This window comes from Dasypus novemcinctus, chromosome 3 (genome assembly GCF_030445035.2).
Source record: "Dasypus novemcinctus isolate mDasNov1 chromosome 3, mDasNov1.1.hap2, whole genome shotgun sequence".
In the NCBI taxonomy this organism is placed as follows: Eukaryota; Metazoa; Chordata; class Mammalia; order Cingulata; family Dasypodidae; genus Dasypus; species Dasypus novemcinctus.
In genome coordinates this window covers 100,376,609-100,448,441 of record NC_080675.1, presented here as the reverse complement: position 1 = coordinate 100,448,441, position 71,833 = coordinate 100,376,609, and the positions used below count along the sequence as shown (strand labels likewise).

Below are 71,833 nucleotides of genomic sequence, written 5' to 3'. Positions count from 1 at the left end.
AACTTTTCTCCCTCAAATAGAGTATGTGGGGTGAATCATAAACCTAAGAAAGTTAAAAAAAAAAAAAGCATTGTTTGAACACAATCTTTGTGTTACTAATTTTTCTCCTTTATACTTGTCTCCTCTAAGGACTTTTTCCTTATGTTCATTTAAACTTTAGCTTTTGCTATAATGGATTTAAGTCACAAGATATTTTGTTACTGACTGAGGTGGAATCAGTTAATAAATGAAATGAAATAAGTCAATGTTTACATCTAAAGCATAAAAGTCAATGCATGAATCCATGTTGTTCAGAATTCTCTCCCTGTTAGCTAAATATAGGTCTATATTCCAAGTTCTAGTAGTAATTCCAGGCTAATTACTCACCTCCAATCATTTTCTTGCCCTTTTCAGAGCCCTAGACTGAGAACAAATGCAAACTATAAAAGGAATATAATCAGATACATATGTCTTTTCTCTGTATATTGCAATCACTTAATTATACAGATTAATTTAAAAAATACAGTATGTCTAGTATAAATGGGCATTTATACTCTAACCATTAGGTTTGACAACTTCAACTTCATATAAATTGCTCTCTTTCACAAGGTCATAGCATTTGAAAATAGAAAACTTGTAAAGCAAATTATTAGAGGCAAAAATAAAATTTAGAATAAAAATGTAGGCTTGGACAACTTTTTAAAGGAAAATAGAAAATCCAGAAACTATAAAGGAGTTATATATGTAAATATATACCTGCATACATATATATAAATAGACATATAAAACATATGCAAATACATGTGAACACCATTTTTTAAAAGTGGTAATTTAATATATCAAAATATAAAGAGACAAATGTTTGATAAGGTAAATGGTTTCAGAACATAGACAAAATATTAATATCCACAATTTATTTAAAAACCGTCTTCTAATTGTTTGCTTTAATGGTAACCACAGAAAATTTTGAAAAGTGTTATGCATAAATAGGTATTTCACACACAGTAATTAAAAATAAAAGTTGAACCTGTGGGGAAGAATGCATAATCACATTAGTAGTCAGAAAAATGCTAAATAAGATAAGGAAATATCTCTTCCCACCCATCCAACAGCTAAACATTACTACGTAATACTCACCTCTCATGATGATGTGATGAGAATGTATTCATGCTACTGCAGATTTTTAAAAGAAAGGAGTCTGATACTATCAAATAAAATGAAAAAACACCTACCTTTTGACTATTTTCTGGTAGTCTATACTGGCATTGACTGTCACAGCATATGAAAATATATATCTACAGACAATCATTTTATCACTGCATGTCAAAAAAGCATGGGAGGGGCAAAGTAAATGTTTATCTGTAAGGGAATGATTGAATACAACATTTATTTCATTATAACATGGGATTTTACACAGCTACTAAAAAGGTAAATCAGAACTGTATTTACTGATCTTGAAGAATATCCATATATATATTGCTAAGTGAGAAAACTAGTTTCAGAAAAATGTACTTGGTATTACTCCTATTTTTGTGCTTATAAAATCATAAGAAGAATATACATCAGGATGCTAATACTGATTTCTGGGAAGTTGGAGGTGGGACAAGGGAAAGGAAGAGTAGGGAAAGAGAAAGTAGGAAAACAATAGCAGGAGAATTGAATGATTCTCCAAGAAGATGAAAGCAATATGCTCATGGATAAAGAATAGGAATTCATTAATGAAAGCACTGAAAATTATTTAATATTTCTTTCTGAAATAGTCTACTTTTTGTATTGAATTCCTGAATTTTAATATAGTAGTTACAATAAAATATATAAATGTTGGGGGAAAATGTTTAACTGTTTCCAAACAAATAGTTTATTTTTAGCTTCTTTAAACAATAACCCTTTATGTTAGGAGCTATGAGCAATCCCGGGCCTTAGTTGGATATGATTCCTGCCCTGATGTAGTTTAGACTCTGCTAGGGGAGTCAGATACAAACCCAAGGACTTAAATCAAGGCACACTATATAAAATTCTACAATTATACAAACTGATAATGATGGATACAGAAAATGGAGAGATTATTTAGATTGGAGACATCTGCACAGACCTCATATGAGAGATGAGAATTACGGCTTTCAGGCGGTTGTACAAATACAGGTACACTGAAAAGTTTTCTATTTGCAGAGGTGGTGATTGTATATAACCAACAAGATCAAATGCTTCATGCTTTTCACAGATGATAAAGACTAAAATTGGACTCTTGTGTATTTGAAATTAGTCAGGTCATTACTAACCTCATTAAAAATGAATTTAGTAGAGATATCTAAAGCTCATTTTCAGTGCAGTGGATTTGGCTCAACGAGTAGAGCCTCTGTCTACCACATGGGAGGTCCAGGGTTCAAACCCAGGACCTCCTGACCCGTGTGATGAGCTGGCCCATGTGTAGTACTGATGCACACAAGGAGTCCTGTGCCATGCAGGGATGTTCCCCGCATGGGGAGCCCCATGTGCAAGGAGTGCCCACCATAAGGAGAGCAGCCCAGCAAGAAAGAAGTGCAGCCTGCCCAGGGTGGCGCCGCACACATGGAGAGCTGACACAGCAAGATGACACAACAAAAAGAGACACAGATTCCCAGTTCTGCAGACAAGAATACAAGCGAACACAGAAGAGCACACAGTGAATGGACACAGAAAGCGGACAACTGGGGGGGAGTAAATTAAAAAGTAATCTTAAAAAAATTAAGCCCATTTTCAAACTTTTTATGTGTGAATGAGGAATTGGAAAACCAAACAAATGAAAGACTAGGCTGTTGAGGCAAGTGTAAGAAGTTGTATAGTGAAGAGATAAGAAAGATGACATGATGGACTGAAGGAAATAGAACTAGATGATCATTTTCTTGGGGTAGAGTTTTAAATGCATTAATATATTAATGTTCAATAATAAAAAGAAGAGGAAATTAAAAATTGTAATAAAAGCATTTTCAACAGATGATACTAGAACAATTGGTTCTCAATAAGCAAACAATAACAACAACAAAATAAGAACCTGAAAATGGATCATAAACCTAAATGCTGTATGGAAAACTAAACTTCCTAGAAAGCTTCCTAGAAATAAACTCAGGGGAAAATGAACATGAATTAGGCAAATTGTTTTTAGTAATTACTACAAAACCATGATCCACAGAAATATTTTAACATATTGGACTTTAGCTACAAAACAGGTTGTATGATAATATTGCTTGTTAATAAATGTTCATGTTTGGTATAATTTGCTTTGAGACTTATTTTTTCACTTATAATGCCATATCTGGGTGGGAGTTCAGGAGGGGAAGAGGGAGAAATAAAATCTCCTCCTACCTTTAACAAATGAACATATCATTTGCTGAACGGCCACTCAACTTATACACATGCATAGAAATAAAACAAGAGTTATGTGTTAGAACCAAATTGCAACAACTCTTTTCAAATGCAGGATTATGAACTTCTTTTATGCTGCTTCTTTGAACATATAAACAAATGGCTTTATGAAGAAATGGGATTGAAAATTTATATTTAGAATCTAACTAGTTTTTAAATTCAAAAACTTCTTTATCAGATCTAAGAAGTATTTTATATTTTCCTATATATATTCATGTTCACAAGAGCTATAACTGGTTTCAATCAAATCAGTGCTATTATTGGAGAAGCAGAAAGAACAAGGAACTTTCAGAAGGCCTACAATGTGGCTGTTCAAGGCCATCCTGCTGAGGACTTAATGTTAGACCATAAGAAGGGAGCTGGTCTCAAGGTTTTCTGCCCATAAAAGTTTAGTTCTCCATTAATTTTCATATCAGACTTTTTTGTGTGTAATTGTGTACTGTGTCAATGATTAATATTTTACTCTCAAGGAATTTAAGAATTGGAGGGATTAAGTAGTTTAATTGAAATAATATATGAAAAGCACTAGCACAGCATCTACTATAAAGTTGGCAAGCAAGAAATGTTTGTTTATTCTTAACTTTCTCAAGTTCATACAGATAAAAGACTTCAATATAAACTCATGACTTGTGACACCAAACCTACCTACTCTTATTCATAAAATTAAGGTTAACTCAGCATAGTATTGCATACCTTACATTTGATCAATGATTACGAATATATCCATATTTATAAGATTTCAAGTACCAGAATTTTTGATAATTAGTATACTTATAGGTAAATATCTAAAAAATGAAAACATTGGATCATTGAAAAAGTTGCAGTTTTATCACACTAATACACTAGGTCTTTTCCAATATTGTTTTGATCTTTTAATAGAACTGTCTGTTGGCCACAGTCAATGACCATGGTAACTTGTCATGTTTCTTTGGTACAGAATTGATGTTTACCATGATGCTTTTCTCCTTACTCAAAAACAAATTATATTCTATTCTGTATTGGACTTTACCTTTTTCTATGCCAAGGTGTATGAATTGCTGTATCAAAAAAATAGATTTTTTAGCATTGATCTGTATGTGATGCTTTATCAGAGTACCCTTGCAAAATTGTGGCCTCCACATGCCAAGAGCACTTCTGCATAAAAGAGGTTTAATAACTTTTTCATCGTACATTACAGGATTCATAGTTTCAGCCATGAACTTCAGAGTTTTCATACCTTTATACCTTATCTGTATTCACTGAAATTCAGAGGAAACACTAATTGAGTCAGAATGCTGCCTCCCACTTTCTTCCTTCCTCCCACAACAGAAGAACAAACTCAAATTCTCCTGTCTGTAGATATTTGTGAATCATAACCCAAAAGGAATATTTTGCAAATCTTCCCTGTGAAAATTTTTATTTAAGATTATATGACTTCTTGAGCTAGCACTCTTGTCTTCTCTGTCTTAGGTTGCTGATTCCCCGCTCCTTGACTCCTCCCCACCCCTTCCCAGTTTACTTTAGCTGCTGGTCTGGGGTGTGTCATCCCCCTATGGATTTGGAAGAGAGCCTCTTGGAGGATTGTGTGCTAAGACTTCACCTAACTGGCTTGTCTTACCTTAAGGTACTGATGCTTTCCTGGTTTCTGAGACCATTGCTGTTCCATGGCTTTGAACACATTGCTTTGTGCTGAACAGTACAACTGAGGAGCCCTGAATCCATTTAGTCCACCTGATATTTGAATTCATTTCACCTCTGTAAACTCTGATGATATAGAAACTAAAGTTTTCCAGAACAGATTGACTAACAATTTTATACATTGATTGCTAAAGAGGAGTAAACTTTCCTAATTAAATGACCTTCCTTGATAGCTTAACTTGTTCAAGCCTGTAAAGTGAGAACCCTGGCTCTACCATTTGATTCCCTTCAGTTCAGATGACCATGCCCAGCTTGATGCCTCAATGGTATGTTCTTTAGAGGATCAAAATCAAAACAAAACAAATAAAGACAACAAGCATGAATATGATCTACTTCTGGAATTCATTCTCAGATTTCAGGATCTTCAATGCGGTTCTTCACTAGAAATCCCCCTTAACTCCCCAACCTTATGTACTTCATTTTTTACTCCTTAGATCCCACACTTTTCTTGTCTTCTGGATAAATGACCAGAACCAAACTAGTCAGCCCTGCCAGAACTCCATTCACTTCATCTACTCTACAACCCAATTTACAAAGAAAGAAATTGGGCATTAAATTTTTGCTCGTCCAACTTTAAAAGAAGAATTGAACATGGCCACTGATTGTCAGTTAATGGGAGCAAGGCAAAAAGAAGTGGAGGCAATTATGGTTGGGGTCATTGGGGTAAAATTGAACTCAAGTAGTCTTCTAATTTTTGTGGTTTATGCTTATTTAATATAGGTATAGGACATATATGTATTATTTCTCTAGCACATGCTTCTATTACCCAAGAGCTTCTTTATTCTTCCAGCCCCTCAAGAAGAGACTGGAGATATGGAATTCTGGCTCTGGCAATTTCTCTCCTGGAACTAAATGTGGTCCAATCAGCAATAATACAGCAAAAACTTAAATATAGGTATATTTGGTCATAAAAAATGCTTACATTTTCTCAAATTAGCATGGATTATTGAAAGTTGGATGCTTGTTTTAATGGCTTTAATTTAGCAGTAACCTAGCTTTACTCAATAAGGCTTTTAGAAAGAATGGTTTCGGGAATTTAACTCTCTAAATAATAGAAGTACATATATCCAAATCATTGAATTATTCTCTTGTTTTTCTATTTCCTTCTATTTGCCTTCAATGCCACTGTAAAATAATAAGAGCGTTTACTAACAAACTGAGTCCAAATGATTCATCTCTTCTTTGTGCTACATAGCACTGGTCTTGTAGCCTGTGATGTTGTTATTTGCTTATATGTTTTGTCTTCCTTTCAAGATTGTGAATTATTTGTTTTATGCCTTATTGAAATTTTGGCATTAGTGCAGCACAAGATGTGCATCAGAAGCTCAAATTTCTTTCCTCAATGATAATAAATGCAATCATTTTTTGAATTTCTGCCACTTGCCAATATCTTTACTAGGAATTTCACATAAATCTTCTAAATTCACTTTCATAATTCTCAGTTTAATTCTTATTTTTTGTAGTGTGTATTTTCTAAAATCTCTGGCACCTTTATATACATGACATAGTGTCTTTTCATGGCTGATTATTAGAAATACATTTAATAATATTAACAGGCACCTGCAGCATTTCATTATGGTAGCAATGTCTCCTCTGCTTACCTGTTCAGAAGTAGTAGCAGGCAATGAGTTAGGAGAAGAAAATATCTTGAGGGCAATAGCCTTCTTATTTAATTGCTCCATAGAAGGCACAGGTCACGAAGTTATATAAAATCCAACCTTTAGTATTACGTCTTGTCCAATCAGTCCTGGGAAATCCTGACATTCTTAAAAGGTGATTCTATTGGGAATTACTCTGTCTGTTGGGAGACTAGTGCTTCAGGAATACAAAGTGGTTTTTTTACGTTTGTTTTGCAGTTTTGCAATTTTGTTTTTAGCAATGAGAGTTTGGATATAACCGATGAAATTAGAAATTAGACTCCATAGAGAGACTAGAGAGGTTTTCAGAGGTGTGCATTGCATTTTTTCTCTTGTCTTCAGTTGGCTGTAGGGCCATTTTAATTTTGATTCTGAGTTGTGAAAGTAGAAGATTTAGTTTAAAGGGGAGGCATATGAAGATGAAGGACTCTGAGGAAGTCCTTGGGGCTAACTTCTGTGTGATTAAAGCCGCTTCTATAAATGCCATAGGAGGTGGTAAAAAGTAGTTATTGTGGGTCATATTGGGGAGGAGGGAATATATGGAGAGTTCTATAAGAGAGAGATAAGTCCTCAGAAAAGATGGTGTACCTATCAGTGTTTTCAGTTGCATAGTATATAATCTGCTGTATCTGGTTTTGCAAGATTGCAAAGGGATTGATAGAGGTCTTTAGAAATATTACAGAATTTTTGGAGATAATAGGGATAAAGATTTAGGTTATTTATAGTAACAGGGTTAAATTCACACTGGAAAAATTTCTGAAGAGACCTGCTCTTACTACTGATCCCACATCCATTCTCCTTCTGCTATAATTGAATAAAATGTCATTGACATCGCTAAACCTATAAATATGCAGCTTTTACTGCTACTGTTATCAGAAAATGAATTCACATTTTCAGGCTTGTATACACACGACTCACTTTAAAATTAAATTCTCCGTCAAGTAGATACATCTGATGAGTGGAGCCATGTCATATATCCACAAATTGGCAGCAAGGGTGTTTCAAAATATTCAAAAATATTTTATTCTTTATTAGCAATACACAGATTACTCTGAGGATTATAAACCTGGGAAGAAGATGTTTAAATGGTGTTAACAAGGCACAAGTGATAAGGGTCCCTCCATACTTGACCACCACCAATTACTTTTAATATAAAAGACAGAAACATTCTATCCCCTTATCCTACATGTCAGGGATGATATGATCAGATTAAGTCCATTGAGTATGAAGACAATGTGGAAAATGTCCTCACCTATACCTCTGACAGTTTTAAAGGCAGGAAATATAGAAAGTGAATATTTGAATCCTATGAAAAGAGAGAAGATGGACATTTCTGAAATATAATGTGGAAAATCTGGTCTCTATTTAAATTTTCTGACTTATTAGTAAATCAATTTTCAGATAATATTGTTTAATCTGAATACCAAAATATTAAAAAAATGATCTCAGTCAAAATTTAAATTTCAATCCTGGTCTTGACATTTCTAGGAAAAAACACACTTAACTCTTTTAAAGATTGGTTTAAGGTGACGGACTTGGCCCAGTGGTTAGGGCATCAGTCTACCACATGGGAGGTCCACAGTTCAAACCCTGGGCCTCCTTGACCAATGTGGAGCTGGCCCATGCTCAGTGCTGATGCACGCAAGGAGTGCCCTGCCATGCAGGGGTGTCCCCGTAGGGGAGCCCCATGTGAAAGGAATGCCTCCCTTAAGGAGAGCCACCCAGTGGGAAAGAAAGTTCAGCCTGCCCAGGAGTGGTGCCGCACATACAGAGAGCTGACACAACAAGATAATGCAACAACACAAAAAAAAAGAGACAGAAAAAAAGAAACACAGATTCCCGTGCATTTAAGCTGACAAAGAAGACGCAGCAAATAGACACAGAGAACAGACAACTGGGGTGGGGGAAGGGGAGAGAAATAAATAAATAAAATCTTAAAAAAGATTGGTTTATTTTCTGGTAAATATAAAATAAATTTACTTTTCAACTTCCCAGATTGTTATGAGATTCTCAAGAGTAATATATGTGAAACACATTTGTATATTACTTTGTACACCTATATATGCTATGTATGTGATTCACAAAATTGTATTCTTTAACATTATCTCATTTTCTTATAATTACAAGGGTAAGAGACTAACAGGACTGAAGAAGACTTTTACTCTGCATGAATCTTAAAATAGAATTGGTACTAATGAAAGCATTTTTTAATTAAATATAATTGATATTAAATTTTCTAGGTGTCTTCTTCAAAAGAAATTTTGTCATCATCCTTTGTATCCTGATTCTTGCAGTTATTAAGTCTACATACTAGTGGTGAAATGATTCTCAAAACTATGCTATCCTCCATCTCAAAATAGCAACAGGAATAATCTTGAGGATACTCACAAAAGTGCTTTTTAATTTAATATATAAACTTGGAAATTAAAATGAAATTAAAAAGGGTATCTATTACTTTTGGCTTTTTTGTTTTTAAAAGCAAATTTATTTCACATCAGGGAGACCATGCAATATTTGTTCTTTTGTGTCTGACTTATTTCACTCAAAATAATAACCACATGGCTCCTCCATGCTATCATGCATTTCTCCAGTAAATACAATTAGTAGTCTTATGGAGTTAGACTATGAAGAGTAGGTTGGTGGGAGACGGTATGTGAGATGAGAAGTCAAGATGCAGATGTATGTAGAATGTTTAATAAAGTCACAATATGTCATAATGATTGGGACTGATGGTAACACACTATACTGAAAATAACAAACTGTTGATTTATGGAGGTGATTGTGTTGAAAGTGTAGGCTAATAAGATTATTGTTAGTTGAAGGACACCTGGAGGATAATATTGGTAATGTATAAAATTGATTTTGGTAGTATATAAGATTTGTGGTTAATAATATAAATACATGATGTTACCTGTAGTAACAGGGTGTACGAATGTTTTGGTAAATAGGAAAGTATAACTAAAGTAATTTATGCAATATAGTTGACAACAACATTGTAATGTTTCTGGAGTAAATGCAAAGTCTGTAATACATTCATACAAAAAGTTAAAAAATAATAGATTTGTTCTTCTGCTGAAACAATGAAGCATTGTTTATGCATTGTTTATTGCTTAAATAACTGAACATTTTCTCTTCCCCATTGTTTTCATTAAGGAGACCTTGACTGTTTCATTTAACTGATCCATATTCATCTATGTATCTTTCTTAACACTAGAACAACAACTGAGTTAGTCATTGGAATTAGATTAGATAAAAATGAAAAAGAACATTTTGGAAGTAATGTTTTCCATAATTTGTTGAGCTGCCTTATTCTGTTCTTTTAATTTTGTGAATTTGAAATACTGCTCTTTTTTAACAAATTAATTCTATTGATACATATTAATAAAGCATAAATCCACACAAAGTGTACAATGAATGGCAATTGGTGTAATCTTGTATTTGTGCATTCATCAGTTCAGTCATTTTAGGGCACTTTCATTATTACAATAAAAATAATAATAAAAACCAAACAAACAAAACTTATCACTTCATAAACTCTCCTTGCTTTCTCTGCCATACATAGCTGCTATGCTTTTATCCTTCTCTCTAGTATATTTCTCTTTATAGTTTGTGAAAACAGTCTTATATATGCAATTCACTCATATCCATGTTTTACCTGAGATTTTACTGTCATATACAGTACCATTTATAGCTTTTAGTTTCCCTTCTAGTAATATGCATGACCTTTGACTCCCTTTCAACCATGGTCATAACCATACAATAGTACTTCTAGTTACACAAACCTTGATAATATGCTTTTACTATTTCAATTAATTTCCAAAGATTAACAAACAATATTTTTACCAATTCTTCCAGATTAAACCTCCTTTCTGTTCTCTAACCTCATTCTATATTCTGATGACCTATATTCTAATTATTAACTCCATGAGTTTATGCAACATATTTAGTTCATAATAGCACTATCATAGAGTATTTGTCCTTTTGTGCCCAACTTGCTTCACTTAACATAATATTCTCCAGGTTCATCCATGTTTTCATATGCTTCAAGACTTCATTTCTTATTACCACTGTATAATATTCCATCATATGTATGTACCACAATTTGTTTATCCATTCATTAATTGATGGACACCTAGGTTGTTTGAAAATTTTGGCAATCTTGAATAATGCTACATGAACATGGGTGTGCAGATGTCTGCTCATGCTCGGCTCTCAGTGCTTCTCAATATATACCTAATAATGGTATTGCCGGGTCACATGGTAAATCTGTATTCAACTTCCTTAGCAACTGCCAAAAAGTACTCCACCGTACCTGTACCTTTAAACATTCACACCAACAGCAAATACGCATTTCTATCTCTCCACATTCTCTCCAAGATTTATAGTTTTCCAACATTTTATTAGTAGCCAGTCTAATAGGTATAAAATGATATCTCATTGTGGTTTTATTTGGCATTTCCCTAATTGTTAGTGATGTTGAACATTTTTTCATATGTTTCTTCACCATTTGTATTTTTTATTTAGACAATTGTCTTTTTAAGTCCTTTGCCAATTTTTTAAGAAGGTTGTGTGTCTTTTTATTGTTGAGCTATGTGATCTATTTTTTGTGATATGTAATTTTTAAATTAATTTATTGAAGTATATCACTCATACATAAACATACATAAACAATAAGTATGTGATAAGAGTTGTGAACTTACAAAACAAACATATATAACATCATACTGGATTCTCATAACTCACCCTACTACCAATAACTTACATTGTTGTTAAACCTTTTTAACTAATGTTTAAAGAGCATTGTCAAAATATTACTACTAACCAAAGTATTTTTGCCCAACCAACACTGTTATTATTATCTTTATATCCTTATATATGAACATACAAAAGCAATTAAGTGTATAGTAAAAGTTGTGAACTTACAAAGCAAACATGCATGACATCATACAGGAATTCCATACACCAACAACTTGCATTGTCATGAGACTTTTGTTACAAATTATGAAAGAATATTGCCAAAATCTTACTATTAATCATAGTCTTACCTTACATTTGGTGTGGTTTTCCTCAAACCCACCTCATTATTATTTTTTAAATATATTTTTTATGACAGAAGTTGTAAACTTATAAAACAATCATGCATACGTGCAGAATTCCCAAATAACATACCTCCATCAACACACCATATTGTGGTGGAACATTTGCTAAAGTTATATCATGGATACTAAACCCTTATTGGATATATGATTACCAAATATTTTCTCCCATTGAATTGGCTGCCTTTTAACCCTTTTGACAGAGTCCTTTGAGCTGCAAAAGTCTTTAATTTTGAGGAAGTACCATTCATCAATGTTTTCTTCTCGTTTGTGCTTTCTTGTAAAGTTTAAGAAACTAACGCCTACCCCAAGGTCTTGAAGATGTTTTCCTACATTTTCTTCTAGGAGTTTTTTGGTTGTTGTTTTTATATTTAGGTCCTTGGTCCATTTTGAGTTAATTTTTATATGTGATATGACATATGGGTCTTCTTTCTTTCTTTTGGATATGAATATCCAGTTCTCCAAGCACGATTTGTTGAACAGACTGTTCTGGGCCAGCAGGGAGGGTTTGATTGCCTTGCCAAAAATCACTTGACTGTAGATATGAGGATCTATTCTGAGTTCTGAATTCCTATCCATTGGTTAATGTGTATGTCTTTATGCCAGACCATACTGTTTTTGCCACTAGCTAAGTATAATAATATGCTTAAAAGTCTGTGAGAGTCCTCCAAGTTCATTTTTCTTTTTAACATCTTTGTGGTTATTCAGGGTCCCTTATCCTTCCAAATAAATTTCATAGTTGGTTTTTCCATTCTGCAATATTGGTTGTTAGGATTTTTATTGGGATCACGTTGAATCTGTAAATCAGTTTGGGTAGAAATGACATCTTAATGATATTTAGTTTTCTAATCCATGGACGTGGAATGGTCTTCCATTTATTTAGATTTTCTTCAGTTTTTTTTATAAATATTTGTATTTTTCTGAACACAGTTCCTTTATGTACTTGGTAAAGTTTATTCACTAAATGTTTGTTGTAGTTGCTATTATAAATGTAATTTTTTCCTGATTTCCTCTTCAGATTGCACATCAGTAGTGCAATGAAATGCTATTGAATTTTGTGTATTAATCTCGTATCCTGCCACTTTGCTGAACTCCTCTATTAGTTCTATAAGCTTTGTCATTGATTTTTCAGGAGATTGTAGATATGGGACAAATCATCAGCAAATAGCGAAACTTTTACTTCATCCTTTACTATTTGGATGCTTTTTATTTCTTTGTCTAGCCTAATTGCTTTAGCAAGAACCTTTAGCACAATATTGAATAGCAATGGTTACAGTGGGCATCTTATCTTCCTCTTAATCTCAGGGAGATAGCTTCAGAATTTCACCTTTGAGTAAAATGTTGCATATAGATTTTTCATATATACACTTTACAATATTGGGAAAGCTTCTTTCTACTCCTGTCTTTTAGAGTGTTTTCATTAAGGAAGGGTTTGTATTTTGTAAAATGTCTTCTCTGCATCAATTGAGGAAATCATGTGTTGTTGTTTTTTCCTTCAGTTTATCAGGGTGGTTTATTACACTAATTGATTTTCTTTTGTTGAACGACTCTTGAATACCTGGGATAAAATTCACTGGATTGTGAGATATAATTATTTTAATGTACTTTTGAATTTTGTTTGCAAGTATTTTGTTGAGGATTTTTGCATCTAAATTCATTAGAGATATTGGTTGATAATTTTCTTCTTTTTTTTGTAATATTGTTATCTGGTATTGATATTAGGGAGATGTTGGTTTCATAGAATGAGTATGGTAATGTTCCTTCCTGTATAATTTTTGGAAGAGCTTGAGCAAGATTGGCATTAGATTGTCTTTGAATGATTGGTAAAATTCAACTCAAGCCCTCTGGTCCTTGACTTTTCATTTTTGGGAGTTTTTTGATGATTGTCACAATCTCTTCATTGTGATTGGTTTGTTGAGATGTTCTCTGTTTTCTAAGTTCAGGTCTAGGTAGTTTCTGTGTTTCTAGGAATTTGTTCATCTCCTCTAAATTGTCTAGCTTTTTTGCATACAGTTTTTCATGGTATCCTTTTATGATATCTCTATTTTCGCAACATCAGTGGTAATGGTGCCTTTATTATTTATGATTTTATTTGCATTTTCTCTCTTTTTTTTCTTTGTCAGTCTATCTAAGGGTTTGTCGATTTTGTTGATCTTCTTAAAGAATCAACTTTTGGTTTTGTTGCTTCTCTCTGTTGTCGTGGTTTTTGTTGTTGTTCTCAATTTCATTTATTTCAGCTCTGAACTTTACTATTTCTTTCTTTTGGCTCAGTTTGGGATTAGTTTGCTGTTCTTTTACTAGTTCCTCAAGGCATGCAGTTAGATCTTAAATTTTAGCTCTTTCTTTTTAAATGGAAGCAATAAGGGCTATAAATTATGGTCTCAGCCCAGCCTTTGCAGTCTCCTATTGGTTTTGGTATGTTGTGTTTTCATTTCCATTCATTTCAAGTTCTTTGTTGAATTCTCTTGCAATTTCTTTTTTGACTGACTGATTATTTAAGAGAGTGTGTTTTATCTCCATATATTTATGGATTTTCCCTTTTACCATCCATTGATTTCCAGCTTCATTCCATTATGATCTGAGAAAGTGTTTTGTATAATTTCAATCTTTTTAAAGTAATTGAGACTTGTCTTATGACACAACATATAGTCTATCTTGGACGAGGATCCATGAACCCTTGAAAAGGAAGTATATCCTGCTGTTTTGTGGTGTAATGCTCTAGACATGTCTTTTATGTCCAGTTCATTTATCATATTATTCCAGTTTTCTGTTTCTTTATTTATCCTCTGTCAAGATGTTCTATCCAATACTAAGAGTGGAGTATTGAAGTCTCCAACTGTTACTGTAGAGACATCTATTTCTCCCTTCGGTTTTGCCAATGGGTGCCTCATATATCTTGGGGTACTGAGGTTAGGTGTATAAATATTTAGAAATAGTTAATTTTGGGGGGATGACTTGCCCCTTTTATTAATATATAATGACCTTCTTCATCCCTTACAGAAGTTTACATTTGAAATCTATTTTGTCCAAGATTAATATCGTTACCCCAGCTTTTTGTTGTTGTTGTTGTTACTATTTTTGTGGAGTATCTTTTTCCAGACTTTCACTTTTAACCTTGTTGTGTCCTTACATCTGAGGTGAGTCTCTTGTAGACAACATAGAGATGGGCCATATTTTTTAATCCATTCTTTCAGTCTATGTATTTTGATTGGAAAGTTCAATCCATTAGTATGCAATGATTTTACAGTAAAGACATTACTTATTTCATCCATTTTGTCCTTGGGCTCTCTGGTATCATAGCATTCTATTGTCTCTCTTCTTACCCTCTAGTTTATCCTTCCTAATAATCTTCATTTCTAAACTCTTCACCAAATTTCTAGCCCTTGGTTTTTGTGGGGTTTTTTTTCCTTTCAAGCTGCAGCTCTCCCTTTAGTATCTCTTGTAATATTGGTAACATATGCTCTCAGTTTTTGTTTGTCTGTGAACACTTTGAACTCACCCTCATTTTTGAAGGACAGTTTTGCCAGATACAAAGTTCTCAGCCGGCAGTTTTTCTCTTTCAGTACCTTAAATGTATCATACTACTTTCTTCTTGCCTCCGTGGTTTCTGATGAGGTATTGATGACTTTAATCTTATCAAGTTTCTCTTGTATGTGATGTTTTGCCTTTCTCTTGCTGCTTTCAGAATCTTCTTTATCTCTGATATTTGACATTCTGAATAGTAGGTGTCTCAGGGTAGGTCTATTTGGATTTATTCTGTTTGGGGTGCATTGTTCTTCTTGGATATTGATACTTATATCTTTCATAAGGGTTGGAAACTTTTCAGTCATTATTTCCTCAAATATTCTTTCTGCCCTTTTTCAATTTTCTTCTTCTGGAACACCGATAAGGTGAATGTTTATGCATTTTGCATTATCGTTCAATTCCCTGAGACTCTGTTCCATTTTTTCCATTCTCTTTTCCTTCTGCTCTCCTGTCTTTTCCAGTTCAGATTTTATTTTCAAAATCACTGCCCCTGTCTCTAGGCAGTTCAAATTTGCTCTTATGTGCCTCTGAAGTATTTTTAATCTCATCCATTGTGCCTTTCATACCCAGAAGGGAAGTTACTTTTCTTTGTAGGCTTTCAAATTGTTCCTTATGCTTTTCTAATGTCTTCTTAATATCTTTTATTTCTTTAGTCATACTTTATTTAAAAATTCTTTGAAGTGATTTAGGTGAGTTGTGTGATTATCACTGATTAATTGTCTTAAATCTATATCTCTTCCGGGTATTTGGTTAGCTCTTTTGACTGGGCCATCTCGTTCTATTTCTTTTTTTTTTTTTAGATTTATTTATTTATTTATTTCTCTCCCCTTCCCCCTCCAAGTTGTCTGTTCTCTGTCTGTTTGCTGTGTCTTCTTTGTCAGCTTCTGTTTTTGTCAGCGACACGGGAATCTGTGTTTCTTTTTTTGGTTTGCGTCATCTAGTTGTGTCAGCTCTCTGTGTGGGTGGTGCCATTCCTGGGCAGGATGAGCTTTCTTTTGCGCTAGGTAGCTCTCCTTATGGTGCGCACTCCTTGCGCGTGGGGGCTCCCCTATGCAGGGGACACCCCTGTGTGGCAGGGCACTCCCTGCGTGCATCAGTACTGCGCATGGGCCAGCTCCACATGGGTCAAGGAGGCCCAGGGTTTGAACTGCAGACCTCCCATGTGGTAGACAGACGCCCTTACCACTGGGCCAAGTCTGCCACCTCATTCTATTTCTTAATATGACTTGTAATATTTTGCTGATGTCTAGGCATCCGAATACATTGGTGAATTTACTTTGATGGCCAATTTCTCTCTCTTGCCTATTTTTGTTCAGAGCTCTTCTTTTATATTCAGTTTAAATTATTCTAGGTCTTTAAAGCAGCCCAGCTTAAGCTTGGTAACTAATTTTTTTTTCCAGTTTCTTCTACCTCCTGGGAGTTATGTCATTTTGTTCTGGTCTTCTGACCACAAAGCAGGTTCCTTGGACAGCTTTCATCTCTTCCTTTGCTATTTTTGTAAATGCCTTGAAGTCTGCCTGTTATCATGATGCCTTCCCACAATTCCTGAAATAAGGTTCTTTAAAAATATATATGTCATATTGGAATAATCTAGTATGACTGATATCACTATATGAGGGGAAAGTTGGATACAATCCGAAAGAGGCAGGGAGATCATGCAATGACTAAGGAAGAAAATGCCATAACTGGCTTTCAAGCCACTTCCAGAAGCCAGGAACTGATTCTTCACTACAGACTTAGAAGGAAGCATGGTCACATCAACCTTTTGATTTTAGATTTCTAATCTTCAGAAGTGTGAGGAAACAAATTCTGTTGCTTTAAGACACAGAGTTTTGGGTAATCCGAAGGAGACACTGGGAACAAGATATATGTGTCTAGATGTCACAAAAGAAAATAAACAAACAAACAAAAAACAACTAAAAATAATCTACATGTCCAAAAAGGGAAATTTTAATCTGATGAATATGTTATCTCTCTATTGAATACCATACAGAAATTTAGTGGACTAAAGAAATGAATATATATACACAAACATCAAAATATCTCAAGACACAATGATATAGGAAGGAAATAAGTTATAGAGTAATAGATATAATTTGATCACATTTGGTTAAAATGAAAACTAAATTTTAAAAAAGCATATGAGGGAGGTGGGGCAAGATGGCATCCAAATAAGTGCATCCTCAATCTCTCCTGCAAAAACCACCCACAGACTGAGTGGGGACAGAATCCTGCCTGAGTGAGCTGTTTCGGGAACCGATGAAGCACGAGGTTTCTGGACGTCAATCTGGAGAGAGTGTGATAAAAGAAGTGATTGATCATGAAAAAAACATGTTTCTGGTGCTTGGCCCAGAAGCTGCGGGAAGGCTAAATGCTTCCCTTAGGATTGGTAGCTGCAGCATTCCCTGAACACGGCTGGTTGTATGTGGCATTCCTGAGTCCCTTGCAAGTCCTCGAACCCCACATTCCCCAAACCCTCATTACCCAGGCTCACTTTTCCAGAGCTCTCCTCCCTGAATTCAGCACACCTCAAACCCCTGAATTCCCCAAGTCCACCATCCTCCATTCTCACAGAAACTCCAAGGCGGTCATGGTGAGGGCTGCATCAGGGTCCAAGAATTGCGATTTCAGTGGTCTGGTGCCTCCTTTTTGGGCTAGAAGGAGCATGCCAGTGGGCTTGGGGAAAGGCTAGAAGAGTTAAGAGGTGACTATGCTGAGGCAGACTGTTTTACCTAAATGCCCTGGGATAAGGGAAATTGATCTGGGAAAGATGGAGTCAGGCAATTACCTATTCCTGTGCAACACACCTAAGAGAGAGAGGCAGTAGGAAGTGCCTGGTAGGTTTCCAAGCATATTTAGGGTTCCTGGCAAGGTGTGGGTACTTGCTCTCAAAGCGATTGAGAGTCATTATTTTCTATGGTGACTTAGTTCACCTGGGTCCAAGTTGAATCTCCAAGGGGAGTTCTCACATGGTCTTACTGCTGCCCTGGGAGAGAGAGAAGTGAGGAAGGGAGAAGGAGGGAAGGACAGATTCCTAATCAGTTTATTCAATTGCAAAGAGGACTCCTTGCTTGAGGGCTTCCCTGAGTTTCTTTGATTGTCTGTTTTCTTGTCTTTCTTTCCTCTTTATCCCCCACTCTCCTTTCTTTTTTTTTTTTTTTCTATTAGGTGCTGCTGGCAGTGTTTCCTTTTTGCTGTGCTTCCTCATCATTGATTTCCTCTTTTCTGTGTGTACACATTTTGGCTACCAATGCTATGTCCCTTCCTTTACATCTTTCTATCTTCCATCTTCTGTTGTTGCTCTTACGTTCCACCTCTTTGTTTAGTCCCTCATATTTCTGGTTTTTTATTTCTAACACCTCTATTTGGTTTTCTATCTTTTTTATTCACTCTTTATGTTATTGTCCTTTCTTTTCTCTTTCCCTCTCTCCTGATCACAATGGCCTTTTTTCCACCTCTTTATTTTATCTTTTATGTTACATTCAAAAAATATAAGAGGTCCCATATACCCCCCAACCCCTCACCCCACTCCTCCCATATCAACAACCTCTTTCATCATTGTGGAATATTCATTGCACTTGGTGAATATATTTTGGAACAATGTTGCACCATATGGATAATGGTTAACATTATAGATTACACTCTCCCTCTGTCCACACAGTGGGCCATGGCAAAACATACAATGTCCAGCATCTGTCCCTGCAGTACCACCCAGGACAACTCCAAATCCTGAGAATGCCCTCACATCATATCTCTTCTTCCCTCTCCCTACCCTCAGCAGTTACCATGGCCACTTTCTCCACATCAATGCTACAATTTCTTCCATTACTAATCACAATAGTTCCATAGTACAATATCAGTAAGTCCACTCTAAACCATACTCTATTCCTCCACCCTGTGGACCCTGGGATGGTGATGTCCACTCCACCTCTGTATCGAGAAGGGGCTTGGATTCCACATGGATGATGGATACAATTCTCCTGCTTGCAGTTGTAGGAACTCTTGGTTCCCTGACATGGTGATTGACCTTCTTCACCGCCCTGTTAGCTGGCTGAGGTAAGTCCAATAAACCAGAGGGTAGGAGTGGTAAGTCTGCTGAGGCTCGGGGCCTGGCTGTCACATGGACAGTCCAAAGATTCAGGTCTCCTGAGTATACACCAACCACAGGTTCAGTAAAAGTGATAGATGAGGCATGTGTAGAAAGGTCACATCTGAGTCCAACTCCATCATACTCAGGAACACAAACTCTAAAGTAGGGCCAACTGATGTGGCACTGAACTCCAGAGCTATTTGCCATGACAATAGAACCTGTGGGTTTCTGTAGCCCTCAGAAGAACCGGTACCTGGGGTTGTATCTATGTTGGTTGTCTATGGGACCCTGCTGAGACATGCATAAGCACAAACCCTCTAATTACTTCCCAACTCTTTTTTGGAGACTCATAGCTATATAAATTCATTTGTACTTTCCATTTCCCCCTCTTATTCAAGGTCAAAAAGCAGTTTTTAGCATCTGATATTACATGTAGGCTGAGATATTCTGCTGCTCTGAGTTGACCTTTATATTTAAAGTCTTTTTCTAGTTACATTATCAGCTGGTACTTGGTAGTAATCCCTCAGCACCAGGGATGCTCATCCCCAGAAGTGTCCCACACTGGGGAGAAGGTAATGCATTTACATACTAAGTTTGGCTTAGACAGTGGCCATATTTGAACAACATGGAGGCTCTCAGTAGATAACTCTTAGGCACACTACTGATCTAGGCCTAGTTCATATTTCAGGTGCACAGGCCCTTAAGCATAGTCATCAGTATCAAGGGCTCATTTTTGGACCATCCTACTTTATTGGTCTTTTCCATTGCATTTGGGGGATTGTTGTTTTTCCATTGGGGAATGTGATAGAGCTCCCCTGGCTAGGGACTCAGCACACCCTCAATTATTGTTTTTAACTGTAACCACTATGAAAATATTGAAACATTTTTATGTACCCTGTATACATGTCCTGGAGAACTCCTTGCCAACCATGTGTCCCCCATAAATAACATCCCACACCAGTGTTCCTCCCTGCCATAGTTGAACCTCTCTGTCTTGCAAAACTTCTTTAAAAATGAAGCCTAAATTACCAGTTTCCATTAATAGTAAAATGAAATACAGTGATGGGTTTAAAGGGTAGATATAGAATACAAACTAATTTAGAAAATTTAAATAAAATAAAAATAAGTTGGGGTATCAAAAAATGAAAAAATGAAAAATCTTTGTTTTTGATGTTTTGGCTTTCATCACTGTAATAGGTGTTGCCCTGTAAGTACAGTGGCAAGGCAATTTCTTTCATTTTGTCCTCAGTGTCTACATCTTTTCTTTTTTTTTCTAATTATTAAGTTTGTCTTCACAAAAGTTTTAGATCACAGTAATTAGCATATACAAGTTATGGTACTCCCACATATCCAACATCAAATATTTTGTCCCTTCCCCAGCAATGATCTTTTGGCATGTTCATATTATATTTGCTGCAACTGATGTACAGTTATTGAAACAATAGCTCTCAAACATGGTTCCATTTGAGTTTACTTTATGGTTTATATTTTAGACTACACAATTTCCTACATTTTTAGTTATCTTATGTTTTACATTATGGTTTACATTTTAGCCTATAGACTTTTATACATTTTTGGTGTAATTTAACATGTCCTATATGCATCATTGCATGATCTTGTGGAATACTTCCATTGCCCTACAGTTACAGTGCCTCCATCTATTCAATACCTCTTTCCCCCTCCCTTCAGGATCCACAGTGACAATCAATCTTCATTACTTGAAGGACCATATTCAGAGATACTTGCAACAATGTTGAGGGCTTGACATACTCAACTGCCCTAACCCATTGGAAGCCACCATTTCTCTTGAGAGATACAATTCCTTCTGTTTGAGAACATTAGTACTCCCCAGGATGTGGGTATACCTTCACACTCATTGGATGGGTCTCCACCCAATGATATAACCCACTATAACAAAATGGGCACTCATATACTACCTAGAAGCCTGCCCTGTGTCAGATGCCCCCCCCCCCCGCCCCCAGGAATCTTAAATAGTTAACCTTCCTTATTATATTTTCTAAAGAGTTTTCTTAACATTATAGTTTCAACCACATACCTGACAATCTCCTATGTTCAAATGTTCCCCCAACCTCCCCCCAATTTCTTGGGCCATCTGACCCATCCTCCCATCCCTAGCCCCCTCAAAACCCCACCCAAAGTTATCCCTATACCCCCATTTTATCCCTTCCCTGTACAAATACTTACCTTTAGCTTATCATAGATTTCACTCATGTAAGTGTCAGCTCGCAACCTTCCTCTCCCACCCACCAACTTCCTTTAAGTATATCATCCAGTCTCTAGCTCTCTGAGACAGCTTGGTTTACTTATTCATATCAGAGGGGTCATGTAGTATTTGTCCTTCATTGCCTAGGTTGTTTCACTCAACGTAAGATCCTCAAAATTCATCCATGTTATCCAATGTGTTTGTACTATATAAATTCTTAAAGCTGAGTAGTATTCCATTGTATGTATATAGCACATTTTATTTATCCACTTATCTGTTGATGGGTATTTGGGTTGATTCCAACTTTTGGCAATAATCAATAGGGTTGCTATGAACATGGGTGTGCATTTATTGGTTCGTGTCCTTCTTTTCAGTTCTACTGGGTATATACTCAGCAGAGGAATTGCTGGGTCATATGGCAAATCTATAGATAGTTATTTTAGAAATCCCCAAACTGTCCTCCAGAATGGCTGGATCCTTCTGCATTCCCACCAGCAGTGAATGAGTGTTCCCATTCCTCCATATCCTCTCCAGCACTTGTATCCCTCTGATTTTTGATAGTTGCCAGTCTCATGGGAGTAAGATGGTATCTCATTGTAGTTTTGATTTGCATTTCCCTAATAGCTAGTGATTTTGAGCATTTTTTCATGTGCATTTTAGTCATTTGTATTTCTTCTTTGAGAAGAATCTGTTCAAATATTTTTCCCAATTTTTAAATGGGTTGTTTGTCTTTTTATTTTCAAGATATAAGATGTCTTTATATATGCAGGGTGTAAGTCTCCTCTTAGATATATGGTTACCAAATATTTTCTCCCATTGTGTTGGTTCCCTTTTCACTTTCTTGACTTCAACACATGCTACAAAACTACAGTAGTGAAAACGGCATGTTATTGGCACAGGGGTAGACACACTGACCAAGGTAACCAAATTGAGAGTTCTGATATAGATCTTCATATATATAGTCATATGCTATTCAAGAAGGCCATCAAGTCCACTCACCTGGGAGGGAATGGTCTCTTCAACAAATGGTGCCTGGAAAACAGGATATCTATATGTAAAGAATGAAAGAGGATTACCAACTCATACCTCATACAAAAGTCAACTCAAGAAGGATCAAAGGCCTGACTATAAGAGCCAAGACCATAAAGACATTGGAAAGCAATGTAGGGAAGCATCTACAAGGTCTTGTAATAGAAAATGGCATCACAAAGGCCTTTAATTCGTACTATATTCTTCTCCATATTCAGATTCCCATCTCATTGTAGGTACTCTGCTTTTTTATTGTTATAACAATACACAGTTTACGTGAGTTTAATATTCCTTCTCTTAGGTCTTATATGGTTCTTCTGCAAATATGTATTATCAATACTACTATTATACCTTTTCTTTTCTTTCTTCTCTTGCTATCCCTCATCCTAATATTTTTCCTTCAAGGGAACTTAAACAACAACAAAGAAATAGAATAAGAAAAATGAAGTGTCACAGAGAAGACTTAAAACCCACAAAACAACATGTAAATAAAACCCAAAACTAGACAGAGAAGCTAATCAACTGAACAAACCCATCAAGATAAAATGATGACCAGACAGCAACAAAAAATTACAAACCATAATGATATACAAGAAGACATAGCCCAATCCAACGAACAAACAAAACCCAGGAATAGGAGAAGAACATCAAAAAACTAATCAAAGCTCTCCAAACAAATATCATGGGCCAACAAAATAAAGTGAATGAGGAGATTGTGTATTTTAAGAAAATACTTGCAGAGTATACAGAAGAAATTGTAAACATATGGAAAAAGATAATGGATATGATCGTGATGAATGGCACCATACATGAAATCAAAATACACTCTCAGGAAATAAGGAAATAATCGCAGATTTGAAATAAGGAAATAATAGCAGATTTGAAGAGACAGAGGAGAGAATTAGTGATGTGAACACAGTACCTCTGAAATCAAACAGTTAGTGGAATTCATAGATAAAAAGATAGAAAAAAATCTAACAAGTACTTAGGAATCTGAATGACAACACAAAACACACAAACATATGCATTATAAGCATCCCAGAAGGAGAAGAGAAGTGAAAGGGGACAGAAGAGGTACTGGAGAAAACAATGCCTAAAAACTTCCCAAACCTATTGAGGGAGATGGATGTACATATCCAAGAAGTACAACACACCCCAAACAGCATAAATACCAACCTATTGAGGGAGATGGATGTACATGTCCAAGAAGCGCAACACACCCCAAACAGCATAAACCCCAATGCATACTTGTCAAATTATCTAATGTTCAAGACAAAGAGAAAATATTGAAGGCAGCAAGAGAGAAAAGAGAACCATCACATATAAGGATAGCTCAATAAGATTAAGTGCTGGTTTCTCATCTTAAACCATGGAAACAAGAAGGCAGTGGTATGGCATAGTTAAGGTACTAAAAGAAAAAAAATTCCAGCCAAGAAAACTCTATTAAGCAATGCTGACATTCAAAAATGATGGAGAGTTCAAAATATTCACAAATAAACAGAAACTAAGAGAGTATGCCAACAAGAAACCTGTCCTTTAAAAAATACTAAAGGGAGTTCTGAAGGAAGAAAGAAAAAAAAAATCAGGAGAGACAGAGTTGGAGGAGAGTATAAGAACAAATACAGGGAAGCAGACTTGGCCCAATGGATAGGGCATCCATCTACCACATGGGAGGTCTGCGGTTCAAACCCTGGGCCTCCTTGCCCCATGTGGAGCTGGCCCATGCGTAGTGCTGATGCACACAAGGAGTGCCGTGCCACACAGGGGTGTCACCCATGTAGGGGAGTGCCACGCACAAGGAGTGCACCCCATAAGGAGAGGCGCCCAGCGTGAAAGAAAGTGCAGCCTGCCCAGGAATGGCACAGCACACATAGAAAGCGGACACAGTAAGATGAAACAGCAAAAAGAAGCACAGATTCCCATGGTGCTGACAACAGAAGCAGACAAAGAAGAACACGGAGCAAATGGACACAGAGAACAGACAACTGGGGGGGGGGCAGGGAGAAGGGAAGAGAAATACATAAATAAATAAATCTTTAAAAAATAACAAATACAAAGACAAAATGAGAAACAAAAACTACTTAAGACATACACAAGTCCAAAGAAAATACAGCTAATGTAAGTAATTCCTTGAGAATAATAACAGTGAATATTAATTGATTAAAATCTCCTATCAAGAGACACAGATTGGCAGAATCTGACTCACCTATATGTTATCCATAAGAAACACATCTTAGATACAGGGATTGAAGGAGGTTGAAAGTGAATGGCTGGAAAACAATCTTATAAGCAATCAGTAACCAGAAAAGGGCAAAAGTAGCTATACTAGTCTCAGACAAAATAGATTTTAAATGCAAAATTATTGTGAGAGACAAAGATGTAAACTACCTATATGCTGTCCACAAGACATATGACCCACCTATATGCTGTCCACAAGAAACTTATCTTAGACACAGGGATTGAAAGAGGTTGAAAGTGAATGGCTGGAGTACAATCTTACAAGCAAACAATAGTGAAAAAAGGGTAGGAGTAGCTATACTTATCTCAGACAAAATAGACTTTAAATGCAGAACTGTTGTGAAGGACAACAATGTAACCTACATATCAGTAAAAGGGGTAATCTTTCAAGAAGAAAAATCATCAACACTTATGTACCTAACCAGGGTGCTTTAAAATACATGAGACAAACACTGGAAGAAATCAGTGAAAGAATAGATGTCTCTATAATTATAGTGGGGGACTTTAATGCACCATTATCACCATTAGTCAGAACATCTCAACAGAGAATCAATAAAGAAACAAAAACTTTGAATAACAGAGGATCTGGACTTAATAGACGTGCAAAGAACACTACACCCCAATACATCAGGATACACATCCTTCTCAAGTGCCTGTGGATCATTCTCCAAGATAGGCCACATGGTAGGCCACAGAAAAATCTCAATGAATTCAGAAAGATTAAAATCTTACAAAATAATTTCTCTGACCACAGTGGAATGAAGGTGGAAATCTGCAAGGGCCTGAGAAACAGGTTAGGCACAAAGATATGGAAATTAAGGGACATACTCTTAGACAAACAGTGGATCAAGGAGGAAATCTCAAAAGAAATCAGTAACCACCTTGAAACCAATGAAAATGACAACACAACATATCAAAACTTATGGGATGGAGCAAAAGCTGTACTGAGTGGGAAATTCATAGCCATAAATTCATACATCAAAATAGAAGAAGGGGTTAAAATTGAAGATCTAACTGCATACTTGGAGAAATTAATAAAAAACAACAATAACAACAACTAACTAACCCAAAAGGAAGAAGAAAGAAAGATATAACAAACATCAGAGCAGAACTAAATGAAATAGAAAACAAGATGGCACTAGAAAAAATAAACAAAACAAAGAGCTGGTTCGAGATTAATAAAATTGACAAACCCTTAGCTAGACTAACAAAGAAAAAAAGGAGAGAAGATGGAAATACACAAAACAAGAAATGAGAAAGTGGGTATCACTACTGACCACACAGACATAAAGAATATCAAAAGATGATACTTTGTAAAGCTATGTGCTAACAAGAAGGACAATTTAGAAGAAATGGGTAAATTCCTAGAAACACATAAGCAGCCTACATTGACAAAAGAAGAAAGTGATGATCTCAACAAACCAATCACAAGTAAAGAGATAGAAACAGTTATTAAAAACCTCCCAACTAAGGAGAGCCTTAGACCAGATGGCTTCACAGGTGAATTCTCCCAAACATTCCAGAAAGAACTAACACTGATCTTGCTTAAACTCTTTCAAAAAATTGGAATAGAATGAACATTGTCTAACTCATTATTTGATGCCAATATTACCCTTATAACAAAGGCAAACAAAGACACCGCAAGAAAGAAAAATTACAGACCAATTTCTTTAATGAACCTAGATGTTAAAATCCTGAACAAAATGCTTGCTGATCATATTCAACAACACAACAAACGAATTATCTGCCATTATCAAGTGGGTTTCACCCCGCTGTCCAATAATGATTCAACAAAAGAAAATAAATCAATGTAATGCACCTCATAAACGGATCAAAAGAAAAAATCACATACATAATCATATCTATAAATGCAGAAAAAACATTTGACAAAATATAGCACCCTTTCCTGATTGAAAAAAAAAACTGCAAAAGATAAGAATAAAAGGAAACTTCTGAACATGATAAAGAGTATATATGACAAATCCACAGCTAACATTATTTATAAAGGTGAAATTCTAAAATCTTTCCCTCTAAGATCAGAAACAAGACAAGGATGTGCACTATCAGTCCTCCTATTGAATATTGTGTTAGATGTACTTGCTCAATCACTGAGACAAGAACCAGATATATTTACATATATAAATTAGAAAGGAAGGAGTCAAATTTTCACTAGTTGCAGGCAACATGATCCTATACATAGAAGTATTGAGGAATCTACAACAAATCTTCTAGAGTTTATAAATGAGTTCAGTAAATTTGCAGGTTATAAGATCAATCTGTAAAAATCAGTAGCATTTCTTTACACCAATAATGAGCAATCTGAGGAGGAAAGAAACAAATATCATTCACGGTGGTAAATAAAAAAGCAAATACCTAGGTATAAATTTAACTAAAGATGTACAAGACTTATACACAGAAAACTACACAGCAATGTTAAAAGAAATCAAATAATACTTAAATAAATGGAAGAATATTCCCTATTCATGGATAGAAAGACTAAATATTATTAAGATATATATCATACCCTAACTGATTTACAGATTTAATGCAATCCCAATAAAAATCAACACAGCATTTTTAATGAAATGGAAGAAATATTAAATTTATTTGAAAAGGAAAGAGGCCCTGAATAGCCAAAAACATATTGAAAAAAAAAAAATGAAATTGGAGGAATCCCACTATCTGATTTTAAGACATACAGTGTTCAAAATGGCATGGTATAGGCACAAGGATAGATATACTGACCAATGGAACTGAATTGAGAGTTCTGATATAGATCCTGACATACACAGCCATCTGGTATTTGAAAAGGACACCAAGCCCACTCAACTGGGAGAGAATGGCCTCTTCAACAAATGGTGCTTGGAGAACTGAGTATCCATATACAAAAGACTGGAAAAGAATTACCGTCTCACACCTTATACAAAAATCAACTCAAGATGGATTTAAGACCTAAATATGAGAGTCAAGACCAAAAAGACCTTGGAAGACAATGTAGGGAAGCATCTACAGGAGCTTGTAATAGGAAATGGCTTCATGAACTTCACACCCAAAGTATGAGCAGTAAAAGAACAAATACATAAATGTGACCTTCTCAGTATTAAAGCCATTTGCACCTCAAAGGAGTTTATCAAGAAAATGAGAAGACAGCCTATCCCATGTGAACAAATATTTGGTAACCATATATCTAATAGGAGACTAATATCCAGCATAAGTAAAGAAATCTTGTATCTCAAAAATAAAAAGACAAACAGCCCATTTAAAAAATGGGCAAGAGATTTAAATAGATGTTTCTTCAAAGAAGAAATTCAAATAGCTAAAAAGCACATGAAAAGATGCTCAAAATCACTAGCTATTAGGGAAATGCAAATCAAAACTACATTGAGATGCCATCTTACACCCATTAGATTGGTGGCTATTAAAAAAACGGAAGACTACAAGTTTTGGAGAATGTGGAGGAAAGGGAACACTCATCCACTGCTGGTGGGAATGCAGAAGAATCCAGTTCTTATGGAGGTCAGATTGACATTACTCAAAAAACTAGCTATAGATTTGCCAAATGACCCAGCAATTCCATTGCTGCATATATACCCAGAAGAACTGAAAAGAAGGACACAAACCGATATATGCACACCAATGTTCATAGTGGCATTATTCACCATTGCCTAAAGTTGGAATCAACCCAAATATCCATCAAGAGATGAGTGGATAAACAAAATGTGGTATATACATACAATGGAATACTACTCAGCTGTAAGAATGATTACAGTACCAACATTTGGGATAACATAGATGAACCTTGAGGACCTTAGACTGAGTGAAGCAAGCCAGTCATTGGAGGACAAATACTACATCAACTTTCTGATATGGATTAAACAAATCAAGCTGTTTCAGAAAGCTAGAGAATGGACAATAGGCTTAGAGGAAATTGGGGGGAAGAGAAAGGTTGTGAGCTGGCACCTACATGCATATCCACTATATGATAAAGTGGAGGTAAGTAGCTGTGCAGTGAAGGGTTAAGATGGGGACCTAGGGATACTATTGGGTAGGGCTTTGCAGGCTTGAGGGGGGTCAGGGTTTGGAGGATGGGTCAGATGGTCCATGAAATTGGAGAGAGAGTTTGGGGGGAGCAGGAGAACACAGGAGATTGTCAGGTACATGGTTGAAACTATAATATTGAGGAAACTCTTTAGAAAATATAATAAGGAAGGGTTACTTGTTTAAGGTGTTTGATGGCATCTGGCAAAGGATGCACCTGTGGCAAGCTTCTAGGGAGTGTGTGAGTGTTCATCTTTTCATAGTGTGTTATATCATTGAGTGAAAACCCATACAATGAGAGGGATGGTGTTTTATTCTCATCCTGGGGAAGTCTGATGTTCTCAAACAGAGGGGAGGGTGTCACTTGAGAGGATAGATGGTTCACATTTGGGGAGGACAGACTAGTGTGTCAAACCCTCAGCATTGTTGCATGCAACTATGAATCTGGTCTTTCAAGGAATGGAGCATAGTTGTCACTCTTGGCCCCAAGGGGAGGCAAAAAGAGGAATAGAATAGTTGGAAGAGTGGGTAATTGGGGAGCAATGGAAGTGTTCCACGAGATCATGCAATGATGGATATAGACCAAGTTAAATTTCACCAAAAAGTTATAAAAAGTGTATAGTTTAAAATGTAAACCACAATGCAAGTAAACTTTTGAAAAGTGTACAGTCTAAAACATAAACCATAATGGAACCATGGTTAATAGCTATGTTTCAATATCTGTACATCACCTCTAGCAAATATAACATCCACATGTAAAAAGATTATTGCTGGGGAAGTGACAAAAGGGTTTGATGTTGGGTATATGAGAGTTCCCTATATTGCATATGTGACTTTACTGTGATCTAAAATTTGTAGAAGACAAAATTAAAAATAAAAAAAAGAGGATGTAGACACTGAGGGAGGAATGGAAGAGATTGCCTTGCTACTGTACACATGGGGCAACACCTATTACAGTGATGAAAGGCAAAACATCAAAAAACAAAGTTTTATGATATTTTTCATTTTTTAATTCGCCAATATATTTTTTACTTTATTTTAGTTTTTTCTAAATTAGTATGTATTCTATTTCTAATCTTTAAACCTATCATTACTATTTCATTTCCCTACTAATTGAATATGGCTCCATTTTTTGAAGAAGTTTTGGGTCATAGAGTGGTTCAACTATGGCAGGGGAGGAACACTGCTGTGGGTGTCATTGATGGGGGATATATGATTTGGAGGGACTTCTCCAGGGCATTGTATATAGGGTACATATAAATGTTCAGATATTCAATGTATATTTTCATAGTAGGTAGAGTTACACATGACAGCTGAGGGAAGGCTGTGTTTCTAACTGGGAGAATTCTGTCACATTCCCCAATGGAACAGTAACAATCCCCCAAGTACAAGAGGAAAGACCAGTGAAGAAGGATGGTCCAATGATGAGTCTTTCATATTAATGACTATGCTTATGAGCCTGTGTTCTTGAAATTTCAACTAGGCCTAGAGCTGCAGGGTGCCTAAGTGTTACCCCCTGAGAGCCTCCATGTTGCTCAAATGTGGCCACTCTCTAAGCCAAACTCAGCATGTAAATGCATTACCTTAGCCCCAGCATTGGACATGACTCCCAGGGATGAGTCTTCCTGGCACCAAGGGATTGCTACCAATCACCAGCTGATGATGCAACCAGAAAAAGACCTTGAATAAAAGGGGGAAATGGTAAAGACAAATGAGTTTATATGGCTAAGAAACTTCAAAATGAGTTAGGAGGTCATCAGAGGGGTCATGTTTACACATGTCTCAGCAGGATCCCAGAGATAGCCAAAGTAGATACAACCCCAGGTAGGGTTGCTCCTGAGGGCTATGGAGACACCCAGGGCTGATGGTCATGACCAATGGCTCTGGAGTTCAGTGTCTTGCCAGTGGGTCCTACTTTCAAATTTGTGCTTCTGAGTTGATGGCTTTATACTCAGATGTGACCTTTCTACACATTCTTCTTCCATCCCTTTTACTGAACCTGTGGCTGGTGCTTGGGTTGGTGTATGCTTAGGAGACTTGAATATCTGGACTGTCCATGTGCCAACTGGGCCCTAAGTGTCAGCCAAGTTGCCGCACCTACTCTCTGGTTTACTGGACTTACCCAGGTTGTCTAACAGGGAAGTGATTATGGTCAACCACTACACCAGGAAACCAAGAGCACCTACAACTGCAAACAGGAGAATCACATCCCTCAGCCATGTGGGATCTAAGGCGCTTCTCAGTTTAGAGGTGGAGTGACATCACCATCTCAGAGTCTATAGGATGGAGGAATAAAATATGGATTAGAGTGGATTTACTCTTATTCTACTATAAAATTATTGTGACTCTAGCAATGGAAGAAATTCTATCACTGATATGGAGACAGTGGCCTCAGGAGTTGCTGAGGGCAGAGAGAGGGAAGAAGAGGTGTGATATTGGGGGCATTTTCAGGTCTTGGAGTTGTCATGAATGACATTGCAGGGACAGATGCAGGGCATTAAATATGCTGCCATAATCCACTGAATGGACTGGAGGAGAGTGTACACTGCAATGTAAATTATAATCTAAGCAGTGTAGCAGTGCTCCAAAATGTATTCACCAAATGCATTGAAAGTGCTACAATGATGGAAAAGTTGTTGGTGAAGGAGGAGTGTGGGGAGTGGGCATGGAGTACATGGGAACCTCAGATTTTTTTAATGTAACCTTTTTTTGTGATTTATGTATGTTTAAAGTGAAGATAATTAAAATGTTTGCTAAAAACATTTATTAAAAATAGCTAAATATATGTATATGTGAACTCAAGTCTGTTGAGATAGATGGAGTAATTAATTATAACCATTTGAATATAATAATTTCAGGATAAATACCTGAAAAGCATTCTTTGAAATTAGATTCACCTAAATATAAGTTAAAATAAGGGAAAAAAAGCAGTTTATCTAATTTAAGGCACACTTTACCCTCAAACGGAAAGTTTAAGTTTTTGATAGTATATATTATGCAAATAAGGGTGAACTAAAAAGGAATGGAAAATAAAGGAATAAAATCGGCTCAAACTGGTTTTGGTGTCTTTCATGCAGAAACTATTTGAGAACAAAGAGAATGGTGGCAGAAGTGGGCTTAGCTCTTTCAATGATATTCCTTTGGTTAAAAGATGAAAACCTAATCCAGTCCTTTCAAATATAGTTGTTTGCTTAGGTGGAATAAAAAAGTGAGATGGTGTGGTCATTTTTTGTGTTTAAGAGTAATTTCTGTACATTTCCACAAAAGCCCTTAAATAGAACAGTTAGTGAATGCGGAAAGGTGTAACTGGTATTTGTTTTGATAAGAGCCAGGATTGCATCATTTCTAGTGTTCACAAGTTTTTGTCACTTTCTTTTCATAAAAGCATGAAATCATTCATGGATTAGACAATCTATAAATAATGTTCACTTATCCCCAAATAAAATGTTTGGAAAGTAAAAAATCAAACTGTTTGCCAAAATAAAAACTATAACTCTGTTCCTAAATAAAGTAATATACTTTAATGCTTAATAGAGTTTTAATATTATTTCAAAGTGGAAGAAGGACTTTTAAAAATATATTGATCAAATAAAAACATTATAGCAATTGTTTTAGATCTAGGTAGAAAGTGCCATTGGGTTTAGAAAAATAAAGCAATATTCCCTGGGTTGTTAAATTATCAAAAATTAATATAATTAGATAATTGTTTTGAGTTAAAGGTTACATGAGTTTAAAAAAATAAGTGTAGATTTGAAAGAAAATAAAAAGTTAATTGAAATAATTTATTTCATTTGACATTGCAGAAAGATTTCCTGAATTAAAATAAGTACCAAATATAGTGAAGTTTTAAAAGAAGCACCTGCATTGAATTAACATGTCAGTATTTACCATTTTTTTATCTGGCATTTTATTGGAAAATTTCAGAGTCCTTTTTTTTTTTTTTTGAAGATTTATTTATTTATTTTCCTTGTTCCCCTCCTCCCACCCTACTGTTTTTGCTGTGTTGTCTTCTCTTCTCATTTTCTTTCCTCTAGGATTCACCAGGATTCAATCCTGGAGACTCCTGATGTGGAGAGAGGCTCCCTCTCAATTGCACCACCTCAGTTCCTGGTTTCTGCTGCACTTCATCTTGATTTTACCCTTATCTCTTTTTTCTGTGTCATCATCTTGTTGCATGGCTCACTTGCACAGGCACTGGCTTACCACGCAGTTACTCATGCTCACTGACTCACCATATGGACACACATTCTTTTCTTGTTTTTCACCAGGAGGCCCCAAGGATTGAACCCAGGTCCTCCTATATGGTAGGCAGAAGCTCTATTGCTTGAGCCACATCCACTTCCCTCCAAGTTCTTATAGATTCTTAACTTAGCCAAGGAAGAACTTAATTTCTCCATTAATTTACATTTTAAACTATTTCACTTTTACATTCTGTGGATTAAACTAATCTCATTTATATTCTAAAACTTAATATTAATCCATGAAACTGATAGTTCTGATGAGGAATATGAAGGATATTTATCAGCCACAGAGTGACCTTTTTCTTCTTCTATAGCCAAATGCATTTGTCCAGATGATAGTTAACTAAAATCATTTGTACATTGATGTGTTCATGGTAAGAATAATAAGTTCACATTCAGTACAAGTTTCATGTAAAATGTCCCATTCTTTTATTAAAGTATACAATTGCTAACTGTTAACACAGCTATTTAACCTACCAGTTGTAGGAGAGAAGTGTCAGCTTCAATGAAATGTAGGCATGGTGAGATTCCGATTATATATGGGTTATCTTTTTTACCTTCAGGAATATACAAGACAATCATTTGCAGGGGAAAAGAGGAAGTCCAAAAACATGTGTAGAAGATGCAAACAGGTGATCAACCACCAGAGGGAATTTGTAATTAAACCTGATGCTTTTCCCTAAAGTTCAGAGTAAAGACTTCCTCTCTCATTACTTACGTGGATTGTGAATTCACTAAATGTATGAGCCTAAGTGACAAGTTAAAAAATTCTCACCATGATGTGATGGATCACACAAAAAATGTGATGGCCAGCTAGAACTCTTTTTAGGGAAGCATTTATTTTCTTTTTCACCAAGAATCAAGTTTGAGACTAAAATTTTTTTCTTGCTTCCTATTTCTACTAGACCTGTTTACTTTTAATTATGTCTTTATTTTAGGGTCTGATTCCTTGACATGGATTCCAATTGGTCTCTCTCTGTTCAGACTCAAAATCCAGTCCACAGCACTCTCCCCACAGTCTATTTTTAGGAGTTCCAGGCAATAATTTCCTGAAAATGTTCTCACAATGGGCAGTGGTTCAGTGCTGGCTTAACTTCCTAGAATGGAGCTCAAGGTTCAGACTGGATCTCAGCTTTGATTTTTCTCTCATTTCTTTTTGGTGTTGATTTCAAAAATTTTAAAAGACTTTTTAGCAATTTTTGATGTTTTGTAACCAGAGGGTTTTAGGACCTCAAGTGTGTTATTTGTACAAATGCAAAACTTTTATATAATGCTTTCATTATTAACTGGAGTATAACTTAGATAGAAGATCATTTCATATGACAGGAATAGCCTGGGAAAAAGTCCTTAATTTACATAACTGATACTTTGGAAATTTCAAATTGGTCAATGTAGATGGAGTACTATGAAAAGAACAAAAAGATTACAGCAAAATTCCAAAGGTAGACCCATGCTACATAGGGTTTTGAAGGCCAGTTAAGGATTTGAACCTTGTTCATAATGCCATGAAATTGGTTAAATATAGGCAGCAACATTAAGAATTGCATTTAATGACATCACTCTGGATTCTTGTAGACAATACTTTGAAAGATTGAAAAAATTTATGTGGTGATTTAGGATCAGTTACAAAACTATTGCTGTAGTCCAAGCAAGAAATATCGGTGCCTTGAATTGGGAGAAAATATTTAAGTTTAACCATCAACGAGTATGCAATTCCAAATTTAATAGGCACCACTCTGTCTCACCCCCACTTCCCCACCAAATATATATAGAAAATCAGATTTAGCTTATATTACTGTGAGGATTACAAACTTATCAAAGGCAAATTTATCTGTAGCTTCATGGAAAGTATTTGAAAAGATAAAGTTTCGTGCTATATTGCATAAAATCCAAGTGCACGCTTCTGCTTTTATTTTTCTTTATTGAGGTTTGAGAGTCACTAGTACATACTTAGAATATTATTTGAAGCAGTTAGTTTCAAGACTACTCTTTGTAACCTTAGGGATCTTCTTCTATTCACTATATTGTCACATTTACTAATTTATTTTAATTTTTTGCCTCATTGATTCAAAAGATTAGAGTCATATTTCCCATTATTTTAAAAATTATTGTAATCATTTGTTTGTTTCTTCACTTAATAGCAGTATAATCTTATGAATGTTATTATTCTATTAAAATCATGTCTCATAATATTTACTTCATACTTCATATCAAAGCTTTCATGTAATTTTGCAGCAGATCACTAAATATCATCATAAATTCTAACAGCATTAAATAGGAATCTAAAATATTTTGTTTTGTTTAAGTTTCTGTCATAAGAGGAGTGAAACTGGAATTATAAGGTTATCTGTTCAAATTCTCTTAACACTGTATTTAGAAGTTATATTAATGATACGGTGCTGAAGTCTAGAAGTTCTGTGTGGAACTAACATGCTATGGCCATATTTTTCTCATAGCATCTTGTATTTTTTTATTTCTCAGGATATAAATAATAGGGTTCAGTAAGGGTATGAAAACAGTATAAAATACAGCAAAGACTTCATTTCCTGCAAAAGTCTTGAATGGCCAGGCATAAGTAAAAATACAAGGTCCAAAGAACAGAGTGACCACAATGATATGGGCAAACAATATGGACAAAGACTTGGAGAGCCCTTCAGATGATCTTTGCCATATAGCGACCAAGATGACAGTGTAGGAGACAAGCAGGAGGATGAAACAGATAAATGATAGCAGCCCATCGTCAGCAATGACAAATAATTCCAGGGTATAATTTCAATACAAGCAAGTTTGATCACAAGGGGAAGGTCACAAAATACATTGTCTAAGACACTGTGGCCACAGAAAGGCAAATTCAGTGTTAATAAAACCTGTCTTACTTTATGTACAAAACCAATTATCCATGCAAGTATCACAAACCCACTCAGCATCCTGTGGCTCATGATTGTCACAGGCCATGGCTATCAGAAGAGTCATCTCAGCACCCCCAAAGAAGTGCATGAAGAAATCTGGACCATGCAGCCTCATAAGGAGATGATCTTGTGTTCAGTGAGCAAGTCTGCAATCATCTTGGGTATGGTGCCAGTGCAGAGACACATGTCCATAAAAGAGAGGTTTCCAAGGAGGAAGTACATGGGAGAGTGAAAGGAAGAATTATATGTCACTATGACCATAATGAGAATATTTCCCATCACATTAGCACTGTGGATCAAGGAAAATGTTACAAAGAAAAAAAATTGAAGATTCCTTGATCCCAAAAAACCTAGAAAAATAAACTCAATCACTACAGAGCCATTTTTTTAAAATAATGCAAGAACTTTATTGATCTTATAACCTGATTAGAATATTCCAGATGAGAATCAATATTGTACAGAAAATTGTACAGATCCATTGTAAAGATCCATTTAGTCAACTCAAAAAAGGATTCAGTAGTTCTTTAAATACAAAGAGAATTGAAAAAAAAAGCCAGAGTTGACATTATTTTCATATTTCTATTTGGTAAATAATATTTGCTGATGTGAGAGCATATATTCTGAAGCATGCAGACATATTATTGTTCATAATAAGAAATTTTTGGGGGATCACATTACTTTGAAATGATATTCCTATAGTTAATCCACAATTAAAAAGCATTTGAAGTAGTGGAGGGATTATAAATTTTATAAGAAGTTATACTTTTTAATCACTTGATTTTGACTCTCCTACTAATTTTTCATATAGAAAGATTAGATAGTAATTAAATTACTGTTTAATTTGCCTTTTCCTGTTATGATACATAGAATTTGTTACTCCTTGAATTTATATTATCCCAATATATAAGGAATGTAGGATTTGGAAGATGAGTGAATATCCTATATCTCTGATGTAATTCACCGAAATAATTCTGTGGTTCTAATACAAGCAAGCACACACATACCAGATAGACAGGTATATGTAAACTCACACACAACTTAGTGGCTAATTTATACTTGGGAAAAAAGGCTTTGAATTCATTAAAAGTAATTTTGCTTTTCAATTTCTGTTGTGAAGTATACTAGGATTTTAGGAAATTTGGATTCAGGCTTGGATCTATTTGAACTTGTTTTCTCAAATCCTTATATTGGCATTGTTCAGAGCAAGGATATTGTGTGTCATGTAGGTGTAAGTATGCAGGAGTTTAGAAATAAATAGTGAAGTGATTCAATCCTTACTAGCATGTAGATTTTGTTTGGGTTGCATGTGTCATACAGCCCAATACTAATTATCTTTACTTTCTTGACATTTTTCAGATGATCTAGAGTGAACAAATAGTCTTCAATTAAGTGGTTGTATGTGGTAGGCTCTGTTCTAATATGTGCCAGTCTTCATTGCCATTTGCTCATTTAATGCTCATACCAATTGCATGATGTAAGGAGCATTTTCAACTTTATTTTGCATATGAGGGAGCAGCAGCACAGAAGTATTGAACAACTTATCCATGGTTACACAGCTAACAAGGAGCAGAGCTGCCATTCAAACCCAATTAGTGTGGAATCAGAGTATATGCTCAAATAAATACCTTATGCTGCCAACAAAATTAAAGGAATACATATGTATAGTGATGTTATTGATTAAATATTGACTGAATACCTTCCATATTCTATTCCTTACTGTAAGGAATATGAATAAACTATGTTGAGATTTCCCTATATTACTGAGTTGTTTATCTTATAATGAATTAATCAATGCCTTATATCTAAAGATTTTGTATTCTAAATGAGATATGATTATCAAATGAAAAATAACAATACGACATATATGACAACATCTAATTTACTACAGGGTGCGTGCAAAATGTTATAGGAATTTTAAAAGAATAGAGATCAATGTCAAATGACACTTGCAGATACAGTTTTAGGCTTGGTTGCTATCCTCAAAATCCATTATAAATAATTAAAACGATCTGCATGATTAGTAAACAGGAAGGGTGAGGTTCAGAGTGTTGGGATTTATGAGGAAGAGAAGAAAATTAAGAGCAATGAGTGAGAAAATACAGTATTTAGAAAAAAAGACAAAAAATAAAGATATGAATATACATAGGAAGAGTGTATTTTTTCTCCAGTTACATGTAACTGTCCTCTTGTTTCCCTTTCTACTCAAGCTTCTGTCAAAAACTCTATTACCACTATCCACTATCCAATCTTAATTCCTTCAATTGTATCAAATAAATGGATAATGCCTACAAATTTGGAAAATAAAAAATGAATATGATGTATTCCATGTAGGGTTAAGTTCCAGGAGAACTTGTAATGGATGTCGCTTGATGGACTATGAACCTGGAGGAGCACACAATGGATAGTCAACACATTGCAGCTTCTTTGAAGGGTTGTGTTCTATGCTTATCATGCAAGTGAGCAGAAACTTTGTTTTTTTATTTTTTTTTCTTTTAAAAAATTTAATTTCATTGATACATATTCATAAATCATACAGTCCATGCAAAGGGTACAATCAATGGTATTTTGCATAATCACATAGTTGTGCATTTATCATTTCATTCATTCTTAGAGCATTTAAATTATTCCAATAATATAATAAACAAAAAACCCTACCCCCTTTTTATTGATCCTACAATCTATTTATTTATTTTTTAAATGTTACATTCAAAAAGTATAAGCAGTTCCCATATACCCCACACCCCCTCACCCTACTCCTCTCACATTAACAACATTGTGGCACATTCATTGCTTTTGGTGAATACATTTTGGAGCACTGCTGCACCATATGGATAATAGTTTACCTTGTAGTTTACACTCTCTCCCAGTACATTCAGTGGGTTATGACAGAATATATAACATCCAGACTCTGTCCCTGCAATATCATTTAGAACAACTCCAAGTCCCAAAAATGCCCCCACATCACATCTCTTCTTCCCGCTCACTGCCCTCAGCAACTACCATAGTCACTTTCTCCACATCAATGCTTTTGAGACTCTTGTGACAGTAATTGCATTAATGAGATACTTTGGAGAAATGACAAGATTTAATAATTATTAGATTGAATGAAAATGCTAGCTATAATTTGGTCATGAAAACCTTTTCTACATGGAATTTATATCCTGTGATACAACAAAAATACTTCCAATAAATTAATTAAGAAAGATGTATTGGCCTTGTATTTTTATTTCAGAAAGTTGGCATTCAACTATGCTGTTGGCTTTCCCAGCATTTATTCCACTTATTTCTCCCCTTCCATTTCCAAGCAAACTTTCTAAATATGTTTAATTATACTTAATATAATTATACTTAATACATATTTTTATGTTGTGAGTACAAAATAAATATAAATTAAAGGAAATAAATTATCATAAAATGTATATTAAATCCTGTTATTGAGGAAAATTTTCTTCCTTTGGAGTTATCAATTGCATATTTCAATTACCTTTATTCAACAGTTTATTATGTGTTCTGGAGGAAATTGAAGATTGAATAATAATATAGTTAGGGCATAAGGGAAATTTGTAATCATTTATTATTCACATTTCATTTAATAAATGAAAAATCAAGAGCCAAATAATTAAATAAATCCTCCCATGTCTTAGAGGCAGGGCCATCCCTAAAAGATGTGGTGGGTATTGTGTTAGAAGGAATGGTGTAGAAGTTCCTGGCCAGTCACAGGGTAAGCACAAATGGGCCTGAGTCATTCATGTAAATCCAAGATTACAATCCTAAGACTTTGCCAACAAATCCCTCATTAGAAAGGGATAAGGCAAGATTTGTTTCAATCAATAGTTCAATATGAATATACGCTTTTATCAGTGTGAATAAAATAAATATTATTTAATGTAAGCATGATAGATGCAAATAGAATTTTACTTTCCCTTTCATTATAACATTTGAAGAATATACATAATTACAATATTGAATGTATTTTATGTTTTGCAAAAATTATACATACTTATCCTAAGACATAGATGGTTCTCAAAACTATTATACTAACTGAAAGATGCCAGATACAAAAAAAAAATGTATGTTGTATAATTCCATACTAATATTCATTGAATTATGGTACGTGGATTATATTCAATAAAACATAAACCAGTAAACATTGTTTTGTTCCATTGCTTTTTTCCTAAAGTTAAAACTCTATTTAATAAATTAAGCAAATATTTTTAAAAGTAGTTTCTGCTACAATCTCTCAGTTGAGCTCAAAATATATTTCCCATTGAGACAACGACATAATTTTACAATTTCTTAATTTCCTCTATCTTCAATTATATTTTGTCTTCATTATGTATTTGGCATCTTGCTACTATCCATTTTTTTTTTAAATTTCTTTGTTACTTTTCCTACTTCTTATTCTCAACTCTCAATCCTATTGTTTTTAACTATACTTTACTATGTATGACTTCTTTTTAGGCACATTCAGGATTATGAAGAAGGGTATGAAAATGCTTGGAATATTGTGCCTGAAATATCAAGTTATAATAATTTAGTGTCTTGAGACTTTTTCTATATCCATCTACAAATGACCCTTTTAGTTAGTATCTAACAATTAAGTTTTTCACGTATGCGTATTCCAAACAACCTCATCAGTAGGTCCAGGGAAGATCCTTGTGATGACAGAACAGAGGAAGAGGGTTTCTGGGGAAGGCTAAAAATTTCTGCCAGAGAGCATGTAAACAGTTGGGCTATCTCCCAGACAACCAGAACCACCATGTCTGGCCAAGTTGTGTGTTCACTGTTGAGTTCCTCTAGATAATAACCCAGAGCTATCTGCTGCTCTCCTGGACTTAGGAGGGCACAGAGCAAAGGTATTCCAAACTGATTCTGAAGGGCAACAGTGATTGGATGCAATTCTTGGAGAAGTTCACCAAAAATCAAGTGACTGATATATTTTCCCAGAGGTTTGAATAACATTTGTATGACCTGATTACCCTCATTCCATTGGACTAGAAAGGGCAGATGGTGGTTGATAGAGCACCCATCCTGGGCAGAAACGGGAGCAGTAAAGTGACTAGGGCTTTCCCCTTCCTCATGGAGAGCTCCTGCAGGAAACCATCTGCCACTTCGTCCAAGCTATTCTGTTCCCAAGTCTTCAAGAATACTTACAGTGATACTCTTGAATTATTCTCATTCTTTTTTTATTCCCTGAATATGAATATCTTCCAATGATAGCTCCTTTTTTTAATATATGAAGAACTAGTCTGCATTTACTTTCTAATGGTCAATTTTATTCAGAGATTATCCAATTCTCTTGCCAGTTTCTTCTGCAAGTGTCAGTACAAATGCTTATTTTTATGTCTTGCAACATGTGAAACTTGTTGAAAAGTAACATTTCTCTATTCTCCAAAAATTGAATTTTAGCTTTTCCATTATTTTTCAATTATAGGATGAGTCTTCTATGTGCTCAAGATTTAGCTTTCTCAATTTTGTTCATCATGCTTAATCATTTACCATCTCTTCACAATATTATTTTGAGTGACTATTTTCTTTAATTTTTCATAAAAATTTCTGGTTCCAGTTTATCACACAATACTTTTATGCGATCTTCCTGTTAGGAAGAAGAATTTGGTACATAAAAGTCGTAGTACTTTCCTTCCAACCAACATAAAATTAAATAAAATACTATCTTTAGTATATTAAATGTCTAACAAATTAGCTTTCTGTAATATTTCCACTTACCTGTTCCAAAATTACAGACTGAGGGACAATATGTTCAGGTGGTTATCTAAAATTAGAAATCTGTTTTACATTCTCTGTGATTTCCTGCACATGATTTATGGGTCTGCATACACTTTTGTTTGTCTTTTATAAAGATGTGAACATTTTGGAGGCAGATTTGCTGGAGCTTTGGGAATTCAAATTTCAGTGGGAGTTGTTAAAGCACAGATATTGATGCCCTGGCATGACCAGGAAATATGTTTACATTTCATTTCTGATCCTGTAATAAATTGTGATTCTCTCTGGGCAATTGAGTGATTAAAACAGCAGTGGTTGTTTGGAGCTGTATATACCCCCAAAAAATGTGCTCTTAAACTTAATTCAAAACCTCTGTGAACCCATTGTAAGCATGACCTTTTGATGAGGTTTCTCCAGGTAAGTTATGGTTTACCTCAATCATAATGGGTCTTAGTTGTCGTACTGGTGTCCTTGACAAGCAAAATGAAATTCAGAAAGAATTCTGAGAGAAATCCACAGAGGGAACAGCCAGAAGCTAAACATTAGTGGAATCTGGAAAAGAAGGGAGAGGCCAGGAGAGGATGCCACGTGAGAAAGGAGTCTAAGACCCAGACCACGAGCAGTCAGCCCTAGAATGCCACATTGATGATGGCTTGATGTGGACTTTTTCCAAATCTCAAAGCCCATGAGCCATTAAATTCCCATTGTTTAAGTCAACCCATTGCATGGTACTTGCTTGAGTAGCCCAAGAAACTAAAACAACAATGGAGAATGTTGAGTATAATATAGTAAATGTTGTAAAAATAATGCGGCCATCTGCATTCAGAGTTGCTTGGAGAAACTCTTTTTTTGAGATTTGGAAGGCTCTTTCCAGAAGATAAAAATTGATGTAGGACAGGACTTTCCTAGAAAGCAGAGCTTAATCAATAAATTTACAAACTGAGCAATATTTAGTGTTAAGCTGATCCTGGAATGGTAGAAATAACCTATTAAAAATGAATAAGAATATCATACTAACCAATGAATATCTGTTCCCTGTTTTGTAAGAACCTATTATGTAATGAAGAATTTAATGTCAACCAACCATTGTGACTTCCCCATTGGAAATCCCCTAAATTTCTTTACAATGGCTGAAACTTGTTTGCAATCATGGGACTCTGACAACAACTTGCCTGGCTTGGGGTTCTTCTGCTCCAGCAGTTTCTCTTTCAAGAAACCTATAGCTTTGATTATCTTGGTGACATTGATATTTTTGACTGAGTAGGGGTCTTTGATTTAATGGACTTTTCTTCTCCCTCACACTTCTCCCAAATTGTCCTCTTACCCTGGGAAATTTACAGGTATTTTTTAAAAGCATTTATTTATGTATTTTATAAATTTACCACTAAAAGCATATATTATAGATGACATAAAATATTGCTGCAGTAGTTTGGCATTATAGATGAATTCCAAAAAGAAATATTGGATTATGTTTGTAAACTCATCTTTTCCTCTGGGTATATTAAAGTGCACTGGATTCAGAAGTTTTACTTTTACTTAATTAAATAATGAGTAAGGCTTTGATTGAGCCATGTCAACAGAGAGACTGCACCACAGAGAAGGGAGTTTGGAGTTTTGATCCTATAGTTTTGAGCTTAAGCCCAGGAAATGAACACACAGGAGAAGAACACAGAGAAATAAAAACAGCTCCTTAGACATGACAGAAGCCTCAGTGAAAGAAACAGAACCATTCACTTGATAGTCTACAGTTGACCTTGTTGAGAAAGCACAGCAGCTGATCCTGGAGAGAAATGGAGCCTGGGGAAAAGAGGAACACAGTAAGTCTGAACTCTTGGCAGATGTTGGCAGCCATCTTGCTGGAAATAGACTTTGGTGAGGGAAGTAACTAATGCTTTATGGCCTGGTAACTGTAAGCTTCTACCCTAAATAAATAACCTTTATTAAAACCAGCCAATTTCTGGTATTTTACATCACTACCCCTTTGGCTGACTAATACAATTACTTATAACTTTTAAAAGATAAAACACAAATATATGTTAAATGCATTACAACTGATATATATTTTTGGTGCAACTAACTTATATGATCACTAAATAATAATAAGTATTTTTCACATTTAGATAGCTTGGCATGATATTTTTAGAGAATGTATGGCATGAAAACTTCATAATCATTAACCATTTTATGATAAAATATAATAATGTTTGTTTCACAAGGTGTTGTTTTTATAAAAATTAAAATTACAAGCTTCAGTCCATTTGATATCTTATCAACATATATCATGAATGACCTTCAAATTGGTGATATCTTTTTCACTTATCTTCAAATCCTTATTTAATTCTTAATTCATTTTACCAATGGCTTAATGTATATTTTTGTCACAGACATTCTTTTCATTAGTCATTTGCAATTAAAGAGAAAATTTATATATATATATATATATATATATATATATGTATTGCTATAAATAGCCATACATTTTATGTAACTATAAGGCAAAACTCCTTTTCATGGTTCATAATTTATTCTGTTGCTTGATTTTCAAATCATTAGATGCGGTTTTAATGCAATTTTCAGTAGTGCTGGCTGACAAGGAGTTTAATTTATATATCATTCTATTGCTCATTTTAACCAATTTTATAATGGCAGTTCAGGGGCATGTGTTTTTTTGCTTTTGTTATTTATTAAGGAATGCTCAAAAATGCTTTTTATTACATTTCATGAAAAATTTCAAGCCATCAATTATCATGTATCTACTAATATTGCACAAAATATTGTAGAGATTTACTTTATGCTTTGTATATTTGCTTTTCAAATGCTTTACTACTAGTAATAGGCAATCATAGGATTGCTAGTTTATATATTATAGCACAGTATAGATTGAACATTAATTCCATTGTTGATGATGGAAATAAAGTCATATTATAAAAATGTTTCTTAATAATTTAGAATTTCTTTCACTAAATTATTTAGTTCTGGTGGCTCTTTGTTCTTTTACTTTGTAATGTGGCTGACAAAGAGGTTCATCCCAAGCATGGAATTGTCAGATATGCTGTTTTATAATTGATCACTTCTGCATTAATAATTAGAATTTTCTTCAATCCAAGGTTTATTTGCAGATATCATTTTAAGTAACTTATGTTTGGAGTATGAATTTTGTTAAAATAAGACAATATAATTTTTATACTCCCTTAATTGTGCATACCCAGGTGACAATTCATAGCTTTATGCTCTATATGAGTGGGCAAAGAACTGCTCTGAAACTTACTGCCTTTTTGTTTTGTTTTGTTTTGTTTTGTTTTGTTTTCACACAGTTTATAGAGAAGTTGAAAAGTTAAAACGTGGGCATTTTCCCCTAAAACAAATCACCCCCTGCAGTCCCCAGCACACAAGCACCGCCACCCACTCCCATCACTTCTCTCTACCTGGGCTCATCACACCCTCTTGCAAAACATGGTGATGAAGACCCCAACTATTTGGTAAAACAAAAAGACTAACAGTGACACAAAACAATCCCATTTACTTCCTTTTCACTAATAAGCTATGAGTGAAAGATTAAAGGGCAAACACATTACCTTTACCCAGAGTTGAGATTTTCCTAGCATTCTCATTTCTTCCCCAAAGACATTAAAACCCAAAGCAGTTTGACAGACTACCGTAACTCTGATATCCATTTTGCTTTTCTGAATCTTACTGCCTTTTTGTTAACCCCTTCTTTCTTCTGAAAACTTTAAACACCATACATAACATATATAGCTACACAACATAAAGACTGAATTAAGTTATGAAAAATAATCTGTGTAGTTAATATTAGTAAACTCATTTAACTGACATATTTTCTCAGAGTCTTATCAATAGAGACTGGCCACAAATAATCCAGAGCTAAGTATGATGATACAAGTATGCAACAAGTCCAACTCTGTTTTATGAAGTTTGCAGATTTCTCAGAAAAGAGATCACCTTTCTCACAATAAGAGACAAGTGCACCTTTAATAATAAAGGATTTATTTCACAAAGAAGTCAGAAGAAAACTCCAGGAAGAAATAATTAAATGTAGAAATTCATGGAATTATAAAATATTCTGACATATTATGTGAACAGAAACATCTACTATCTTTGAAGTTATGGAATTTTGGTGGTAAATGTTGAACAATGAAAGCGAGGTTAGGGCAAGAACTTACAAGTGTCTTACATATCAATCAAAGCCACCTAAAATGTATCTTATAATTAATGGGCTGCCATTGAAGTGGTATAATAGGAACTATGAAGTGAATTGAGTATTTAGAAGGTCTTGATAGTGGCAGTGTGGAGGAAAAATTAATGTTATTCCAATAATCTAGATAAGAAATTATAAAATCAAAATTTAAAGCTACAGAAGGAGATGGAGAGGAAGGTATGGTCAAATTAGCAGGTAGAATTGTGGAGATTGGGTATTATGCTAAGCATGAGGGATAGCAGTATGTATAGAGTAGAGTGGTAAGTTTCAAAATATCATCTACATATTTTCTGCCTCAGAATTAAGTGAGGTGGGAATTTTGGAATGGCAGAGTGAGGACAATGCACGACTCTTTCCCAAACTAAACAAGCATTTAATTGGAAAAAATTATTAAGAACAATGATTTAGAGTCTCTGGAAATTGTCCTAACTTAAAGGTATATAGGAAATTGAGAAACATTCATTCAATAACACCTACTGTATCTTGGTAAGAACTGCAAGTCTGTGGTATTTAGATCACTACCACACCCTCTTCTTCCCCTTTTATCCCAGGTCCATATTATGGAATTACTAGTCTGGGTGTCCTATTTCAGGTAAGTGTGGTCAAGAAACAGACTGACTCCTCAACTTTCAGTTAGGTCTAAGGTTTTAGGTTCTAGCCTATTATGGGCAAATGCTGCCAAAAAGACTGATGTTTTCATTCCCCCTCCCACTCCCCAGGATCTACTTGTAGGCAGAGCCTCTATTCTACATATGGCTAAGAACACTGTGGCTATAATCTCCACCCTCTCTCCAGTCAGCTCGTTTGATGGAAGTCCCATGCTAAGAGCGGGAAGTTGAAATGAACAGTGTCTTCCCCAACCCCCAGGAGTGTCTAATTACAGAATTGGTGATTCGCTTTGAAAGAAGTGACTCACTGTCTCCGCAACAAGCACCTGTGAAGTGACACAGAGGTTCTTCCCAGGGAGAGAGGCAGGTCATAAAGATGAAGACCTCTATCTTTCCTTTGGAGAAACTACTTTTATTTGGAATAGAGCTAGAACAATCCCGTGCCTAAGGGCATTGTTGAAAATAATGGCGATTTTGGTATAGAGTAATTATGAAGTTGCTCATAGTTCCATGCTGATGGTAGCAATAAACAGAATATCAATGTAACAGAAATAATGAGGGTAAGAGACCACCAAGAAGGTCACATTACTGGGGTCACAGTAAACCTTGAAGATAGAACAGACTGGGCCTTCTCCTAGACCATACATATTCTGCAGAAGTCAGAGTAGGACATGAGCCATAAATGTAAATATTCCCCAAGCCACACACAGTTCCATTAACAAAAGGAAGAAGCCTCACTGGCACAAGGAGCTGTAATGTGAGCATAATCACCAGTGTAATCAAAGCTGCAAGTTTTTTGAAGGACAGACTGTTGGAGCAGGGATATCTCAAACTGGGGATATCCCCATGAGAGTCTCTCAATAGCCAACTGTTCACATGTGGCGGCTTGCTCAGTCCGTAGAGGTGGGGTCTGGCTGCCGACGAGGGGTTGGTCCAGCTCTGGACGAGGGGTCGGTCCCGCTTGGGACAAGGGGTCGGTCCCACTTGGGATGAGGGGTTGGTCCAGCAGCAGACGAGGGATCGGTCTCACAAGGGGTTGCGCGGTTTGGCTGACGGGGTCGCCCGGCGAAGCCGGCGACGAAGGGGTCGCCCAGAGAAGCAGGCGACGAAGGGGTCGCCCGGAGAAGCAGGTGACGAACTGGGGACAAGGGAGGCCAGGCCCTTGTCGGGGGCTCTCAGGACTGGAGGGCGCACAGCAGAAGAACTACCGCGGAGACAAGGTAAACACGCAAGTCCACTTTATTGAGGGAGAGGCAACAGTTTTATAGGGGCTGGGGAAGGCTGATTGGTCGAAGCCATGCCCTGTTCTGATTAGTTGCTGGCGAAAGGTCAGTGGGCAGTACTGGATGGGAGAGGGGTGGTGGTTAGGGATTGGCTGTCGCTGTTGCTGGGGGAAGGGGCAGGGTTTAGGGATTGGTGGCTGCTATTGCTGGGGTGGAGGGCAGACTTGAGTTTCCTGCCCACGCCTGGCTGTTGCTGCTGTCGGGGGAAGGGAAAAGGGCAGACTGGATTTTTCCGCCCACGCCTGGCTGTTGCTGCTGTCGGGGGAGGGGAAAAGGGCAGACTGGAATTTTCCGCCCTGAGCCTGTGCAGGGAGAAAGAAGAAGAAGGGTGCCGCCCCACAGGCATCGTGTGGTGCCATCCGGGAGGAGGGGCGGCCGCGGAAGCATGGCTGCCGAGAAGGGGAGACCCGAGGGCACTCTGCGCCCATGCCGAGCTCCCTTCAGGGGTGGTGGTGAGTCCGATCAGCCACCCTATTATGGGGGCAGCGGTTTGGAATAGGCCTACCGTGGCTGCCGCCCCTCGCCAGGCCAGCAGACCACACTTCAGCCCGAGGGGTGACTGCATTTCCCCCTTCTTTTCAAATAAGGGCCAGGATGGCAGCAGCAACAAGTAGCCGAGGCCCAAGAGGCAGTAAGCAATGAGGGAAGCGGGGCTGACCCGAGGGGTGACCGCATTTCCCCCTTCTTTTCAAATAAGGGCCAGGATGGCAGCAGCAACAAGTAGCCGAGGCCCAAGAGGCAGTAAGCAATGAGGGAAGCAGGGCTGAAGAGGGAGGTGAGTATGACGGGGATATAAATGTACAATTTAGGGGGCGGTATCTTGCCGTTGCAAGCGAGGGTGGCCAATGTCCAATTCTTGTTTATCTCGGTGGCTATAAGGTCCATGTACTGTTAAAAGTCCAGGATGATAGCACGTTACAGGTGGTTGATCTCTTCTTGGTGGCGAAGAGCGGCAGAGGCAGACTGTGTGATGGTCTGGAAGATCGCAGCGGTGAGGACAAGTCACGTCAGGGCACCAGCGACGGTGGTGGCGGCAGCGTCGGGAGTGGTGGAGACATAGGCAAGGGCAACAAGAAGGCCAAAGTCTCCACGGGCGCGAGAGAGGCCGATGTTAATAGGGCGGGCCGACATGAGGCGGCCCAATCTGCAACGCAATGGGGGTTCAAACAAAAAAGGAGGGGGGCGGGGGATGAGAAAGGACGCTTTGGATGGCTGAGAAGAGGAGTGAGGTCGAGACAGGAGGAAGCTCCGCAGAAGTATGGGGAGGCAAAAGCAGAAACGTTATTAGATGCTAGAAAGCAGGCCGCGGGCCGGGGAAAGCGGGTTGTGGGCCATTTAGTGGGGCTGGAGCTGCTTGAGAGTGATGGCGGCATGGGGGGATGCGGTTACAGAAGACTTGGGGCTGTTTCAAAGAGATCTTACACCGGTGAGTGTCTAGGAGACCGGCGAGGGCTCGAACTTGTGGGGCTTGCTTAGCAGAAAGGATGTTACCCATTGCTAATGGCCTTTTGGAGCTGATAAGAAAAGGGGCCCTTACCTTGAGAGTGCGGCGATGGGAGCTGAGGTGCACGGTGAGACGAGGGGTCGGAGCCGGTGGGGCTCCGACGGTGGTCGCGGGCCAAGAGAAGCCCCGACAATGGGAGGGGGGAACGACGAGCAGTGGAGCAAGGCAAAGGGGAGCAAGTGCGGAGGGGAGGAGGCAGAGGTGAAGGCAGGGGTGGAGGTGCTCAGGCACGCGCTCCTGAGAGTTTTATTGGTGCCTCTTAATCATAGTGGGTCGGTATAAGCCCCCGACATGGAAGGAGAAAGCCATCCAGTGATTCTCCCAGACCGCCGTGGATCATATGAGGTCACCAAGGTTCAGGAGAAGCAATGCAGAGTGAAAAGATAGGGATGAGAAGAGAGGAGGGCATAGGGCTGTGGGAGGGTTACTTCAGACGTGCAAGCGTGCGCTCCCGAGAAATCCAAGGCTCCTCTTAATCATAGCGGGTCGGTATAAGCCCCCGACATGGAAGGAGAAAGCCATCCAGTAATTCTCCCAGACCGCCGTGGATCGTATGAGGTAGCCAAGGCTCAGGTAGCAGCAATGTTGCACGAGAGAAGTCCCACGGTGAGAAGAGAGGAGGGGGGAGGGGGCCACCAGGTTATGGAGTGAGGCTGTGGTGGGGTTGCCTTGCCCCACGTTGGGCGCCAGCTGCGGCGGCTTGCTCGGTCGGTAGAGGTGGGGTCTGGCTGCGGACGAGGGGTCGGTCCAGCTCTGGACGAGGGGTCAGTCCCACTTGGGATGAGGGGTTGGTCCGGCAGCAGACGAGGGATCGGTCTCACAAGGGGTTGCGCGGTTTGGCTGACGGGGTCGCCCGGCGAAGCCGGCGACGAAGGGGTCGCCCGGAGAAGCAGGCGACGAAGGGGTCGCCCGGAGAAGCAGGTGACGAACTGGGGACAAGGGAGGCCAGGCCCTTGTCGGGAGCTCTCAGGACTGGAGGGCGCACAGCAGAAGAACTACCGCGGAGACAAGGTAAACACGCAAGTCCACTTTATTGAGGGAGAGGCAACAGTTTTATAGGGGCTGGGGAAGGCTGATTGGTCGAAGCCATGCCCTGTTCTGATTAGTTGCTGGCGAAAGGTCAGTGGGCGGTACTGGATGGGAGAGGGGTGGTGGTTAGGGATTGGCTGTCGCTGTTGCTGGGGGAAGGGGCAGGGTTTAGGGATTGGTGGCTGCTGTTGCTGGGGTGGAGGGCAGACTTGAGTTTCCTGCCCACGCCTGGCTGTTGCTGCTGTCGGGGGAAGGGAAAAGGGCAGACTGGATTTTTCCGCCCACGCCTGGCTGTTGCTGCTGTCGGGGGAGGGGAAAAGGGCAGACTGGAATTTTCCGCCCTGAGCCTGTGCAGGGAGAAAGAAGAAGAAGGGTGCCGCCCCACAGGCATCGTGTGGTGCCATCCGGGAGGAGGGGCGGCCGCGGAAGCATGGCTGCCGAGAAGGGGAGACCCGAGGGCACTCTGCGCCCATGCCGAGCTCCCTTCAGGGGTGGTGGTGAGTCCGATCAGCCACCCTATTATGGGGGCAGCGGTTTGGAATAGGCCTACCGTGGCTGCCGCCCCTCGCCAGGCCAGCAGACCACACTTCAGCCCGAGGGGTGACTGCATTTCCCCCTTCTTTTCAAATAAGGGCCAGGATGGCAGCAGCAACAAGTAGCCGAGGCCCAAGAGGCAGTAAGCAATGAGGGAAGCGGGGCTGACCCGAGGGGTGACCGCATTTCCCCCTTCTTTTCAAATAAGGGCCAGGATGGCAGCAGCAACAAGTAGCCGAGGCCCAAGAGGCAGTAAGCAATGAGGGAAGCAGGGCTGAAGAGGGAGGTGAGTATGACGGGGATATAAATGTACAATTTAGGGGGCGGTATCTTGCCGTTGCAAGCAAGGGTGGCCAATGTCCAATTCTTGTTTATCTCGGTGGCTATAAGGTCCATGTACTGTTAAAAGTCCAGGATGATAGCACGTTACAGGTGGTTGATCTCTTCTTGGTGGCGAAGAGCGGCAGAGGCAGACTGTGTGATGGTCTGGAAGATCGCAGCGGTGAGGACAAGTCACGTCAGGGCACCAGCGACGGTGGTGGCGGCAGCGTCGGGAGTGGTGGAGACATAGGCAAGGGCAACAAGAAGGCCAAAGTCTCCACGGGCGCGAGAGAGGCCGATGTTAATAGGGCGGGCCGACATGAGGCGGCCCAATCTGCAACGCAATGGGGGTTCAAACAAAAAAGGAGGGGGGCGGGGGATGAGAAAGGACGCTTTGGATGGCTGAGAAGAGGAGTGAGGTCGAGACAGGAGGAAGCTCCGCAGAAGTATGGGGAGGCAAAAGCAGAAACGTTATTAGATGCTAGAAAGCAGGCCGCGGGCCGGGGAAAGCGGGTTGTGGGCCGTTTAGTGGGGCTGGAGCTGCTTGAGAGTGATGGCGGCATGGGGGGATGCGGTTACAGAAGACTTGGGGCTGTTTCAAAGAGATCTTACACCGGTGAGTGTCTAGGAGACCGGCGAGGGCTCGAACTTGTGGGGCTTGCTTAGCAGAAAGGATGTTACCCATTGCTAATGGCCTTTTGGAGCTGATAAGAAAAGGGGCCCTTACCTTGAGAGTGCGGCGATGGGAGCTGAGGTGCGCGGTGAGACGAGGGGTCGGAGCCGGTGGGGCTCCGACGGTGGTCGCGGGCCAAGAGAAGGCCCCGACAATGGGAGGGCGGAACGACGAGCAGTGGAGCAAGGCAAAGGGGAGCAAGTGCGGAGGGGAGGAGGCAGAGGTGAAGGCAGGGGTGGAGGTGCTCAGGCACGCGCTCCTGAGAGTTTTATTGGTGCCTCTTAATCATAGCGGGTCGGTATAAGCCCCCGACATGGAAGGAGAAAGCCATCCAGTGATTCTCCCAGACCGCCGTGGATCGTATGAGGTAGCCAAGGCTCAGGTAGCAGCAATGTTGCACGAGAGAAGTCCCACGGTGAGAAGAGAGGAGGGGGGAGTTGGCCACCAGGTTATGGAGTGAGGCTGTGGTGGGGTTGCCTTGCCCCACGTTGGGCGCCAGCTGCGGCGGCTTGCTCGGTCGGTAGAGGTGGGGTCTGGCTGTGGACGAGGGGTCGGTCCAGCTCTGGACGAGGGGTCGGTCCCACTTGGGATGAGGGGTTGGTCCGGCAGCAGACGAGGGATCGGTCTCACAAGGGGTTGCGCGGTTTGGCTGACGGGGTCGCCCGGCGAAGCCGGCGACGAAGGGGTCGCCTGGAGAAGCAGGCGACGAAGGGGTCGCCCGGAGAAGCAGGTGACGAACTGGGGACAAGGGAGGCCAGGCCCTTGTTGGGGGCTCTCAGGACTGGAGGGCGCATGGCAGAAGAACTACCGCGGAGACAAGGTAAACACGCAAGTCCCCTTTATTGAGGGAGAGGCAACAGTTTTATAGGGGCTGGGAAAGGCTGATTGGTCGAAGCCACGCCCTGTTCTGATTGGTTGCCGGCGAAAGGTCAGTGGGCGGTGCTGGATGGGGGAGGGGTGGTGGTTAGGGATTGGTGGCTGCTGTTGCTGGGGTGGAGGGCAGACTTGAGTTTCCCGCCCACGCCTGGCTGTTGCTGCTGTCAGGGGAAGGGAAAAGGGCAGACTGGATTTTTCCGCCCACGCCTGGCTGTTGTTGCTGTCGGGGGAGGGGAAAAGGGCAGACTGGAATTTTCCGCCCTGAGCCTGTGCAGGGAGAAAGAAGAAGAAGGGTGCCACCCCACAGGCATCGTGTGGTGCCATCCGGGAGGAGGGGCGGCCGCAGAAGCATGGCTGCCGAGAAGGGGAGACCCGAGGGCACTCTGCGCCCATGCCGAGCTCCCTTCAGGGGTGGTGGTGAGTCCGATCAGCCACCCTATTATGGGGGCAGCGGTTTGGAATAGGCCTACCGTGGCTGCCGCCCCTCGCCAGGCCAGCAGACCACACTTCAGCCCGAGGGGTGACCACATTCACTGAAGCCTATAAAGAATTTAAAGAATTTCCAAGTGAGTGTAACAATGAATATCTGACATTAAAGTTAATTACTACATAAGGGAGTCTTACAAAGAAGGGAACCTATATACATCCATTAGTATGATATTTTTGTACATTCTGATAAGTGATCTCTACAGAAAACTGGTTTATCACTAGGTGTTACTTAACTGCACTTCTGTAAGGAATGGTCCGTTCTCTTGGAAAGCCTTTCAAGGAGGTTTAAGCATAACCACCATAGTGTTTGTTGTGTTTGTGAAGAAGTGTTGTATGAAAATTCTACACGTGCATGATAGTTTTGTAAGTTCACAAGTTATGTAATAAAAATATATTTTAAAAAATAAGGTGGGTGGTGGAAAAATACTCTAAATGTAAGATGTGGATTATAGCTAGTTGTAATATTTTGACAATATACTTTCATAATTTGTCACAAATATTTCAAGATGTTGATGGTGAGGTGATATATGGGACACCTGCATTATGTTATGTATGTTTGTTTTATAAGTTCATAACTTTTCTATCCAGTTACTATTTATGTATGGTCATGCATGAATGATATAATTAAATAATTTTTTAAATTAAAAAAAATAAGGAAAGAAATCTAAGCAGAAATATCAGAGACTTCATACCACAGAGGCTACAGACTTCATAGAATTAGTTCATCCAAGGCATTAACAACCAACCAAGCAAGCAACATCATACTTGAGTGAAGAGAGAGTGTAGCATGGTTAGTATCCAGAGTGGCTAAATATATTTCTAAAATATCCAGTTTTCAACAAAAAATAATGATACATGCAAAAAAAAGCAGCATATATTTTTAAAAAGAGAAAAAAATAGGCAATAGAAACTGATTTTGAAGGGGCACAGAGGTTGACCTTTGCAAAGACTTCAAAGCAGCTATTACATATGTTCATGGAACTAAAGGGAACCTTATCTAAAAAATTAAAAGAAGGTATATGATGGCAATATCTCACCAAATAAAGAATATCAATAAAGAAATATAAATTATTAAAATGGATGAAATGAAAATGGGAAATACATTAACCAAAATTAAAAAATCATAAGGATCTAACCAAAATATTTGAGCTGGCAGAGAAAAGAACCAGTGAACCTAAAGGTATATCTGTAGAGATTAAGCAAGCCAGAGAATGGAGAGAAAAGGTGAAGAAAATAAACAAAATATTAGATGAATAAAGGACACCATTAAGTGTACCAACATACATAAAATGGGAGCTCAATTTTGGTTCCTAGATTGGACCATTAATCTGATAGTGATCTTGCCAACAAATAAGACATGCAGGAAAAAGAACATACCTCTGAAGGTATTTATTTATTGTATTCAATTTTTATATTTTGATCTTGAGCTTTCTTCAGTATACTTAGAAGTTGAAAATAAAAAATCAACAGCTCAAAAATGAGGCATAAATTAGGAAAGTGATATTACCAGGAATTCAGTAACTGTAAAAAGTGTCTACCACCCCACAGGCCAGATGAACAAAAGAGGAAGTGGTTTTATCCAGAGCCCTTAAGTGCTGTGGACAGTGCCACCATTGTTGCTGTTTGAACCTCAGTCCTACTATTGAATAAGCATTCAAGTGCTCACACCCTTGCTAAAGCTTTAAAGTCTTCACTCTGAACTGGTGGAGTGAACCAAGTTTGGATTTGAATTTAGTTATTGAAATTTTCAATTACTTTACTACTAAAAATGCAATTACTATGAATCATAGTTTCAGACATTGTCTTCTTTGCCCCATTGTGTAGCAGCATTCTTTAGTACACATTAACATCAGTCATTTAAGCTGGTTTAATAGCCTCTTTTCCATTGATGCAGAGGCTTGGATTGAAATGTCTTGGTGAGTCTCATTACTTCCAGATCAAGGGGAAAAATTGCTGCATCCTCTTTATGGAAAGATTTGTTTATTGGAAACTATGACCTCTAAAAGAGGGTATAGGAAGCAACAGAAGTATGAATGCTATTAAGATACATATATATATATATATACACACATATATGCACACATATGTGTTTTTATTAGAAAAGCATAGATTATGTATTTAGATATAGGATATGATTCTGGGGCTAGTATTTACAAATTCTGTGGCAAGCTCCTTACGTTGTTTAAGGCTCAGTTTCCTATTGATAATATGCAAATAATATTTTCTATTTCCATTGTTGTAAAGATAATAAAAAATGCATTCAAAGTACCTCATACACAGTAAAAATTAAATAATAGTACTTAGACCCTAATTTAATTGATAGAAAATATTAAAAATTACAATATCAATTAATACTGCCACATTGGAATGGTTTGTATTTGGATTCACAATCCAGGGTATTTTATTGCATATATGCATCCATAGGGAAGAGTTATCATTTACCAAAATATGACTTATATTTGATACAAAACCTTGGCAGTTCAATGTCTTTGGATGATTATACTAGCTCAGTTAAAATGCTGATTGGGAAATCACAAGCTTGTTCTTTACTTTTGTTATTGCTTTTTTCATGTCTTTATTCCTGAATGTGTAGATGATTGGATTTAAAGGGGGAATAAAGATTGTGTAAAACATAGAGAGGATCTTATCTATAGAGATGCTGCTGAATGGCCATATATTGCTAAAGATGCAAGATCCAAAGACTGTACCACTACTGTAATGTGGGCTTAAAGAATGGACAAAACTTTGGAAGACCCACTGGAGGTGTGCTGCTGGACTATAAGAGATAAGCAGAAAGATGAAACAGAACAAAGAGAATAGTTCACTGTCTGCAATGACCAATAGCTCCAAGATGTGTCAGTGCAGTCAAGTTTGATCACCCGAGGTAGATCACAAAAAAAGTTATCCACAACATTCGGACCACAAAATGGCAAAGTTACTGTGAAAATCATTTGGCTTATAGTGTGCACAAAACCCGTGGTCTTTTATAATAGAGGCGTTTGTATATGGCAACATATCTATCAATTGCCATGGTATGACAACATCATCTCTCTTTCACTTAAAACGTGCAGGAAAAATATGTGGGTCATACAGCCTTCATAGGAAATGGTCTTATATTCACTAATTAAGTCAGAGATCAATTTAGGAGTAGCAAAGGAGGCCAACAACATTTCAATAAAGGAGAGGTTGGCTAGTAATAAGAACATGAGAGATTGCAACTGAGGGTCCAGTTTAATTAGAGAAATAATTATGAGCTTCCTTAACACAATGGATATGTAGATAATGGGAAAAAATAAGAAAAAAGAAAATATTTAACTCATGGGACTCTGTGAGACCCATCAACAAAAACTCAGACACAATGTAGATTTTATCTTTCCATTAGTTTAGCTGTTGGCATATGTTACCTAAAACAAAACTGAAAAAGATTAAAATCTGTGAGATAAAGTTGAGATATGAAATACCTACTCACTTAACTCCACTTCTTAAAATCCATTGAAATGTTAAAAAAGAATCACTTGAGCAACACAAAATACAAAAATGATAATAATAGCCATAATTTCTTAGAAGAGATTATGAGGGCTATCTGCCAGAAGCCAAAAGGTTAAGGAAAATTGCAGTATATGTATAATCTATATCTTCACTAATCTTGAGAAATGTACATAGTCTTGTCCGGAAGAGGGTGTGGAAGATCCCCGCCATCATTTTAGAGTTGAGGAACAGATTTATTTTTCCTACATAAGCAAAGAAGGCCAAATGGTTTTCTAATTGAGAAGAAGGACCCAGAAATGTAATACTGAGTAGAGAGAATATGGAACATTGAAAATCTGGGAGTCAGTCTTATGGTTACTGCCTGAAAGTCAGATGAGTGGAGATAATAAACACTATGAATCCTTGACATATCTTCAGTTGGCCAAATTGAGAATCCAGATGGCTTCCCACCTTTCTTTTCCCTTCAAATGAAGAAGGGTCAAAATATTTGGGGACTTTTCCCATGGGGCCTGACTTTATTTTTGGACCTCTGGATTTAGCAGATCTGGATGTAAAGTGTTGAAAAACAGCATACTTGATGCTTGTTCATGGCTTTCCACTGTCTGTTAACTTCCTTTCCCAGTCAAGTGACTGTGTGTCTGAATATTTTTGTTAAGCATCCATATAATTTATAAAGTAATTAAAATGCAGAACTCTGGTAAACAAAGAGGGATCTAACAGGTATATTCCTATATTGTTTTAGATGGCTAAAGCCCATCCAGGTCAATAACACCCAATCAAATATAAATAATTCCAACCGGAATTTATGAAACAAAATATCAAGGAAGATTTAGTAAGTATTTTAGAAGAGATAGTAAGCCAAAATTTTTTTAAGTGACAGCTGGAAAAAATGGGAGAAAAAAGACTGAAAGAAACATGAAACAGTTCATATCTGAGTGAAGACCCCATTAATAGAAAGGAATGGACACAACATATTTCTAAAAATTATTTTGAAGCATTTTAACACAGAAAAATAAGAAAATAATATAATAAAGATCTTCATATTCATTATTCAGAAATAAATATTTGTATTATTATCATTTTGCTTTAAAATTTGAAAAGAGAGTTTGCTGATTGTCCTACCAGTGTGCATTCTAAAATGAATGAATGGTCTCATGTCACAGTAACAACCTGCAAAATAAAATTTTGCTTTTTTAAATAGATTTCAGTTATAAAAATGTTACAATTCTTCTTAAATTCTAATTAGATTCTACTTATATGTTCAAGACTATTTCAATGATAGATTACTAGAAGTTAAAATTACCAGTTCATTTTCGACTTACCAAATAATGCCATGGGCTTTTACAAATTTATGCTGCCACATTCTCATCAAATCTTGGTGTTTTTAGCTCTTATTCTAACTACTAGGTTTTACTCTAAGAATGCAAAGATGGTTCAATATTAGGAGATAGTTTTAGGTAAATAGTGATATCAAAGAGTTTAAGAGTCAAGTAATAAATGTGTTTAATTTTTTAAAAATGAGCATCTAAATATATGGAGAAAAATACTAAGTTTATGTGTTATAAATACTCCAATTATTTTTATCATGCTTCTAATCTAAGCCACAGCAAGATTTTTTTTTGAAATTCTATATAGTTAAGGCAGTTTGAGGTTGGCTCAAAGATATAAAAATAAACCAATGAAACAAAAAACCTGGAAGAAAATCTCTACTTGATAGTAGCAAATATATTAAAATACATTTTGAAGACACACTGGTGAGCTAGGAGAGTTGCACTGAAATAAGTTAACTGATACTGCTCACTTTTCTTCTTTGGAAAAGAGGTTCTTCCTGCTGTCACATTTCCACAATACCAATAAATGCCAACATTTGGCCTTATCATGTTTTTTCTAAAAACTGACTTCAAAATTCATATTGCTTAGTTCCTATGGGATGACATTTTAGTATTTTCTCTAAGTTGCCTCCCAGGTTTTCCAAAAAGTTAGACTAGGTAGCAGATGAGATTCCTTTCCTAGAAAACATTTTCATGCTGCATGCAACAGTAACTGGCTCCTGCATAAATCTCCATGGGATAATGAAAGAAGAGAGGATGTTACTGAATTGTTACTTATAAGTTTCCCCAATAAAGTCTGCCTTTTCGACATGTGACTAGTCATGCACTACTTACTCCACATTAGAGCTGTAGCATTTCAGAGAGTGAAGACCCAGGGCAGGCAGGACACAGACAGGAACATAAAATAGAAATTACTGTCCAGACATAGACACAAACACATATGTAATCTTGATATATAAAAAAGGTAGATTTTTGAATTAGTAAGGAAAATATTCAGTAAATAATAATGGGATAATTGAACTTGCAATTTGGTGTGAAGAAGTCAGATCCCATCATTACTTCTTATATGCAAATAAATTTCAAAGGAAATAATTTTTCATCTACAAAATCCAAAGTATAAAAAATTAATAACAGATATATGTTTTATCATAATGGAGTTAATAAAAATTCTAGACTCCATGAAGATAAAGACTGATACATTTGATTTTATGAAAGTGAACAAAATATAAAAAGAATGAACATTAAAAAACAAAGAGAATATGTCAGCAACACATAAAACTAAGAGCTGGTATCCATGGTTTATAAATAGCTTTTAGCAATTAATAAGAAAAGGTTAAAGAAATGAGGGAAAAGTGAGCAAAGCATATGGATTGGCAAAGTCATAGCCCTACTAAAACTTATTTACAAGTAAAGAAATGCAAGTTAAAATAGCAAAGATAGGTAATTTTACCTACCAATTTTGGTTAGGATTTGAGATGGCAGTTTAGGAATTGTCATGCACTTCTTTTCATACATTGGCACAATAGTTTAGAGGAGGGAAATTTGACATCATGTCTCAACATTACAAAGTTTGCAACACTTTAACAGAGAACCTCCACTTGTAGAATTTATAGGCTACAGTTTCCAAGGTAAATGAGCATTGCCTCTAATAACCAAAAATGAGGAAAACCCCTGGAAACCTCCAAAATAAAACATGAACTACAGTTAACATTACAATTATAATATTCTTTAATCAATTACAAAAAATGTACCACACTAATGCAAAATGTTAATAATGGGAGAGGGGTACAGGTAAGCTTTGTATTTTCTGCATTTTTCTGTAAACCTATAACTTCTCTAACAACAATAAAAAATAGTTTAGTTTAATTTAACATTAAAACTAGAAATCCCTGTGTATCAACATGGAAAAATGTATAGGGTAGGTTTTTAAATTTTAAAATATCAATATACTTTATACAATTATAATATTTTTATGAAAATTTATTGTGTTCCCCCCACACACATTTTACACAGACACACACATTTTATATAAATTTCAGAGAACCATAAAATGCCATTAAACTCTTAAGGGGTACTTATATCTGGTGTCTTGGATTATAGGGTTTACCTCAGATTCAATTTTTCTAAGTCTATTGTGTGAAATTTAATAAGGTTGAATGACATTATAGCTCTGGATAAACACCCTCCAAATGGAAGTTGACATTTACCTATGGAGGACTTTAAATCAGAATAGCACTGATTTTGCATGTAGTTGTGAATGAATTTCAAAAACAATCTAGAAACAAGTTGAGGCTTTTGATAGTAACTTCTTGTGCCATTTCATCATCTACTATTTAATATTGATAATTGAAGCTTCATTGAAAACTAATGTTTGAGAATTATTGATTTGTCAATCTACTACAGATAAGCTAGAATGAATAATATTCCAATTTATATATAATTTTTTTTGATAATGAAACTTCCCAGGAGTCAGGAGGATTCTGTCCACCGTCTTCTCCTACCAGCACTTCCAAAGAATCATGAGTATTGAAAAACAAAATTCTGAAAAGGACAATGTTGGAAACAAATCTGCTATTAAACATATTACAATGCAAGACTAACTGAAATTATACTTTACCTTCACAAGAATATTAGAAAGATAAATAGATATGAAAATCCTGGGAGTTCAGTAATAATATTGTATGTTACAAATATGTGCTTCAGGATCAAGGTGAACTTCAAATAATGGGGAAGTTGCTTGTAAATGAATAATGCTGGTTAGGTATTTGATATGTAAAACAAAATAAATCACAATTTTTCAAACATTTAAATAATAATTTAAACAATAAAAGATACAAATAAATATATAAGTGAATATATTTGTATTGTTGTATTTTATAAAATTAGGTTAGTAAAACATTTTTAAGTTTCATACAAAGGACAGAAATTTTGGGAACAAACATGAATAGATTTTATTCAGGAAGATAAGTACCTTTCTGTTATCACAGAAGCATAAGAAATGTTGAAAAGGCAAATGGTGAACTGGGGAATGACTATGAAAAATATATTTGATATCAAATCCTTATAAATAAATAGTGAAAAGCTCAAGAGCCCTACTTTAAAATGAGCCAAGAAATAATACAAATGTTTAAGAAAATATACAAATTATGTTTGAAAATGTTTAAAAAATGTTTAATTTCAGCAGAAAATGACCAGATAATGCCCACATCAATGTTTTATAGTAGTTTACTTTGGATGGCAGAATTACAGAGTCAGTTTTATTTTTGTATAGTTCTTGGTATTTCAGAAATATGGTGCAATAAACATGTTTTAGTTTTGAAATTAGAAAAATTAAATGAATATTTTCTTTAATAAGAAACAAGCATAAGTCTTTTCTTCTCAATACCTTTGGAAGTTGTAATTGGATGTAACTTCACTGAGACTCTCTTAGGATTTTTTCACTTGCTCCCACCTTCTTCATTCTTCTTTTTGTACCTCTTAAGTATAAGAAAACAGAACTCCCTTTAATTTGAGACTGTGTAAGACAATATTAGAAATATATTGGTTAATGATCCCGTGAAAACTTTCATACTGTAAATGAATTCCCTCAAGAATTAAAGACCACACAGTTGACAGGTTAAACTATAATCCCTCATTAAAGCTAAGTTAGTGTGTAGTTTTTCCAAAGAAAAAGGGGCTAATATAAAGCATTAGGAAACAGACAATATACCAGTGCTTCCATGCACAGACTTGGATATAAAAATTTAATGTCCTATTCAAAGAGTAGAATACAAAATGAGAACACTGAATTTTCAGAGGCCCAAAGTAAGAAGAATTAAGGAACATTAATACAGAGAAAAGATAAATTGTGTGAATAATTGCATTGTATTTTACTCTGTTTTGAAAAAATTCTTACTAAACTGTGTTGGCCCTATACTTCATTAACTTTTATCTCACACTCTGAGTAAAAGACAGGAGAGAAGTGACAATCAATTGGAAATATTGGAAATAACTATTACCTTAAGAGTCTCATCTCTCTGATGCCTGAAATAGCTACCTTTGTAATTTCCCTCTATAATTAGTTCCTTTTAGATTTGGGATTTGTGCTGATACTGCATTATGCCAAATAATTCATTGTTAAAATGAAAGAAATATTCTACTTTCAAAGGTTTGATCTCCCACATGTCAAACACAGGGCACTGATTTTATATTTCTTACATTTCACTCCTTATGATTGTTATGTTAACATAACTATTGTGTCTAAGTAAATTGGAATTTCAGTGAAAATGCTGGTCAGTTATCTCCAAGCCACTTTTGTTGTTATTCTTGTTGTCTCTGAATTCGTGAAAATATGCTGTCAAAACTTAGACTCTGTTTAGCTAATAGCATATCTGTTAAAGGAGTTGATGAGATGGAATCATCTTCCATTTTTTACTTCTAATTTGCTCTATACTGCTGAATATAAATATGTATTCATCTGGTAATATATGTGGTTATGTACTTTTTCCCGCTCCTGATATCAGGAGAGAAAAAAAATCACCTAAATTCCAAATACAAAATTAAATTATGGGGATTTTTTAAAAATATTTTCTACTTGTTTTTTTCTTTAATTTATTGATGTATATCACTCATACCTAAGCATACATGAAAAACAAGTGTACAGTAACAGTTATTAACTTACAAAACAAACATATATAACATCATACAGCACCAACACCTTGCATTGTTGCTAAACATTTTTAACTAATATTTAAAGAGCTTTGTCAAAACATCACCACCAAAAAAGTATTTTCCCCCAATCCAACCTATTATTATCATTATTTTATATCATTTATATATGAACTTATGTAACCAAAAAGTGTAGAGTAAAAGATGTGAACTTATGAAGCAAACATGCATAACATCATACATGGATCCAAAACATCGCCCTCCACTGGTACCCTGCATTGTCGTGAAATGTTTTTTACGAATTATTAAAGAATATTGTCAAAATTTTACTACTACAACCAGCAAGATGGTGGCAGAGTAAGGAGCTCCTAGAGTGAGCTCCAGCTACAGGGCAGTTAGTAAACAGTAAGAGCTATCTGAGCTAGATGAAGTACTTGTTTGTGGGCTTCAGGAGACCAGAAGGACAACCTGCAACATCCTTAAAGGAATGGAAGGAGGATACTGCCCATCTGCAGAGAAGACTCATAAGTAGAGCACTCTATGCCCCAGAGACTGGTGCACATCCTCCACTGGAGGCACACGCCAACTTGCGAGTTGTTCTATGGCTGAAATTAAAAGCTCCACTTCCCAATAATGGGGGAGGCAGAGACAGTTGGACACCAACTTCAGCTATAGATGAGTAAATTCAGCAGGCTAAAGTACAATCCTGAGAACAGCTAAAGTTTGAGCCTGGCCAAGTAGAAAGAGGCTGGGAGCCACCGTCTTAATTCCACACCTGGCATGAGAGGAAGCAGAGCAGACTGAGAATCACAGTGCTGGTGTGTACTGACTTCTTTCCATCCAGGTCAGATTGCAGGTCTGACCTAGGCCCCAGTGCCACCTACAACAAGGAGGAAGCTACAGGGACCTGTAGCAGTCTCTCCAGGAAATTGCTGGCCAAGCCACAGAGGCTGGTGATTGTCCTACTCTGGGGGCACAAGCCACCCCAGGAGCTGCTCTGTGATTGGAATTGGAAACTCCATTTCTCAAAGACAGGGGAGGAGGATTTGGTTGGCTGCCAATGTCAGCTACTGATTGATAGACTTGTATGACTAAGGAATAACCCAAGTAGCAACTGGAGTGTGAATCTGTCCAAGCTGGAAAAGAAAGAGGCCAGTGGCTGCTATTTTGACTCCGTCCCCAACCTGAGGGGAAGCCTGGCTGACCAGGTATCACAGTGATGGTAGGGACCAGTTTCTTTCACACAAATCTGCCTGCAGTCCTAGACTAGACTCAGCCCCTCCCCCAGCAGGGAGGAGGCTGGCTAGCTCTGCACCAGCCTATCCAGGTAACATTGGGTACCATTGGCTGCCACAAACTGAATAATCTGAAGGCTACCAAGGCACCTGTGGTTATTTTGGACCCATGCTGCATAGATTGCTGTCCACATCTGCAGCTCCATCTTTGCCACAGGCATGGGAGAAAGGGATGTGAAGCTTCATCCGTCTTTCTGGGCAACCACAGTCTAGGCCCGCATGACTTGAATTGTTCCACACAACTGTGACTCTGTCCCCACCTCTGAGAAAGGAGAAAGTTAGGGGAAACTTCAAAGGTCCCTGGGGCAATGAGGGTACCTTATGTTCCACAGTTTATAGTACCAATTACATCCTTGGATCCTACTCCCCAAGAGGCAAGGGAGAAAGTCCCTAAAGTAAAGAGAAAAACTGCACACAGAATAAATACTCTAGTAAGGTAGATGCCAAGACACCAACAAAAAATTATAATCCATACCAAGAAATAAGAAGCTATGTCCCAGTTAAAGGAACAAGATAAGCCTCCAGATGACATAAATGAGTTGAGAAAACTAATCATGGATGTTCCAACAAATCTCCTTAATAAATTCAATAAGATGGCTAAAGAGATTAAGGAAATTAAGAAGACACTGGATGAGCACAAAGAAGAATTTGAAAGTATACGTAGAAAAATAGCAGATCTTATGGGAATGAAAGGTGCAATAAATGAAATTTAAAAAACATTGGAATCATGTAATAGCAGATTTGAGGAGGCAGAAGAAAGAATTGGTGAGTTTGAAGAAATGGCCTCTGAAAGTGAACATACAAAAGAACAGATGAAGAAAGCAATGGAAAAAATTGAACAAGATCTCAGGAAACTAAACGACAGCCAGAGATGTGCAAACATACATGTCATGTGTGTCCCAGAAGGAGAAGAGATGGAAAAAGGGGCAGAAGGAATAGTTAAAGAAATAATGTTAGAAAATTTTCCAACCCTATTGAATGACACAGATATCCCTGTCCAAGAAGCACAACATACTCCCATCCAAAAAAATCCAAATACACCAACACCAAGACATGCTCTAATCAGAATGGCAAATGCCAAAGACAAAGAGAATTCTGAGAACAGCAAGAGAAAAGCAATGCATAACATATAAAGGATACTCAATAAGATTAAGTGCTGATTTCTCACCAGAAACCATGGAGGCTGGAAGATAGTCGTCTAATATATTTAAGATACTATGAGAGAAAAACTTCCATCAAACAATTTTATATCCAGCAAGACTGTCTTTCAAAAATGAGGGCAAGATTAGAATATTTACAGATAAACTGAAAGTGAGAAAATTTCTAAGCAAGAGAACAGATTTTCAGGAAATACTAAAGGGTATGCTTGAGCCTGAAAAGAAAAGACAGAAGAGAGGCCTAGAAGAGAGTTTAGAAATGAAGATTATTTCAATAAAAGTAAATAAAAGTGTCAAAAGAATGGTGAAAATAAAATATGACAGATAAAACTCAAATAGTAATAAGCTTAACCCATGATGTAAAGCACTTGTATTCAGAAAACTGCAACCCAATGTTAAAAGAAATTTAAAAAGTCTTAAATAACTGGAAGAACATTCCATTGTCATGGATTGGAAGACTAAATATCATTAAGATGTCATTTCTACTCAAATTGATAAACAGATTCAATGCAACCCTGATAAAATTCCACCATCATTAAAAAATAAATAAAAGAAAATTCCCAAATTTATTTAGGAAGGTAAGGGGCCCTGAATAGACAGAAACATCATAAACAGAAAAGCAAACCCTCATCTCTGGACTTCATATCATACTACCAAGCTATAGTGGTTAAAACAGCATGGTACTGGCATTAAGACAAACACATATACCAATGAAACTAAATTAATGGCTCAGAAACAGGCCCTCACATGTATGGTCAAATGATTTTTGAGTAGCCTGTCAAACCCACACAGCTCTGGAAGAACAAACAGTCCATTCAGCAAACTGGTGTTGAAAGAAAGGGATATCCATAGCTGAAAGAAGGAAAGAGGACCTCTATCTCACACCTTATCCAAAAATTACCTCAAAATGGATCAAACACCTAAAAGTAAGTGAAAGAACCATAAAACTACTAGAAGAAATTGTAGAAAAATATCTTCAAGATTTGGTCGTAGGTGATGGATACTTAAAGGAGATAAGAAGAGGACTGAGATGGACTAATGATGTTTAATGTATGTAGAAGTTTTAATTAGCTTTGCTGTAAAAGTGTGGAAACATATAGAATGGATGGTAAAAAATAGTAATAATGTGCAGAATTCCCAAATAACACCACTCCATCAACACACCACACTGTGGTGGAACCCTTGTTACAGATATCATAGTATCATCTGATTGTTACCACATCCAGTCTATATTTGGCACACATTTTCCATACTGCCCCATTATCAATACAGTACAGCCTTGGCATAGATGCAAGAATATTATATTATTACTGCTAAACACAGTCCATAGGTCACTCCAGTTGTATCTTTCCCATGCTTCTACATATTCCCAACACCCCACAGTAGTGATATACATTTGCTCCAGCTAACAAAGGACACTCTTACATCTGTACCATCCACGACAATTCTCATCCACCTCTTGGTTTGCTGTGCTATTCAGTTCCTAGATTATTCTCTAGCATTCTGTCAATTGGTACTTACATACCTAGACTACAGTTTTAAGCCACATTTCCATTTGTAAACTAGCTATTACTATTTGTTACCATCCACTATATACATTTCCACAATTTTACAGTAAAGATAATTAAAACTGCCACATACATTACACATCTACATACATTAAACATCACTAATCCATCTCAGTCCTGCTCTTATCTCCTTTAAGAATCTACCACCTACCACCAGGTTTTAAAGATATTTTCTACTATGATTTCTATATTTTCTACATAGGATTTCTCCTATGAGCTTTATGGTTCTTGCTTTTATGTTTAGGTTTTTTATCCATTTTGAGATAATTTTTGGATAAGGTGTGAGATAGGGGTCCTGTATCCTTCTTTCAGCTTATGAATATCCAGTTCTTTCAGCACCATTTATTGAATGGACTGTTCTTCCAGAGATGTGTGGGTTTGACAGGCTAGTCAAAAATCGTTTGACCATACATGTGAGGGTCTGTTTCTGAGCTATCAGTTTTGTTCCTTTGGTCTATGTGTCTGTCTTTATGGCAGCACCATGCTGTTCTTACCACTATAGCTAGGAGATGTAATTTAAAGTCTGGAGTAAGAGTTCACTTTTCCTTTTTAAGATGTTTCTGGCTAATCAGGACCACTTAACCTTCCAAATAAATTTGATAATCATGTTTTCAATTTAAAAAATGCTGGTGGAATTTTTAGCAGGATTGCATTGAATCTGTACATCAATTTGAGTAAAATTGACATCTTAATGATATTTAGTCTTCCAATCCATGAACATGGAATGTTCTTCCAATTATTTAGGCCTTTTTTTCTTTTTTTATTTCTTTTAACATTGAGTTGCAGTTTTCTGAATACGAGTGTTTTACATCATTGGTTAAGTTTATTCCTGAGTATTTGAGTTTTATTTGTCATATTTTATCTTTGCCACTCTTTTGACACTTTTAGTTACTTTTGTTGATATAATCTTCATTTCTAGACTCTCTGCTAGACCTCTCTTCTCCTTTCTTTTCAGGTGCAGCACACCTTTAGTATTTTCTGAAATTCTGGTGTCTTTAGAAATTCTTTGTTTCTTTTTATCTGTGAATATTCTAAACTTGTCCTCATTTTTGCAAGACAATCTTGCCAGATATATGATTCTTGGCTGGAAGTTTTTCTCTTATAGTATCTTAAATAAATCATATCACTGTCTTCTTGCATTCATGGTTTCTGGTGAGAAATCACCACTTAATCTATTGGTATCCTTTATATGTTATGAATTACTTTCCTCTCGCTGTTCTCAGAATTTTCTCTTTGTCTTTTGCCATTGGGACTTCTGATTAGTATGTCCCTCAGAGTTAGTCTATTCAGATTTTTTTTTTTCTGTTGGGTGTATGTTATGCTTATTGGACATGAATATTTATGTCCTTCAATAGTGTTGGGAAATTTTCTAACATTATTTCTTCAAATAGTTCTTCAGACCCTTTTCCCTTTTCTTCTCCTTCTGTGACACCCATGACATTTATGTTTGCACATATTTTGTTGTCGTTTAGTTCCCTGAGACCTTGTTCAATTTTTTTCCATTGCTTTCTTCATCTATTCTTTTGCATGCTCACTTTCAGAGACCATTTCTTCAAACTCACCAATCCTTTCTTCTGCCTCCTCAAATCTGCTATTATATGATTCTAATTTTTTTTCGTTTCATTTATTGCATCTTTCATTCCCATAAGATCGCTATTTTTCTATATTTGCCTTCAAATTCTTCTTTTTGCTTATCTAATGTCTTCTTAATATCCTTAATCTGTTTAGCCATCTCATTGAATTTATTAAGGAGATTTGTTTGAACATCTGCGATTAGTTGTCTCAACTCCTTTATGTCAACTGGAGAGTTATCTTCTTCCTCTAATGGGGCCATATCTTCCTGTTTTTTGGTGTGGATTGCTATTTTTTTGTTGGTATTTTAGCATCGGGCTTACTAGAGTATTTATTCTGGGTGCAGGGTTTCTCTTTAGTTTAGTGCTTCCTGCTTTTTCTCCCTTGCTATTTGTGTAGTAGTAACCAAAGATGTAGTTAGTGCTGTAAGCTGTGTAGGCTCAAGCTGTCCTCATAACCCCAGGGACCAATGAAGCTTCCTCAAACTTTCTCCTTTGCCAGGGATAGTGACAGAGTCACAGCTCTGTGGAATAATTCAAGTCCTGCAGGCCTAGACTATAGTTGCCCAGAGAGACTGATGAAGCTTCATGCCTCTTTATTCTCTGCCTGGGGAGGTGATGGAGCTGCAGGTGTGGGCAGCAATCTATCCCTGATGGGTCCGAGATCCCCACACTTGCCCTGGTCAACTTTCGATTATTCAGTCTTTGCCAGCTAAATGAACCTGAAATTACCTGGACTGGCTAGTGCAGGGCCTACCAGCCTCCTCCCTGTCAGAGGTTGAGCTGAAGCCTAGGCTAGGATTGCAGACCTATCTGGATGAAAGAAACCAGTTTCTCCCAGCACTGTGATTTTCCATCAGCCTGGCTTGCCCTCAGGCTGGGGGTGGAATCAAAATTGTGGTCACCAACCTCTTTCTGATCTGGACAGATTTATACTTCAGCTGTTTTTATGGTTATACTTTAGCCAGCCAAATTTACTAATCAGTAGCTGAAATCAATGACCTACAGTCTCTTCCTCTCCTGTTTTTTGGAAATGGAGCTTCCAATTACAGCCACAAAATAGCTCTTGGGGTAGCTTGAGCTGCCAATATAGGATAACCACTGGTCTCCGTGGGTTGGCTGGTAATTTCCTGGAAAGGCTGGTGCAGGTACTCAGAGCTTCTTCCATGCTGGAGGTGGAATTGGGGCTTAGGCTAGATCTATAAGCTGATCTGGATGGAAAGAAGCTGGTCCCTAGCTGCAGTGTGATTTTCAGTCTGCCCTACTTCCCTTCATTCCAGGCACAGAGTTAAGATGGTGGCTACCAGCATCTTTCTGATTTGGGCATGTTTAAATTTTGTTGTTCTTAGGATTATACTTTAGTCTGCCAAATTTACTCATTAGTAGCAGAAGTTTGTGCCCAACCATCTCTTCCTCCCCCTTTGTTGGGAAGTGGAGCTTTCAATTCCAGCTGTGGAACAGCTCCTGGGCTGGTTTGTGCCTCCAAAGGAGGATAGGCACTGGCCTCCAGCATGCGGAGGTCTCTACTTAGGAATCTTCTCCCCAGATGTGCAGTTCCCTCTTTCCATTCCTTCAAGGATGTCACAGGATGCTCTTTTTGTCTCCTGGAGTCTCCAAGCTGTTGCTTCAGCTACCTACAGATAGCTCTTGGTTTTTACTAACTGCCCCATAGCAGGAACTGAATCTAGGAGTTCCTTACTCTGCTACCATCTTCTGGTTGTCCTACTTGTTTTGTTTTCATTAAATCCTAAGGAAAGATCTGAAAAGACTTTTATAAAATATATGTAAGATAAAAGATGAGTGAGAAAATGAACATGCAATGATGTACGATTCATATAAGGAAAATATTTTCCCATTTCTTTTTTGTTCATTTTGTTTTTTATTTATTGATTTTTATGCTTCCAAATATACTCATTTTTAATTATAAATTTTATATTGTATGAAGAGATATTTAAACATTTACTTATAGCTTGTAGAATCAATATGTATTCTGTTGTAAAGACCCACTTTCGTTTAGAAAAAGTGGCAGCCCTAAAGAGAGCGTCCAGAAAATATTAGTTACTATTATTTTAATGTTGATGCTCTGTTTAATCTTCTTCAAGTACATTTTCATATTAGTACACTTCAGACCAGAGATTAGTTTTCTGTTTCTCATCATGACTGTTGTTCACAGTAAGTAAATTATCAATTGCTGTAATGATGCATTGCAGAAAATTATTCTTTTCTAATTTAGGGAAAACAACATGGCATTTTTAATAATTCCCATTATTATTTGGTCATCATCTGGATATTACTATGTCTCAAAATAATTTTTCATTAACAATCTCTCAATATTTTTTCTTTCATTCACAGAAAAAGATTCATAAATTCATATTTGCCATTATTTTAGAGATAATATCATTAGTTTCAGAAAAAGAAACTCTAAGTTTTAACGAGTCCTGAGTCAAATAATCTTCTATGACACTCTTTTTAGAATTGGCTAAGTCATTGGGGAACCTTAAAGCAAATTATGCCAAAGTAAAAATATCTCTGGAGAGAGGCTTTTAATCATACTGTTCATATGTAGAATCAAATATGAAAATCATTACAAGCTGAAAAATGTGATAGAATTATAGAATTATAGATAGCATTATTGTTCTAGTAGTCAAGCATATAAAACATGTTCTCATCATAAGTGTGAAAATATAGGACAAATTAAATGATCAAGCTGTGTACACTTTGATTCATTTCAAGTGATTTTATTTTCCATCTACAAAACTGTTTTCATCTGAAACTTCATCATAATCATGATATTACATCAAAATTTAATGGCATTTCCAATCCTTACCAATCTGTGATTATTCAAGTAGAAACTCACTGGCTGAATTGATTAATGTTTTTCCCCCCAAATAAATTTGTTATGCCCTTGGACCTACAAGACTTAATATATCAATTTATTCTATTCTGTTTTAAATTTAAAAGTCAGCTAAATTGACATGTGGAAAACACATGACTTTTGGCAAATCTGATCTAAGTTGTAATTGGTTTTATTTAATATTTTGTTGTATTAAGATTGTAAATAGGTAAAATATAAAATTTAAAGTAATAAGCCATTCACATGTTTTCAAATAACTGGAATTTTCTTTGTGAATCAAGCAACTACATGATCAATCACAATTTGACATTTTTGTTTTTTTGATATAAACTCCTATGAGTAAATTGCATGTTCTAATATTCAACTTAGATAAATGTATTGAATATAAGTATATGTACAAGTATGTATAATACAATAAAATATTTTATTTATTTCAAAATTCATGTATTTTTATCCGCAACTATTTTAGAATAGTCTGGACAAGTCTTTCCCAGCAAAAAGAAAGTTAAGCAAATTTGATTCTGCAGGAAGGGAGTTTGCCTGGAAGACAATCAAAATGATCCTTCAGAAAACATTTTT

General features: G+C 37.0%; 1 pseudogene; it reads right to left on the bottom strand.

Annotated features, from left to right (window-relative positions):
• Positions 1–35,609: 35,609 nt before the first annotated feature.
• Positions 35,610–64,250, bottom strand: LOC101444556 (olfactory receptor 4L1-like; annotated as a pseudogene).
• Positions 64,251–71,833: the final 7,583 nt, after the last annotated feature.